Source organism: Mirounga leonina, unplaced genomic scaffold (genome assembly GCF_011800145.1).
Source record: "Mirounga leonina isolate KUSES-001 unplaced genomic scaffold, KU_Mleo_1.0 Mir_94, whole genome shotgun sequence".
Taxonomy (NCBI): domain Eukaryota; kingdom Metazoa; phylum Chordata; class Mammalia; order Carnivora; family Phocidae; genus Mirounga; species Mirounga leonina.
Window position 1 is genome coordinate 12,635,714 of NW_023270855.1, and position 72,089 is coordinate 12,707,802.

General features: G+C 43.4%; 2 protein-coding genes across 4 annotated transcripts in view; both read right to left on the reverse strand.

Annotated features, from left to right (window-relative positions):
* Positions 1-24,233: 24,233 nt before the first annotated feature.
* On the reverse strand, positions 24,234-54,135 carry EDEM1 (ER degradation enhancing alpha-mannosidase like protein 1). 3 transcript variants are annotated; one of them, XM_034998396.1, is made up of 13 exons: positions 53,846-54,134; positions 53,520-53,803; positions 46,053-46,125; positions 43,043-43,146; positions 41,387-41,558; positions 40,197-40,380; positions 38,007-38,181; positions 36,350-36,470; positions 35,714-35,884; positions 33,829-33,902; positions 32,890-32,986; positions 30,678-30,881; positions 24,234-27,884 (listed from the first exon to the last, which is right to left on the reverse strand). In XM_034998396.1, the coding sequence occupies exons 1-13, from the start codon at positions 54,038-54,040 to the stop codon at positions 27,795-27,797; spliced, it is 1,944 nt and encodes a 647-aa protein (XP_034854287.1). In that variant the 5' UTR covers positions 54,041-54,134; the 3' UTR covers positions 24,234-27,794. The 3 variants fall into 3 exon arrangements, with proteins under 3 accessions (XP_034854287.1, XP_034854286.1, XP_034854288.1); XM_034998395.1 differs by having other exon boundaries at positions 53,520-54,134; XM_034998397.1 differs by lacking the exons at positions 32,890-32,986; positions 33,829-33,902 and having other exon boundaries at positions 53,520-54,135.
* An 8,145-nt stretch (positions 54,136-62,280) lies between these two features.
* The window catches only part of ARL8B (ADP ribosylation factor like GTPase 8B), a 58,260-nt gene continuing 48,451 nt past the window's right edge, over positions 62,281-72,089 (reverse strand). The window contains exons 5-7 of the mRNA XM_034998622.1: positions 70,425-70,492; positions 69,746-69,816; positions 62,281-64,533 (exon numbers count right to left, since the gene is read on the reverse strand). Of these exons, the coding sequence (XP_034854513.1) occupies positions 64,484-64,533; positions 69,746-69,816; positions 70,425-70,492 (189 nt within the window). The 3' untranslated portion in view covers positions 62,281-64,483. The remainder of the gene's footprint in view (positions 64,534-69,745; positions 69,817-70,424; positions 70,493-72,089) is intronic.

The window sequence follows — 72,089 nt, forward strand, 5'->3', positions numbered from 1 at the left end:
GAGTTTGCATTTCTAACAAGTCCCCCGAGTTGCTGCCGCTGCTGTTTTAGGAACCACATTGTGAGAAGGAGCTTTCCCACCAAGACAGCATTTCCTAACTGTATTCCAGAGCTGGCTGGGCAGCTACTGGGTGGCAGGAGTCCTTAGGAGGGTATAGCAGGAAGCAGCCTAGATGAGCTGCATTTGCAAATTTTATTAAATCTGTCCCAAAGGTAAGCCCCGAAATGCAGGCTGTGGTGCCGTTTCCCCCCAGCAAACTCCCGAGGCAGTTTTCAAACTGTGATGCTCTGACCATAAGCCTGGACTCTGCCCACCCCCCCCACCCCCCCAGTCTGTTGAAAGGCAGACTCTGACTCAGGGCCAATCCCCCCGACCCTCCCCCAATCTGCCGGCTGCAAGCTGGAGGCCCAGGAAAGCTTGGTATAGTTTCAAGTCCAAGCCCAAAAGCCTCAGAACGAGGGGAGCCTGTGAGGGAACTCCCAGTCAGAGTCCAAAGGCCTGAGAGCCAGGAGTCCCGATGTCTGCAGGAGTAGATGGACGTCCCAGCTCAGCAGAGAGCAGATTTGCCCTTCCTCTGCCTTTCTGTTCTGTTCAGACCTTCAACAGGCTGGACATCTGTCCGCATGGGTAGGACAATCTTGTTTGCTCAGCCGCCTCCACAGGTGGAGGTGGCAGTGAGAGCAGGTGGCCAGCCATGCTTCCATGAGGGAGATGGCCACAGAGACCCAGCCTGGCCGGCCATCTTAGATTGAGCAGGGGATTTTCATTTAAATGTTAGAACCAGGGGCGCCCAGAGGGCGTTCAGTCATTAAGCGTCTGCCTTCGGCTCAGGTCAGGATCCCTGGGTCCAGGGATCGAGCCCCACATCGGGCTCCCTGCTCGGCGGGAAGCCTGCTTCTCCCTCTCCCACTCCCCCTGCTTGTGTTCCCTCTCTCACTGTGTCTCTCTCTATCCAAATAAATAAAATCTTTTTTTTTAAGATTTTATTTATTTATTTGACAGAGAGAGACACAGCCAGAGATTCCAGAGGTTTAATAACTCACCCAGCTAACAAGGAGCAGAGTCCAGATTTAAACCTACAAAGTCGACTTGATATACTGCCTTCTGTCTGCCAAATCAGACAACAGAAACCGAAGGCAGGACAGTAACTAGAAGGGAAGGCTCAATAAGACCCAGAAGTGTCTAACATCCAGAGTGCAAGGGGAGAAACCATGAAGAAGGAGAGCCTAAGGAAGCCGTCATCTGAGAAACTCCCCGTTGTGCAATGCCCTGTGTGTGCCGAGAGACACCCTCCCAAGTTGTATCTAGAACTGTGTACCTACCCAAAACCACAGCAAGCCAAAAGCAACCTCACCAGATGAAAATTAAACCACCCACCGAACACTGAGGAAGCCTGGTGCACTTCCCAAAGACTAGGTCTACATTTCCCCTTTTCTCACCTACCCCTTGTTCTGAAATATCACCATCTAACAGGGCAGCTTGTGTTATTTACCTAGTCTCACTCTTGGAAACCGAGAACCCCAAGACACATGGCATTGCGAGTCTTCACTGAATAATCCATATGAAAGAGTTTGCTCTCTCAGGAGGAAGAACCCATAGAGGCACCCAAGGCCATCATTGCCATGGTCACTATTACTCATGTTGCAATTAGCAGCACACAACAAGAGTTTGAAAAAACATTCCAAAAGACCATGAAATTACATTTTTGCACGCTGAGTTTAAACCATGCCAACAGTGGTTTTTGGTTTTGTTTTTCTGTACCTCTGGTGGTTTAAACTTTAAAATTTTTTTTAAAGGCACCATTAGAAAAAGTGAAGCAAGAGTGGCCTCTTGTGGAGGTGATGGCACCTACAACAATTTGTGGAGCTGAAAAGACACAGGATCTTCGGAAGCCCGCTGGAGGGAAATGGCCCGTGGTCAGAGGGAGTGGTTTCTGAAAGTGCATGCCTAAAACCTGAGACCACGCTGAGCAGCCTTTCCTCCAGGCCATGAAAAGTGGCATCCGTCCTGTCCACCGCCAGCCTCCCTACCCCACGCTCCTCAATCACCCAGGTGAGTCTATAGCAGGTGTTCAGGAAATATGCTGAGATCTGAGATCCAGTGTTTGACTGGTTTTACTGGCATTGTGTGGTGTGAACCACGTTTTCTTCAAATATCACTTGGGGGCAGGGGTGCACACAACTTAAAGACCTTTCCTCCTGGACTCCTATTCAAAAATGGTCTGCCAACCCACTGACAAGCCCTCATTTCTAGGTTGGTGTCCACATAAAAGGGTTGAGGGGGGTCCAAATTCCTTGGTAGATTTCTCCACTAGATGATGCACGTGATTTTATTTTTCCCTATTTTGCCCAACATTTTGCCACTTTTCACACTGTACCAGAACAAACTGAATTATGACTTCTTTTTCACAATTTGGGAGACCAGTTTCACCTACGATGTTAAAATTTGTGTATAATGAAATTTGACAGACACACTGAAGAGCATCTAAAACATGGGGACCATATAAAGAATAAAAATAAAGAAAGCAGCCAGACAGCTAACAAGGAAGCCAAGGTAAAAATGGACATTCCCAGCAGCCCTGCATGCCTCAACACCGTCATAGCCTCATCACACTCCAGGCATGGCCCCTCTGCTACCTTCTACGATAATCATTCCCTGTTTTTCTTTATAATTTTCCTCATGTGATTACACACCCAAGCAATAAATTCAGTTTGGGCTGCTGTTGAACTGTATATAAATGGACAACTGTGCATTGCCTCTCTGCTCTATAATATTCCACTGTACAAATCACTACTTTTGATGGACATTTGGGTAGCATCTCAGTTTTTTTCTTTGGTAAACCATGCTGTTATGAACCATCTCACTGTCACCAGGTTCTCACATGCAAGGAATCCTCTAGACTAGATGCCAGCAAACATTTTCTGTTTGTCAGACTGAATATTTGGGGCTTTTCTGAACCAGATGGTCTCTCACAACTATTCAACTCTGTCATTGTATAGGAAAAGCAAATGTGACCATATGGAAACAAATGAGCATGAATGTGCTCCAATAAAACTTTATTTAACAACACAAAACCAAACAAAAACAGGTGGCAGCTTGGATTTGGACCATGGTCTGATAGTTTGCTGACTCCTGTTGAAGATGACTTCCTTAGGCCTGAACTTGCCAGGGCCACCCCTTCGCACAGCTCCATGGCAGCCCCACGTGGTGTGGTACACAGCCCGGCACCACTGGAAGCCAGGCCACGGGGCGTGTTCCAATCAACTTTGCTGAGTAACACAAAGCACCTCCCCTGAGCGGACACAAAAGTTTGCATTCCCACAAGCAGTGTGCTGTGTCCCCATCACTCACATCCTTACCAGTACCTGGTATCCTTAATATCTGCCAAACCCCTGGGTATGCAAGAATTTTGCATTACATTGCATTTGTTGAAACATAGTTGAGTCTTGAGTTCATGTATTTATGACAGAATTACTGCTTTCCTACAAATTGAAGAGAAGACATTTCTCCTTGGGCACTTAAGTGGCAGAAAAACATGGTTTTGTATCATCCTCTTGCCCCTTCCCCCAAATCCATGCTTCTCCATTGTTGAGGCAACTGTTTGGGTCATTCAAATCATGCCTTTGGCTCTCTTTCTTGGATGGCGAAGGAGTAGGAGACCTTATTGCAACCGGTTCCCGGAATTGAGCTGGATATCTACCAGACCACTCTGAACACCCACGAAATCAACCTGAGATGTAAGAAGATAGATCTGGATCTCTACAAACAGAATATCGCAGTTGGTTGGTTTTGAGGTATGAAGCAGGGAGCCATGATTCCGCAGGCAGATATCAGAGGATAAACGGCAGCAGGAGGGAGCCTGGCAGTGGGGATCCTACACCTCCGGCACTGGGGACAAGGCACAGAGTCACAGACCGGTAGTGGTGGGGAAAGGACTTAGGGCAGCCCCCTGGATGGAAACCCGGAGAGACGGGGCCGTGCGTGCGAACTGGGGGCAGCTGGCGGTTTTAGAAGTACAAAGGGCAGAGACGTGCCCCGACCTGGAGGCAGGACTGGGAGTGCTGTGGAGGGGTGCAAAACCCAGGACGCTGCAATTTAATAGCAGCACACACAGAAAAGAGACAGTGTGGCCTGGAGAGCTCACTGAAGAACAGACTGTGATCTCTCTGCTCTGAGGCAGAGGGTTGGATATGGTCTCTTCTCCTCTGACTCTCAGAAGAGACATGGAAAGCTGCCAGGGAAAGCCGCCAAAGAACAAAATCCCCCCCAAAAAACAGTTCCCGCTGAGCCCATCCCCCACCACAGGAGGGCACGGCAACTCTGCCCAAACAGGGTTGCCTGAGTAATAGTGTGGCAGGCCCCTCCCCCAGAAGACAGGCTGGGAAAACAAGAGGCCAGCAACTCTAAGGTCTCTAGAAAACAGGTGCATCTTGCTTGGGTTGTGGTCAATAATTTGGACTCTATACATTCCCTCAACCACCACTAACAGAATGACTAGGAGGAGGAACCTCCAAAATAGGAAAGACTCAGAGATTATGACTTATGCCAGAGATTTACAAATGGATACAGATATAACCAAGTTGTCAGAGATGGAGTTCAGGGTAGCAATTGTGAAGACAATAGCTAGAATGGAGAAATCCATTAATGGCAACATAGAGTCTCTAAGGGCAGAAATGAAAGCTGAATTGGCAGAATTTAAAAATGTTATCAATGATATCCAATTTAATCTAGATAATCTAACAGCTAGGGTAAGCGAGGCAGAAAAACGAATTAGTGACCTGGAAGACTATTTAATAGATAAAAAGGGAAAAGAGGAGGCCAGGGAAAAACAACTCAGAATCCATGAAAATAGAATCAGAGAAATAAGTGACACCATGAAACGTTCCAATGTCAGAATTATTGGAATCCCTGAGGGGGTGGAGAGAGAGAGGACTAGAAGATGTATTTGAGCAAATCGTAACTGAGAACTTCCCTAATCTGGGGAATGAAACAAACATTCATGTTCTAGAGGCAGAGAGGACCCCTCTCAAGATCAAGGAAAACAGGCCAACGCCCTGGCATGTAATAGTAAAACTCACAAATTTTAGAACCAAGGAAACCATCTTAAGGGCAGTTAGGGGGAAGAGATTCCTTATGTACAGAGGGAGGATCATCAGAATAACATCAGACCTAGCCACAGAGACCTGGCAAGCCAGAAAGGCCTGGTAAGACATATTCAGGGTACTAAACAAGAAGAACATGCAGCCAAGAATACTTTATCTGGCAAGGCTGTCATTTAGAATGGATGGAGAGATGCAGAGCTTCCAAGACTGGCAGAAACTGAAAGAATATGTGACCACTAAGCCAGCCCTGTAAGAAATATTAAGGGGGGTTCTATAAAAGGAGAAAGACCCCAAGAGTGATATACAACATAAATTTACAGGGACAATCTATAAAAACAAGGTCTTCACAGGCAACATGATGATAATAAATTCATATCTTTCAATAATCATTCTCAATGTGAACAGCCTAAATGCTCCCATAACACGGCACAGGGTTGCAGATTAGATAAAAAGACAGGACCCATCCATATGCTGTCTACAAGAGACTCATTATGAACCTAAAGATACATCCAGACTGAAAGTGAAGGGATGATCCATCTTCCATGCCAACGGACCTCAAAAGAAAGCTGGGGTAGCAATTCTTATATCAGACAACTTAGATTTTAAACTAAAGACTGTACTTAGAGACACAGAAGGACACTGTATCATTCTTAAAGGGTCTATCCACCAAGAAGATCTAACAATTGTAAATATCTATGCCCCTAATATGGGAACAGCCATCTACATAAGCCAATTGTTAACCAAAATAAAGAGTCATATTGATAACAATACATTAATTGTAGGAGACCTCAATACTCCACTCTCAGCAATAGACAGATCATCTAAGCAGAAAATCAACAAAGACACAAGAGCTTTGAATGACACACTGGGCCAGATAGACCTCATAAATATATACAGAACATTTCACCCTAAAACAACAGAATACTCATTCTTCTCAAGCACGCATGGAACTTTCTCCAGAATAGACCACATACTGGGTCACAAATCAGGTCTCAACCGATACCAAAAGATTGAGATGATTCCCTGCATATTCTCAGACCATAATGCTTTAAAACTGGAACTCAATCACAAGAAAAAATTTGGCAGAAATTCAAACACTTGAAAGCTAAAGACCACTCCGCTCGAGAATTTTGGGTCAACCAGGAAATCAAAGAAGAACTTAAACAATTCATGGAAACCAATGCGAATGAAAAAACATCGGTCCAAAACCTATGGGATACTGCAAAGGCAGTCTTAAGGGGGAATTAGGGAAATACATAGCCATCCAAGCCTCACTCAAAAAAATAGAAAATTCCTGAATTCACCAACTAACTCTACACCTTAAAGAACTGGAGAAAAAGCAACAAACAATGCCTAAGCTATGCATTAGAAGAGAAATAATTAAGATTAGAGCAGAGATAAATGAATTAGAAACCAGAAACACAGTACATCTGATCAACGAAACTAGAAGCTGGTTCTTTGAAAGAATTAATAAGATTGATAAACCACTGGCCAGACTTATCCAAAAGAAAAGGGAAAGGACCCAAATTAATAAAATTATGAATGAAAGGGGAGAGATCACGACCAACACCAAGCAAATAGAAACAATTATTAGAAAGTATTATCAACAACTATATGCCAATAAACTGAGCAATCTGGATGAAATGGAGGCCTTCCTGGAAACCTATAAGCTGCCAAGACTGAAACAGGAAGAAATTGACAACCTGAATAGGCCAATAACCAGTAACGAGATTGAAGCAGTGATCAAAAACCTCCCAAAAAACAAGAGTCTAGGGCCTGATGGATTCCCTGGGGAATTCTACCAAACATTCAAAGAAGAAATAATACCTATTCTCCTGAAGCTATTTCAAAAAATAGAAGCTTCCAGACTCATTCTGTGAGGCCAGGATTACCTTAATCCCCAAACCAGGCAAAGACCCCATCGAAAAGGAGAATTTCAGACCAATATCCCTAATAAATATGGATTCCAAAATCCTCAATAAAATCCTAGCTAATAGGATCCAACAATACATTAAAAGGATCATCCACCTCGACCAAGTGGGATTTATCCCCAGGATGCAAGGTGGTTCAACATTCACAAATCAATCAGTGTGATAGAATACATTAATAAGAGGAGAGATAAGAACCATATGGTCCTCTCAGTTGATGCAGAAAAAGTATTTGACAAAATACAGCATCCTTTCCTGATTAAAACTCTTCAGAGTATAGGGATAGAGGGAATATTCCTCAAGTTCATAAAATCCATCTATGAAAAATCCACATCCAATATCATCCTCAATGGGGAAAAGCTGCGAGCCTTTCCCTTAAGATCAGGAAAATGTCAAGGATGCCCACTCTCAGTACTATTGTTCAACATAGTACTAGAACTCCTAGCAACAGCAATCAGACAACAAAAAGAAATAAAAGGTATTCAAATTGTCAAAGAAGTCAAACTCTCTCTCTTTGCAGATGACATGATACTTTATGTGGAAAACCCAAAAGACTCCACCCCCAAATTACTAGAACTCATACAGCAATTCAGTAATGTGGCAGGATACAAAATCAATGCACAGAAATCAGTTGCTTTCTTATACACTAACAACACAACCGTAGAAAGAGAAATTAGAGAAACGATTCCATTTACAATAGCACCAAAAACCATAAGATACCTCGGAATAAACCTAACCAAAGAGGTAAAGGATCTATACTCTAGGAACTACAGAACACTCATGAAAGAAATTGGAGAAGAGACAAAAAGATGGAAAAATATTCCATGCTCATGGATTGGAAGAATAAACATTGTTAAAATGTCTTTGCTACTCAGGCCAATCCATACCTTCAATACAATTCCGATCAAAATTCCAATGACATTTTTCAAAGTGCTGGAACAAACAATCCAAAAATTTGTACAGAATCAGAAAAGACCCCGGATTGCCAAGGAAATGTTGAAAAGAAAAACAAAGCTGGGGGCATCACGTTGCCTGATTTCAAGCTATATTACAAATCAGTGATCACCAAGAGAGCATTGTACTGGCACAAAAACAGACATATAGACCAATGGAAAAGAATAGAGAGCCCAGATATGGACCCTCAACTCTATGGTCAAATAATCTTTGACAAAGCAGGAAAAAATATGCAATGGAAAAAAGATAGTCTGTTCAATAAATGGTGCTGGGAAAATTGGACAGCCACATGCAGAAGAATGAAACTCGACCATTCTCTAACATCATACACAAAGATAAACTCAAAATGGATGAAAGAACTCAATGTGAGACAAGAATCCATCAAAATCCTAGAGGAGAACATAGGCAATAACCTCTTTGACATCAGCCACAGCAAATTCTTTCAAGATACATCTCCAAAAGCTAGTGAAACAAAAGCAAAAATGAACTTTTGGGACTTCATCAAGATAAAAAGCTTCTGCACAGCAAAGGAAACAGTCAACAAAACAAAGAGGCAACCCACAGAATGGGAGAAGAGACTTGCAAATGACATTACAGATAAAGGGCTGGTATCCAAGATCTATAAAGAACTTCTCAAACTCAACACCCAAAAAACACTCAAGTCAAAAATGGGCAGAAGACATGAACAGACACTTCTCTAAAGACATACAAATGGCTAACAGACACATGAAAAAATTTTCATCATCATTAGCCATCAGGGAAATCCAAATCAAAACCACATTGAGGGGTGCCTGGGTGGCTCAGTCATTAATCATCTGCCTTCTGCTCAGGTCATGATCCCAGGGTCCTGGGATTGATCCCCTCATTGGGCTCCCTGCTCCGCAGGAAGCCTCCTTCTCCCTCTCCCACTCCCACTCCCCCTGCTTGTGTTCCCTCTCTTGCTGTGTCTCTCTCTGTCAAATAAATAAAATCTTTAAAAAACAAAGAAAACAAAATAAACCACATTGAGATACCACCTTACATAAGTCAGAATGGCAAAAATTGACAGGGCAAGAAACAACAAATGTTGGAGAGGTTGTGAAGAAAGGGGAACCCTCTTACACTGTTGGTGAGAATGAAAGTTGGTACACCCACTTTGGAAAACAGTGTGGCAGTGCCTCAAAAAATAAAAAAATAGAGCTATCCTATGACCCAGCAATTGCACTATTGGGTATTTACCCCAAAGACACAGATGTAGTGAAAAGAAGGGCCATATGCACCCCAATGTTCATAGCAGCAATGTCTGCAATAGCCAAACTGTGGAAAGAGCCGAGATGCCCTTCAACAGATTAATGCATAAAGAAGATGTGGTCCAAATATACAATGGAATATTACTTAGCCATCAGAAAGGATGAATACCCAACTTTTACAACAACATGGATGGGACTGGAGGAGATTATGCTAAGTGAAATAAGTCAAGCAGAGAAAGTCAATTATCATATGGTTTCACTTATTTGTGGAACATAAGGAATAGCATGGAGGACATTAGGAGAAGGAAGGGAAAAACAAAAAGGGGGAAATCGGAGGGAGAGATGAACCATGAGAGACTATGGACTCTGAGAAACAAACCGAGGGATTTAGAGGGGAGGGAGGGGTGGGAGGATGGGTTAGCCCAGTGATGGGTATTAAGGAGGGCACATACTGCATGGAGCACTGGGTGTTATATGAAAACAATGAATCGTGGATCACCACATGAAAAACTAATGATGTATTGTATGGTGACTAACATAATAAAATAAAATTTTAAAAAGGGAAAAACAAAAAAACAAATCATGCCTTTGAACTTGAAAAGATCCACCTACTAATAAAAGACAGGCAACCAAGACCGGTGCTTGAGGCTGAGGCCATGTTTTATGGAAGACCACAGACCATATTAAAACCTGAAAAATAAAAACCTGACTAGTGAAGGCTACAGAGTGAGTGGCTATTTCCGTGTTTCTCGGGGGACACTTAGGGTTTTTTTTTAATTTTTTTTATTAACATATAATGTATTATTTGTTTCAGGGGTACAGGTCTGTGATTCAACAGTCTTGCACAATTCACAGCACTCACCATAGCACATACCCTCCCCAATGTCCAGCACCCAACCACCCCATCCCTCCCACCCCCCCTCCACTCCAGCAACCTCACTTTGTTTCCTGAGATTAAAAGTCTCTTATGGTTTGTCTCCCTCTCTGGTTTCATCTTGTTTTATTTTTCCCTCCCTTCCCTTATGATCCTCTGTCTTGTTTCTCAAAATCCTCATATTAGTGAGATCATATGATACTTATTTTTCTCTGATTGACTTGTTTCGCTTAGCATAATAGCCTCTAGTTCCATCCACATCATGCAAATGGCAAGATTTCATTTTTTTTGATGGCTGCATAATAGCCCATTGTACATATATGCCACAGCTTTTTTTTTCTTCAGTTTTTTTTTTTGAATTTTATTTTGTTATGTTAGTCACCATACATTACATCATTAGTTTTCGATGTACTGTTCCATGAGTCATTATTTGCGTATAACACCCAGTGCTCCATACAATATGTGCCCGCTTTAATACCTATCACTGGGCTAACCCATCCCCCTATCCCCCTCCCATCTAAAACCCTCAGGTTGTTTCTCAGAGTCCATAGTCTCTCATAGTCCATCCTCCCCTCCAATTCCGCCCCTCCTTTTTACCCGTCCTACTCTCTTATTTTTTTTTAACATATAATGTATTATTTGTTTCAGAGGTACAGGTCTGTGATTCATCAGACTTACACAATTCACAGTGCTTACCATAGCACATGCCCTCCCCAATGTCCATCATCCAGCGACCCCATCCCTCTTACCTCCCACCACTCCAGCAACCTTCAGTTTGTTTCCTGAGATTAAGAGTCTCTTGTGGTTTGTCTCCCTCTCTGGTTTCATCTTGTTTCAATTTTTCCCTCCCATTCCCTATGATCCTCTGTCTTGTTTCTTAAATTACTCATATCAGTGAGATCATATGATACTTGTCTTTCTCTGACTGACTTATTATTTCGCTTAGCATAATAGCCTCTAGTTCCAACCACGTCATTGCAAATGGCAAGGTTTCATTTTTTGATGGCTGCATAATATTCCATTGTGTATATATATACCACATCTTCTTTATCAATTCATCTGTTAATGGACAGCTAGGCTCTTTCCATAGTTTGGCTATTGTGGACATTGCTGCTATAAACATTGGGGCACATGTGCCATTTTGGATCTCTACATTTGTATCTTTGATGTAAATACCCAGTAGTGCAATTGCTGGGTTGTAGAGTAGCTCTATTTTCAACTTTTTGAGGAACCTCCATATTGTTTTCCACAGTGGTTGCACCAGCTTGCATTCCCACCAACAGTATAGGAGGGTTCCCATTTCTGCACATCCTCGCCAACATCTGTCATTTCCTGACTTGTTAATTTTAGCCATTCTGACTCGTATGAGGTGGTATCTCATTGAGGTTTAGATATGCATTTTCCTGATGCCGAGCAATGTTGAGCACTTTTTCACGTGTCTGTTAGCCATTTGGATGTCTTCTTTGCAGAAATGTCTGTTCATGTCTTCTGCCCATTTCTTGATTGGATTCTTTGTTCTCTGGGTGTTGAATTTGATAAGTTCTTTATAGATATTGGATACTAGCCCTTTATCTGATATGTCATTTCAAATATCTTTTCCCATTCTGTCAGTTTTGTTGACTGCTTCCTTTGCTGTGCAAAAGCTTTTTACCTTCATGAAGTCCCAATAGTTCATTTTTGCCCTTGCTTCCCTTGCCTTTGGCGATGTATCTAGGAAGAAGTTGCTGCGGCTGAGGTTGAAGAGGTTGCTGCCTGTGTTATCCTCAAGGATTTTGATGGACTCCTTCCTCACACTGAGGTCTTTCATCCATTTTGAATCCATTTTTGTGTGTGGTGTGAGAATGGTCCACTTTCATTCTTCTGCATGTGGCTGTCCAATTTTCCCAACACCATTTGTTAAAGAGACTGTCTTTTTTCCATTGGACATTCTTTCCTGCTTTGTTGAAGATTAGTTGACCATAGACTTGAGGGTCAATTTCTGCACTCTCTATTCTGTTCCACTGATCTATATGTCTGTTTTTCTGCCAGTACCATACTGTCTTGATGATGACAGCTTTGTAATAGAGCTTGAAGTCCAGAAGTGTGATGTCACCAGCTTTGCTTTTCTTTTTCAACATTCCTCTGGCTATTCGGGTTCTTTTCTGGTTCCATACAAATTTTAGGATTATTTGTTCCATTTCTTTGAAAAAAGTGGATGGTATTTTGATGGGGATTGCATTGAACGTGTAGATTGCTCTAGGTAGCATTGACATCTTCACCATATTTGTTCTTCCAATCCATGAGCATGGAACGTTTTCCCATTTCTTTGTGTCTTCCTCAATTTCTTTCATGAGTATTTTATAGTTTTCTGAGTACAGATCCTTTGCCTCTTTGGTTAGATTTAGTCCTAGGTATCTTATGGTTTTGGGTGCAATTGTAAATGGGATCGACTCCTTAATTTCTCTTTCTTCTGTCTTCTTTTTGGTGTATAGGAATGCCACTGACTTCTGTGCATTGATTTTATATCCTGCCACTTTACTGAATTCCTGTATGAGTTCTAGCAGTTTTGGGGTGGAGTCTTTTGGGTTTTCCACATAAAGTATCATATCATCCACAAAAAGTGAGTTTGACTTTTTCTTTGCCGATTCAGATGCCTCTTATTTCTTTTTGTTGTCTGATTGCTGAGGCTAGGACTTCTAGGACTATGTTGAATAGCAGTGGTGATAGTGGACATCCCTGCCATGTTCCTGACATGAGGGGAAAAGCTCTCAGTTTTTTCCCATTGAGTATGATATTCGCTGTGGGTTTTTCATAGAGGGCTTTTATGATATTGAGGTATGTACCCTCTATCCCTATACTGTGAAGAGTTTTGATCAAGAAAGGATGCTGTACTTTGTCAAATGCTTTTTCTGCATCTATTGAGAGGATCATATGGATCTTGTTCTTTCTTTTATTAATGTATCACATTGATTGATTTGCAGATGTTGAACCAAACTTGCAGCCCAGGAATAAATCCCACTTGGTCATGGTGAATAATCCGTTTAATGTACTGTTGGATCCTATTGGCTAGTATTTTGGTGAGAATTTATCATCCATGTTCATCAGGGATATCGGTCTATAGTTCTCCTCTTTGATGGGGTCTTTGTCTGGTTTGGGGATCAAGGTAATGCTGGCCTCATAAAATGAGTTTGGAAATTTTCCTGCCATTTCTATTTTTTTTTTGGAACAGTTTTAGAAGAATAGGTATTAATTCTTCTTTAAATGTTCGGTAGAATTCCCCTGGGAAGCCATCTGGCCCTGGGCTTTTGTTTGTTGGGAGATTTTTGATGACTGCTTCAATTTCCTTAGTGGTTATGGGTCTGTTCAGGTTTTCTATTTCTTCCTGGTTCTGTTTTAGTAGTTTATACTTCTCTAGGAATGCATTCATTTCTTCCATACTGTCTAATTTGCTGGCAGATAGTTGCTCATAATATGTTCTTATAATTGTTTGTATTTCATTGGTGTAGGTTGTGATCTCTCCTCTTTCATTCATGATTTTATTTATTTGGGTCCTTTCTCTTTTGTTTTTGATAAGTGTGGCCGGGGTTTATCAATCTTATTCTTTCAAAGAAGCAGCTCCTAGTTTCGTTGATCTGTTCTACTGTTCTCTTGGTTTCTATTTCATTGATTTCTGCTCTGATCTTTGTCTTCTCCTGCTGGGTTTAGGTTTTATTTGTTGTTCTTTCTCCAGCTCCTTTAGTTGTAGGGTTAGGTTGTGTATTTGAGACCTTGCTCGTTTCTTGAGAAAGGCTTGTATTGCTATATACTTTCCTCTTAAGACCACCTTTGCTGCATCCCAAAGATTTTGAACAATTGTATTTTCATTTTCATTTGTTTCCATGAATTTTTTTATGTCTTCTTTAATTTCCTGGTTGACCCATTCATTCTTTAGTAGGATTCCCTTTAGCCTGCATGTATTTGAGTTCTTTCCAACTTTCCTCTTGTGATTGAGTTCTAGTTTCAAAGCACTGTGGCCTGAAAATATGCAGGGAATGATCCCAACCTTCTGGTACTAAGACCTGATTTGTGATCCAGGATGTGATCTGTTCTGGAGAATGTTCCATGGGCACTAGAGAAGAATGTGTATTCTGTTGCTTTGGGATGGAATGTTCTGAATACATCTGTGAAGTCCGTCTGGTCCAGTATGTCATTTAAAGCCTTTATTTCCTTGTTGATTTTTTGCTTAGATGATCTGTCCATTTCAGTAAGGGGCATGTTAAAGTCCCCTACTATTATTGTATTATTGTTGGTGTATTTCTTTGATTTTGTTATTAATTGGCTTATATAATTGGCTGCTCCCATGTTAGGGGCATAGATATTTAAAACTGTTAGATCTTCTTGTTGGATAGACCCTTTAAGTATGATGCAGTGTCCTTCCTCATCTCTTATTATAGTCTTTGGTTTAAAATCTAATTTGTCTGATATAAGGATTGCCACCCCAGCTTTCTTTTGATGTCCATTAGCATAGTAAATGGTTTTCCACCCCCTCACTTTAAACCTGGAGGTGTCTTTGGGTCTAAAATGAGTCTCTTGCAGACAGCCTATCAATGGGTCTTGATTTTTTTATCCAATCTGATAGCCTGTGTCTTTTGATTGGGGCAATTAGCCCATTTACATTCAGGGTAACTATTGAAAATATGAATTTAACACCATTGTATTGCCTGTAAGGTGACTGTTACTGTATATTGTCTGTGTTCCTTTCTGGTATATGTTACTTTTAGGCTCTTTCTTTGCTTAGAGGACCCTTTTCATTATTTCTTGTAGGGCTTGTTTTGTGTTTGCAAATTCCTTTAGTTTTTGTTTGTCCTGGAAGCTTTTTATCTCTCCTTCTATTTTCAATGACAGCCTAGCTGGATAGAGTATTCTTGGCTGCATATTTTTCTCATTTAGTGCTCTGAATATATCCTGCCAGTCCTTCCTGGCCTGCCAGGTCTCTGTGGATCTGCTGCCAATCTAATGTTCCTACCGTTGTAGGTTACAGACCTCTTGTCCCAAGCTGCTTTCAGGATTTTCTCTTTGTCTCTGAGACGTATGAGTTTTACTATTAGATGTCAGGGTGTTGACCTATTTTTATTGATTTTCAGGGGGTTCTCTGTGCCTCCTGGATTTTGATGCTTCTTTCCTTCCCCAAATTAGGGGAGTTTTCTGCTATAATTTGCCCCAGTACACCTTCTGCCCCTCTCTCTCTTTCTTCTTCTTCTGGGATCCCAATTATTCTAATGTTGTTTCACTTTATGGTATCACTTATCTTTCAAATTCTCCCCTCATGATCCAGTAGTTGTTTATCTATCTTTTTCTCAGCTCCTTTATTCTCCATCATTTGGTCTTCTATATCACTAATTCTCTCTTCTGCCTCATTTATCCTAGCAGTTAGAGCCTCCATTTTTTATTGCACCTCATTAATAGCCTTTTTGATTTCGACTTGGTTAGATTTTAGTTCTTTTATTTCTCCAGAAAGGTATTCTCTAGTATCTTCTATACTTTTTTCAAGCCCAGCTACTATCTTTATAATCGTCATTCTGAACTCTAGTTCTGACATCTTACTAATGTCTGTATTGATTAGGTCCCTGGCAGTCGGTACTGCCTCTTGTTCTTTTTTTTGAGGTGAGTTTTTCCATTTTGTCATTTTATCCAGAGGAGAATAGATGAATGAGAGAACAAAATGCTAAAGAAATGCTAAAAGGGTAACAATGACCCCAGAAAAATATACATTAAACAAATCAGAAGAGACCTGAAACCAGGGGGGGGGGAAAGAAAGGGAAAAAAAAAAAAAAAAAAAAAAGGAAAAGAATATGATCAGGCTGGTGAATATAACAGAACCACACACTAGATTTTGGGTGTATTTTGGTCTGGTAGAAGAAATTGCCTCTCAAAATTTTAAAGAAAGAAAAACTTACATATGTACAAAAATAAGGGTAAATACAATGAAGGGATGGAATATGACTGTAAAGATGAAAATTAAAAAAGATTTTAAAAAAGGAATCGATAAGAAGTTGGTTGAAAAAAGAATGAAAAAAAATTTTTTTAAAAAGAGAATGTTATCAGGCAGGAGACTAGGACAACATCATACACTAGATTTGGGGTATATTTTGGTCTGTTAGAAGAAACTGTATCCTGGGCGCCTGGGTGGCTCAGTTGTTAAGCATCTGCCTTTGGCTCAGGTCATGATCCCAGGGTTCTGGGATTGAGTCCCACATCAGGCTCCCTGCTCAGTGGGAAACCTGCTTCTCCCTCTCCCACTACCCATGCTTGTGCTCCTGCTTTCACTATCTCTGTCTGTGTTAAGTAAATAAATAAAATCTTTAAAAAAAGAAGAAACTATATCCCAAAATTTTAAAGAAAAACTTATATATACAAAAAAATAAGGTTAAATAAAATGAAATAGAATATGACTGTAAAAATGAAAAATTAAAAAACATTTTAACAAAGGAATTGGTAAGGGGTGCCTGGGTGGCTCAGTTGTTAAGCATCTGCCTTTGGCTCAGGTCATGATCCCTGGGTCCTGGGATCGAGCCCTGCATTAGGCTCCCTGCTCGGCGGGAAGCCTGCTTCTCCCTCTCCCACTCCCCCTGCTTGTGTTCCCTCTCTCGCTGTGTCTCTCTCTGTCAAATAAATAAAAATCTTTAAAAAAATTTTAAAAATTTAAAAATTTAAAAAAAGGAATTGGTAAGATGCTGGTTGAGAAAGGAAAGAAGAAAAATTCAACTAAAAAAAATAGAAAAAGAAAAAATAAAGAAACTCTTAAAAATTAACTTTCAAAGACTAAAGAATCATGGGGGGAAAAGCTATGGATTCTATGTGCATTGTTCCCCTAGTGCTGGAGTTCTGCCGTTCTCAATGATCGGTAAACTTGGTCTTGGCTGGCTGTTCTCGCTGATCTTCTGGGGGAGGGGCCTGTTGCTGTGGTTCCCAAATGTCTTTGCCGGAGGCAGAATTGCCCCCCCTTGCCGGTCCGGGCTAAGTAATCTGCTCAGGTGTGCTCTCAGGAGCTTTTGTTCCCTGCAAGCTTTCTGTGCGACTTTGGAGGCCGAGAGTGAAAATGGTGGCCTCCCAGTCTCTGCCCTGGAGGAGCCGAGAACTCGGGGCCCCGCTCCTCAGTGAGCCCCCAGAGAAAAGCAGTCAGTCACTCCCATCTCCCCGGTCTCCAGCCACACTCCGTGCTCACCCGGCCTGTGACCGCGCATTTCTATCTCTGGCACCCGACTTGGTGTGGAGTCTCCAAACCCAGCAGATGCCTGCGGTGCACTCCCGCGCCGCTCCTCCCCGGGGGAAGAAGGGGAGTCTCCCCGTATCTGCTGCTTGTTGGGTCCCTGCTGGAGGAGCAGTGGCCCGACTATGCCACGGATCACAGTTTATGGCAACCCCAAGCTGAGAGCCCGCTCCTCGGCTCTGTCTCTGCAGCTGGCTTCCCCCCTCCGATACCTGGGAGCTCTGCCACACTCAGGCACCCCCGGTCTTTCTGTGGCCCTGAGGGTCCTGAGACCACACTGTCCCAGCGACGGTCCCACCCTTGCTTAGCCACTGGCGCGACGTCCCTCAGCGGAGCCGACTTCCAAAAGTTACGATTTTGTGCTCCGTCGTTCTATCACTTGCCAGAAGCAGCTGATGGAGGCCCCTTCCCCCGCCATCTATCCTCCCGAATATCGCCTCGGATTCACTTCTCCGCACGTCCTACCTTCCAGAAAGTGGTCGCTTTTCTGTTCAGAGAGCTACTTTTGTTCTTTTCTTCGATCTCCTGTTGAGTTAGTAGGTGTTCAGAATGGTTTGATCCCTATCCAGCTGAATTCCTGGGACCAGACAAAATCCAGGTCTCCTCCTCCTCCACCATCTTGCTCCGCCCCCATCCGGACCCTTAGTTCTTGTAAAGCAGAGCTGGGTGGAGGAGGTGGGAGGTTCAGGGTCCCCAGTCCTTCCCATACTTAACCAGAGCTACAAGTTTGCAGTGTTGTTGTTGTTGTTTTTATCTGTTTTATAAATTCAGCCACTACATATTTTATTTGAAAAATTTAATAAGCTCTTTAAAGAAGCTACAAACCACTGTTCAATATTAATTAACTTACAGAGAGCCAACACAAAAACTGCCCCACATGGAGCCTATATGATCCTGATATGATTTAGGTGCTGTAGGCAGATGTTCAAATCCTGGGCTCTGATTCTGACTCTCCCACTTAGTGGCTGGTGATGCTGAGCTGATGCTACACTTCTCTGAATCTGTTTCCTCATGTGTAAAATGGGAGTAATGACTAAAACTCCCACCTCAGCTTAGTCCAAGTGTTAATAGAGGTAATGCCTGGGAAAGGCTTGCTATGGTACAGGCATGAAATTTAAGAAATGAACTCTAGCTATGGTGATCTTAGTTTTTAAAAAAGCTAATCAGGAATATAGTGGAATGTCCCTTCTGCAACTCTCCACAAACTCTTCAGGCTCAGAACCATTTGTCTTCTAGTGAAGAAGCAGGTTTGGTGTGGCTAGACAATGAGAGGCCAAGAACCCAGCTACTTTCTTCTTTGCTGTCACTGCCAGGAAGCTGAGGTTCCATAACCAGAGGGTTGAGGGTATATGTCAGGGAAGGGGCATACAAATGGGAGGCACAGAATATATAGATTCATAGGAGTATAGAGAATAATCAAAGCATATATAACCAAAAAAATGTAGGAAAAGAGTCAGGTAATTTTAACTAAACCATTATAATTTTTATGGAATGTGTGTTATTGTGGTATTTGTCAGCTTTTTAATATTTGTGATTTGTTGTGATTTTTTTCTCATCCTCCATATTTACTTTTGCATTTCTAATTTTGCATTCATAATTTTATTTTTCATAAAAACATCCCTCCAAAACCCAGATCACCCCCTACAAAACATGGAAAAGTTAAGAGTGTCCTTTGTACTGGAAGATGCTCCAAGGGGAAAGCTTTAAGCAAGATTTTCAAACTGTGGTCCCCAGATTGGCAGCAATCAGGCTCACGGATTTTTGATGGCCAAGTAGTATCCCATTGTATATATATATACCACATCTTCTTTATCCATTCATCTGTCAATGAACATCTGTGCTTTTTCCACAGTTTGGCTATTCTGGACATTGCTGCTATGAACATTGGGGTGCACGTACCCCTTCGGATCACTACATTTGTATCTTTGGGGTAAATACCCAGTAGTGCAATTGCTAGGTCATAGGGTAGCTCTATTTTCAACTTTTTGAGGAACCTCCATACTGTTTTCCAGAGTGGGTACAGCAGCTTGCGTTCCTACCAGCAGTGTAAGAGGCTTCCCCTTTCTCTGCATCCCTGCCAACATCTTGCCATTTGTAACGACATGGATGGAACTAGAGGGTATTATGCTAAGTGAAATAAGTCAATCAGAGAAAGACAATTATCATATGATCTCACTCATACGTGGAATTTAAGAAACAATACAGAGGATCATAGGGGAAGGGAAGGAAAAATAAAACAAGACAAAATCAGAGAGGGAGTCGAACCATAAGAGACTCTTAATCATAGGAAACAAACTGAGAGTTGCTGGAGGGGAGGGGGGTGGGGGGATGGGCTAACTGGGTGATAGACATTAAGGAGGGCATGTGATGTAATGAGCACTGGCTATTATATAAGACTGATGAATCACTGAATTCTACCTCTGAAACTAATAATACACTATATGTTAATTGAATTTAAGTTTTTAAAAAATGCTCTAAAAAAATAACCAGGCTCATCCAGGAACTGGTTAGCAATGCAATTCTCAAGCCCTGCCCCAGACCTGCTAAGTCAGAAGCTCTAGAGGGGAGCCCAGTGATTTGTGTTTCTACAAACACTCCAAGTGACTCCAAGGAACTTTAAAGTCTGAGAACCACTATCGTCAAAGGAATCAATTTCCAAATCCTCACCATACACAACATAAAAGTATGCATGTGTACTTTCATGGAAAATGGCTCAGCTTGAGGCTTGACCATGATCCCTCTCCATGATGGGAGGGCCTACCTCTCACAGACCCAGAATCTCACTGCTCTGTGTGTGCAGCCCTGGCATGTAGAAACCTCTGGAGCACCAAAGGATCCACGGGAAATATTTCTCAGGAAACAAACAGTCTCTTCCCTTCCCGGCTTGTTGGCAACAGTGCCTGGATCAGAGGCTCAAGTGCCTCCTTCTGTTCCTGTGGCAAACACAGCAAAACTTCGCGCTGCCTCGCTCCATGCTAGGATGCAGAAGAGAGAGGGCTCTCATGTTAATGAACACATTTATTAGGACTGAAAAATGAAATCAGACTTTTCCCATCAGCAAATAAGCCTGCTAGGGCTGAAAAGCTTGAAAACAAGGACTGGCTTAGCCAATTAGGTTACATGGTGGTTATTTCCTCCAAGTTGTGTTAAGATTACAGCTCCAGGGTCATGATGTAAATATATTTAAGGGAGGTGACAAGATGAAGGCATTTATTTTTTAAATGTATTATCAGAGGTATGTCAAAGTTAATATTAATTTTATAGCACTTTCTGAGTATTTCAGTTTCTATCAGGTGCCTCTAAATTTAAAAATAATAGGTACAGGGGTGCCTGGGTGGCTCAGTCATTAAGTGTCTGCCTTCGGCTCAGGTCATGATCCCAGGGTCCTGGGATCGAGCCCCACATCGCGCTCCCTGCTCGACGGGAAGCCTGCTTCTCCCTCTCCCGCTCCCCCTGCTTGTGTTCCTGCTCTCGCTGTGTCTCTCTCTGTCAAATAAATAAATAAAATCTTTAAAAAAAAAAATAATAGGTACAATGAATAATCATTTGATAAATGACTCTAACAACTGAATAACAAATCCTTTTTGCAAAGGGGCTTTCTATTGGTTGGAGGGAGGGCAGGCTTACTGCCTCTTTCACAGCCCCACACTGGCACAGAAAATATTCTGATTTGTGGAATGAGGTGCAGCTTCCAGAGGTCTTGATTCTCACAAGCTGGGAGGGCCATGGTGCCTCAGGCTGGGGTCCTAGGAATCCAGAAGCAGGTTTGCTGCCCTGTCCCAACCCCCGACCTCTCCACCTGTGGAAGGGGCCACTGGGGTCTCAGACCAAGGATTGAGCAACATCCCTCTAGAAATGGCCCAGGGTATTCCCCACAGCAAAGACCCCCTTCTCTCCATCCTGGGACTAGAGCCAAACTATTCATTCTGGTACTTAAGAGAACTTGAGGTCACGGGTTCAGAGTGGTTCAACTGTGACCTAAGGCAGGGGGGCTTACCTTCCAGTGGCCTCAGCCTTAGAAATGGAATAATAGAACTGACCTCCCAGGATTTTGGTGAGGCTTGAATATGGTAGGCTTTAAGCCGTGTGTGCATGCATGCGCACACACACACACACACACACATGCTGGAGGCCTGTTTGTGTGATGTGCCAGTGAGGAGCAGACTGTGCCAGGCACTTGCCTATACCTCCCTGGGGATTGTGGGGCACAGACATCACTCCTAACCACCCTGCACCTCATCCTGGCATCCTAAGAGGGACGGGACAGCAGTGTATTCTGTTGGTGGGAAGGCAAGCTGGTGCAGCCACTCTGGAAAACAGTATGGAGGTTCCTCAAAAAGTTGAAAATAGAGCTACCATATGACCCAGCAATTGCATTACTGGTATTTAGCCCAAAGATACAAATGTAGTGATCCGAAGAGGCAAGTGAACCCCAATGTTTATAGCACCAATGTCCACAATAGCCAAACTGTGGAAAGAGCCCACATGTCCACTGACAGATGAATGGATAAAGAAGATGTGGTATATATCCATGTGGTATAATATTCCACTGTGTAATGGAATATATTACTCAGCCACCAAAAAAATGAAATCTTGCCATTTGCAACGATGTGGGTGGAACTAGAGGGTATTATGCTAAGTGAAATAAGTCAATCAGAGAAAGACAATTATCATGATTTCACTCATATGTGGAATTTAAGAAACAAAACAGAGGAGCATAGGGGAAGGGAGGGAAAAATAAAACAAGATGAAATCAGAGAGGGAGACAAACCGTAAGGGACTCTTAACCATAGGAAACAAACTGAGGGTTGCTGGAGGGGAGAGGGGTAACTGGGTGATGGGCACTAAGGAGGGCACTTGATGTTATGAGCACTGGGTGTGATATAAAACTGATGAATCTGACCTCTACCTCTGAAACTATTAATTATTAACTATATTAATTTAAAAAAATTTAAAAAACAAATTAAACAACAAAAAGAGGTAAGATACTATTTTAAAAAAAGAAGAAGAAAAAAGAACAGCAGTGTATTTCCCTGATTAAACTTTGATGTGAAGATATTCGCCAGCCGGCACCTAACGGGCTCTGAGAAAATGTAGCTCATTCTGCTCTCACAAGAACCCTGCGAGTAAAGGTGCTAGTATCTGGCTTTACAAAAGGGGGAAAAAATGGGGCGCCTGGGTGGCTCAGTCGGTTAAGCGTCTGCCTTCGGCTCAGGTCATGATCCCAGGGTCCTGGGATCGAGCCCCGCATCGGGCTCCCTGCTCGGCAAGAAGCCTGCGTCTTCCTCTCCCACTCCCCCTGCTGTGTTCCTGTTCTCGCTCTCTCTCTCTCTGTCAAATAAATAAATAAAATCTTTAAAAATAAAAAAACAAAAAAACAAAAGGGGGGAAAATGTGAGACCCTGATCCAAGCTGCTGATCCAGAAGGGCAAGCCCTGGCTCCGGCCCAGGCCTCTTCATGCCAGTCCAAGTTCTTATCCCTCCTCAGGGTCCCTGTGTAAAAATCCTACAGCTTATCCTAGGAATCAAATCCAACTTGACCCTAATTATAGGAAATGTACCCACAGGGCTATGCACCAGGTGCCATTTTAAGCACGCTACACAGCTTAATCCACTCCATCCACCCTATGCATATGGACTGTTGCTGTCATTCCATAGAATAGATGGGGAAAGTGAGGTCCCATGAGATTGTGTACCTTGTATAAACTGGCACAAGGCTCATCGGTGGAGTTAGGGCTGTACCTCATACAGTGTGGGTCCAGAGTCCCCCTCTCAGCCCAGGCGCTCCCCTGCAATGTCTGGACAGGATGCTCCAGGACACTCGCCGTGGCTGACCAAGGGCGCTGGTGCTCCCACTCTCAAGGCTCTCCAGCTGACCCCATGGCACAAGGGCCCTGTGCCTACTTAAAAAAAAGCACACTGCCCCTCTGTAAGGGTTGGTGGTGGTTGTATCTATGAAGTCTCATGCGTTTGTAACCCTCTTGACAAGGCCAGGCTCACCGACTGAGCCACCCTGGTGCCCCAGGCCAGTGTGCTTTATGACCAGCAAGGTACTTCCGATCCCAGGGCTCCCTGCCTCTCCTTGTTGCAATTCAGTTTTTTAAAAGCCCTGTCAGAATTGCCTAGAACACAAAGGTGGGACACCAAGGTGTCACAGGAGCAGAATCAGCCATCTCCTTCCAGACCCCATCATGACTCAGGTAGCAGTAGGGATGGAGGCCGTCCCGCTGAAACCCTCCTGGCACATGCCTCCCCCAGACCAGTGCAACCCACACTGACCCCATGCGCTGTTAGCCCTACCTTAGTCTGCAAGAGGTCAGGAGAAATGAATCGCCTTGCTTAAGATAACGGAGAATGGGTCCCAGAACCTAGAGAGACTCAGATAAATGGCAACAACAACTGTGAATGAGTCAGTGCCCGGGGGAAAGGAGGCTGTTGCAGGGAGGAGGGCAGGGACAGGACAAAAACCGTTCCATGTGGCTCTCAGCCACTTGCCGAGGACAGTTCAATGGAACATGTGACGGACAAAAATGGAGCAGTCTTACTCAGGGCTCAGCTGTAGAAAAAAACAAAAACAAAAACCCACAAGTTTTTATTTGTCTAGTTTTACAGTTTCCTTTAAAGAGTTTTCCCCCTTGTTTGTCCTGAATGTAATGTATATGTGTGAGTATATAAAGGAGAAACAAAATGACAATTCAAAAAAAAAAAGAATCTTTTAATAAAAATTACTCATAAAAATCCTAATAAATTTCAAAGAACAAGATATTTCTTAGTACATTTATAAAAGAACATTTGGTCCTTTTACAAAAAGCTCCCTCTTAATTTAAATACATTTCTTATTTACAGATTAAACATAAAATATCATCTATAGTTGCAAAGCATATTGCACATTACAGAGAGAGAAGCATGTGTATTATCTCAATAGGTTTTCCCAGAGTTTCCAACTCCAGATTTTTTTTTTGTAAAAACAGATTTACCTTTCTTGTGCATAATAAATAAAAATGCAGCTTGTGTTTTGCTATTTAAAACTAAAACAAAATACCTTTTAAAAATATTATTTCTCTGCCTCTCAGAAAGAGGGAAAGGGGGTAATGAATCAGGAAGGTCCACAGGTAGATTTTCCCGGATTCACATCCAAACTCCAGCAGGAACAGAACCCTGAGCCCTGCAAACCTGGGGACACACAGCCCAGCCAGCCCACCTTCCCTCTTTCACAAGGGTCCCTGCCCTGCAGGGAAGAGGCACTAGAGAAGGAGCTGGATGCCTGGGAATGAAAAAGGAAAGACCAAGATTTCCTTCAAAAGTCCCTGCTCAGGTACTCTGGTGAGAGCAATCATTCAGCCCTACCTTTTCACCAGCATTAAATTTGAAAGCCTCAAAAGAGGAAGACCTCTGGGGCCCTCCAGAGAGAAGAAAAAGATGCCTGATGTTCAGTCCACAAGATCTGAAGCCAAGGATTACAGTTTGCAATCACCCAGTAAACTGAGCTAAGGAAATAGCTAAGAGGGTATTTTTCTTGGGGGCGGGGGGTGGAGGGGAGAGAAGGAGGGGGAGCCATGTTCAGGCCCTCAGATTGCACACAGAGCCTCCTCTAAAATCCACCTGCACAGACACCACATAATCACTTTAGTGACCTGTGCATGCCCCCCGATCCGGGACAAGCTGGGAACCTGCGATTAGGAATTCGGGTAGAAGAGCTGGAACAAACTGCAGGCAAGATGTGAACACTGGAAGCTGGTTCTTCACAAAGGCCAGCACAGCTGGACGCCAGCCAACACTTCCCCTGTCACCTACTATTCCGGAAATGGAGCTCCTCGGTCACATCACCGAAGGCAGCAAAGCCTGCCCTGTACCGACTGAGAACTCTGTGGTAGGAGATTTACACTGCCTGGCCTAACTACAGGGCAGCTTTCTACAAGAGTTTTGCAAAACCACATTCCTCATGTCGACCAAAGCAGACTCCAGACACTAGCTATACAGGGGAACTAGAGGATGGCGCAGACTCACAGCTGTTCCAAAGGATGAGCTCTGTTCAGAATCAGGGCAGTCCTGGGGCAAAGCACTGAGCAAGGGAATCTCTTCAACACTCCCCTCCCTGACCCCTTCCTACCGGACATCCTGCAACACAGAATAGAAGAAAACAGCAAAAGCCCTGCAAGAGAGAACACAGTTGTTGACATTCTGATTTCCAAAAAGAAAACAAGCAAGCTTTGAACTTGGCTCTAAAGAACATTCGTTTCATGACTGGCACTAGACGGTATTACTAGCCCCACAGATCACGGACTAGGCAGCATCGACTTTAGACCGGGGAGTCTGGAAGCTCAACCACCAGGATTGGTCTGCAGTAACGCCCTCACCTTCAGTCTCACCAACTGGTACAAGTCAGTGCCCACAAGTCAAGGGGGTTTGGACTTCATACAAAACACATCTCACGCCAGCCTGCGGCCCCTGGTGTGCGTCAGTGGCCCTGGGGCACAGGTCCCTATTCCTGAGCATGAGGGGGATGGAATGCCAGAGCAGGGGACAGGTTAAGGACCCAGACGAGAGGGTGGTGTTGGAATGCTACACATCGATATTGTCCCAGAAGCTGGAGAGGGAACCCAGCAGGGCCACAAGACAGAACGGATGCCCGGAGGACCCATTTTCTTCCCTGACGTGCCTCATCCCCCAGATGGGACATTTATAGTCCCGCCTCGGCTTGCCTGGAGAAAAGGTATGGGGACTCTGCGCCTGGGTGCACATGCGTATGTCAAATGGAACATTTTGATTTTACCGAGTCGATGAAAACACCTAAAATATATTATATAGTGTTCTCAAAGGAAATGTTCTATTCAGGACATGAGACAAGGTCGATAAAGAGAATGCTTCTGAAATGAAGAGAAAAGGTAAAACAGAAGCATTTGATTTTGTTTACTTACAACAATTTGCATAGTAAATATTTAAAAGACAGAGGTGACACATTTATTACTGAAAATCCCTTTTTCAAAAATCTCCAAGAACTGAATTCTGTATCTATTTTTTAAAAAACAGTAACACTGAAATTTTCAAGAAGGAATAAAACTTCTCCCTTTGATTGGTATGCGATGGCTCAGACCACACTTCTGGTTTTAAAAAGATGAACAGGAAATCATTTGAAGTGTGCAAGCAGAGACAGGTGGGCAACAAGACAGGTAAGGTTGGAGGTTCTTAAGAGACTTCTACCCTTTGTACCAGGATTCATTTCAACCTCAGACGTTATACGGAAGTCAGGCTGAGGGTTCAAATCCACCTCTGCTCTGGAGGAATATTCAGCCTAAGTTCAAAGAGAGACGCTTCTGTTCTGGCTAAGAATATAACAACAAAGAAAGAAGGCAATGTAGCACAACTTCCTCCTAATGCAGGTTTGCTTAAAATACCATGCTGAAAGGCAAGGACTGGCCAAGAATTTTCCAGAATCTTACTAATACTCATCCCTTCCCCTTTTTCACTGTGGTCCCACCCTGTGACAATTCAAAACAAGGCTGCTAAAACCAGAGCAGCAGCTGTGACAACCAGCAGCCCCAACCAAAATCCTCTAAGGCACTAAGCTAAAGCCTCTAGTACAGAGAAATGGCTCAGGGATGCCAGAGAGTCATCTGCTCATTTCTTTCTCCCTGACTTAGCTAATTGGCACTAGACACAGAAAACAAAAACAAAACAAAATTCTAACCCAAACACGGTCAGAATTGAGAATCCTTGGTTAGTAAATATGAGATAGATGGAAGCTCAGACATTCTTAGGTATTTTTCTCTCCCTAAAAGGCACCTGGTTCTGGAACTATGGGAGTTCCTCAGGTAAGTTCAAATTAAATGTAATATACCATCCAAAAGATCTGTGTGACAATTTAAGAAACTGCCTTTTGAAATTCAGATAAAAATTATTCATAAGCAATTAACTTGTAACACTGTGAAGATTATGTGGGATGCAAATGAAAAACTGAATGATTATCCCCCCTGTGATCCAAAATCGTGGGTGGGAGAGCCAATTATCTAATGAGAGAAAGGATAACAAAATGCAATAAATAGGGATGAACCTCAGGCCCTTTGCACGGAAATTTCATTCACAGTCCTCTAACAGAGAGGTAGCAATACTGCAGTCACGGCAAGTGCCGGAGACAGGAACACACTTGTCGGATTCCAAAGTGGGAAGCTATGAAGCTCCATCCAAAGATGCCCTATCCACACTGTGCTTATAAAATCAGCATGTCCTAAGAAGCCAACTTCTATGTACCTTCTTACTTCAAATTATATCCTTAAGAAAAATAGGGCATTTTATTGAACAGAAGAGAAACACTAATGTATGCAAGAATCTGCTAGATGTGTGTGAGGAGCTGGACAGGAATTCCCACACCATCACGGATGGCCAGACTTCCATACTCTTCCGCTTCAGACTGGTCTCTGCACAGCATGGGTTCAGCTGTTTCCATCCGGTTTCAGATGAGGCCACACGGAGGAGAGTAGATCAAATCAAGCCAACCATCTGGTCAATCTGCCGCATGTAGATGCTCTTTAAGGGCAGGGAGTATCTCCTCTCGTCAGGAACACGATTACACTAGAAAGAAAAATACAAAGAGGAAAAATACAAACTTTGAATTAAAAATCCAAGTATTAATTGCTCAGGGAATAAATGGGGGTTTCTTCATCTGAGCACTGTTGACAGGTGGGGCCCTCCTGTGCACTGCAGGATGCTTAGCAGCATCCCTGGTCTCTCCCACTAGATGCCCCCTCAACCCCTACTCCCCCAGTCGTGACAACCAAGATTGTTTCCACACATTGTTCAATGTTCTTTGAGGAGCAAACCACTCCCCCAGCTGAGGACCATTGACTTTTTTTTTTACCACTGACATCATTTAATACCTTCACTTCACAGGTGAAGAAATGGAGACCCAGGCAGGCTAAAAGACATCCACTCAAGGGCAGAGTGATCAGGACAAGAAGCTCATCCTTCAGGTTCTTAACTTAATCCACCCAGAATTTCAGAAAACACCTTAGCTATTTGAAAATACAGCTGGCCTTTGAACAATGCAGGGGTTGGGGCACTGACCCCCAGTGCAGCTGAAAACCCACATATAATTCTGACTCCCTAAAAACTACTGATGGCCTGCTGCTGACCAGAAGTCTTACCAAGAACATCAACAGCCGGTTAACTCGTATTTTGTATGCTCTATTTTTTTTTTTAAGGTTTTATTTATTTATTTGACAGAGAGAGAGCGAGAGAGGGAACACAAGCAGGGGGAGTGGGAGAGAGAGAAAAGCAGGTTTCCCACTGAGCAGGAAGCCCAATGCGGGACTTGATCCCAGGACCCTGGGATCATGACCTGGGCCGAAGGTAGATGCTTAACCGACTGAGCCACCCAGGCGCCCCTGTATGCTGTATGTATTATATACTGTATTCTTACAATAGAGTCAGCTAGAGAAAAGAAAATGTTATTAAGAAAATCATAAGGAAGGGCGCCTGGGTGGCTCAGTTGGTTAAGCGACTGCCTTCGGCTCAGGTCATGATCCTGGAGTCCCGCATCGGGCTCCCTGCTCGGCAGGGAGTCTGCTTCTCCCTCTGACCCTCCTCCCTCTCATGCTCTCTGTCTCTCATTCTCTCTGTCTCAAGTAAATAAATAAAATCTTTAATAAAAAAAAAAAAAGAAAGAAAATCATAAGGAAGAGAAAAATACATTTACAGGACTGCAATGTATTTATCAAAAAACATCCACATGCATCTCAGACCCGCATTGTTCAAGCGTCAACTGTACTGTGGTTTTTCTGAGTTTATGGTTCTTTCCATCCACACCTAAAACCTAAATGCTTGACGGAGCTTTCTTTTTTTTTTTTTTTAAAAAGAAAAGCCCCTTTCCCCCCTCAAGGGCTGCCCGGCCCTTCCTGGGAAGCTCCTCCTCATCCCCTCACGCATCTTCTGAAAAGTGACCTTGGCAATGAAGCCCTCTTTATCTCCGCTGGCAGATTAACTCCTCGCTCCTCTGTGTTTCAGCAGCACTGCACGCAGCGCCTTACTGACAAATACCCGGCGAGGAGCCGGGTTCCCCACGAGACCCCTCTGATGGACCCACATCGCTAGAGCCCTAAGAGGAATGTCTCCTTCCAGTCCACCTCCCGGCTTCAACACGGGACCGGAAGCTCTCTGCGCCTCCCTTTCCCCACGTATAACATGAGGAGACCAAAGGCACCTACCCTCGCAGGGCCGCTGTGAGACGTTACTGCACATGACCAGTTGGAAAAGGGGCCTGGGCTGTGGGAGGTGTTATACACAAATGTTGACTGTAATTACTATTTCTCTGCCCCTAACTCTCCTCCTTCCCTTTTCATCTCAATTAGGTTGTGTTCACCTAGTCTACACTGCATGGCCTTATGGAGATTTGGGGGACTGATCTCTGCTCCAGTCTGTCAACGTAGTTCACAGACTGACGGTAAAGACCTTCAATGGGACTGACAGTCAAGTACAGAAGCACAGCCGGGGACCACGGGGCGTCCCCTAGCCACGGCAGTTTGGAAGTGGGTGGCAGGCATCTCGACAACAGAGGCTTTTTCTGAGCAGAGAGATGGCATTCAATGCATGGTGGGATAACCCGGTTTGATATTTCAACTGATGCGGGGTCTCTTTCCCCATCCTCACTTCCAAACCGTCCTATTTGACTCAAATCAATACAACTACCTAGGACTCCTACCAGAAACCCCAGGACTTGTTTCTAAATCTTTCCCAGTGTTTATCAGGACAGTCGAGGTGTGCTCAGTGAACTCTGCCTTAAATGAAACTTCGTTCTTCTGCACTTTCAAGAGCATTTCATTAAAAATCACAATGACTGATGACTGCTCTTTTCTCTCTCCTGCTGCTGGGTGATTTGGCTGGATCCCTTCCATTTGTTCCTCCAGATCCACTCTCTGCCCTTCCCCATTCTGCTCTGGCCCCAGAGGCCAACTCGACAGATTATACCAAAAGGTCCCCGTGGCCTCTGACCCCTGGTGAGCATCGCCAGTGAGAAGCTCCAGCAGAGGAGAAGGTAGAAGGATGGTCGAGTGTTTACTCTGCTGGTTCCCTTCCGCAAGCTCACTGGAGCTGGCTTGGAACAAGGCTTCTGCCAGGAGCCCCCCGCTCCAGCACGCCTCTCCCCACCCAGGTTCCTGTGACCACGAGCCCCTGCAGCTAGGACGGACAGTGGCGCTGCTCCCGTGGGTCCCCACACCCTGACGATATCCACGTCGATGGTCTTTTGTGAAACCTTCTCCAATGACCCAGTCTGGATGCCACCACTTTTCTGTCAGGGACTCTGGATGACAAGTTTGTATTATTTTCTCCTCGTCCACATGCCAACCACCCCTGAAGAAAGCAACTTACATTGGAGCTGGAGTTGATGACTTTTAACTCGGGTGATTTAGGCCTGTGCATAGACTTCCCCTCTTGGTCCTGCCCTCCCTCTTCAGAAAAGAATTCCTTCCAGGGTGATTCCCGAAGATGTTTATCCACAGATACAATGTGTCCCTCAGTGGTAAACATGTATTTGGTTCCAGATTTGTGGACTGGATTCTCCTCATCAAATAGCTAGTAGGAAAGGAAAAAAAAAGAAAATAAAAAAGATACAACTGGTAACTGTAGCACATTTGGAACAAACTCGGTCGAGTATGTCCCAGACTATTCAGGAAGTAGAATTTGCTGGGTCCGCAGGCTTTTCAGTGACAAATGGGTGAAAAGATGGTTCCCAACTCTGGCTGCAAAGCAGAATCACCAGTTTTGTTTAAATCCAAATGCCTGAATTTCCCCCATCCCATCCCACCCCGCTTGGACCTAAAGAGTCAGAAATCCCAGGGCTGAGCCCAAACTTGCATAGTCTATAAAAGCTCTTCCCTGAGAGTTGTGGCACTAGAATTCTAGAACTATCCCCTCCTCGCACATACCTAGGTCCTACACTGGACAATGCTGGAAGGAAAGAAGCAAACGCTTTCTCCTTCACCATATCCCAGGGCCTGGCACAGAGCATACTGTGCCATCATCCCATTGACTCCTGTCAGAACACAGGCAGGGCTCTGAGGACAGAGGGCAGTCCTTTCCTTCAACAGGAGGAATGTGGCAGGAGCACCCAGAAAGAACACCTAACTGAATACAGGACAGGTCGGTTAGGGGAGGAGCCAGGGGTCTAGTAAATGTTAAATGAGCAAACATTCAGAACAGAAATCTCAGTGATGGAAGAAACCTTACAGCCACCTGAAGTACTGTACAGATGAGGAAAAACGTGACTCAGCACAACTTGTCTGTGTTTCCACAGCTAACAGGAGGTCTAGGTTTTCTCGCCCCAGACACTATGGTCTCTCCTCTAGAACAGCCTAGGACATCTCCTTCACTCGCTCTAGAATTCACCCTGCGAACACCCCAGGTGCCACGGGCTGCTGAACGGGGATGCACGCCAGGCTCCTATCAGCCTGCAGCGGCCAGCCTGGCCCGGAGGCACACACCGAGACGGAGGCCTAGGCCCCCACGGGGACCTGAGGGCAGGCCGGCCAGCTTCCCGTGGGCTGGACTAGGTGGGCGGCTGGTGGGCTCGCCTCCTCTGCAGTGTCCTGTGAAGAGTCACACCAGATTGGACTGGTAATTCCAAACCCTGGCTCTGTAGAGAATCACAAGTCACTTGTCAGAATTACAGATTCCTGAACCCACTTTCTGTCGATTCTGATTCAAGAGGGCTGTAATTTTAACAAGGGCCCTAGGGTGATTCTGATCCAGCTGGACCCCGGGCCTGGGAACCAGGAACCTCAATAACGCAGCCTATCACTACTCCCCTCTTCCCTTTGAACCTCAGCTTCCACACTGCTTTCCCACCAGGAAGCCCTGCCCCTGTGTGCCTGGGAAGCATCCTGTTGTACAAAGCCATACCGAGTACAGCCGTAGAGAAGGTAGGAGAGTAGCTGCGTGCACAAGCCACGGACACGATGTGTGCACGCTGCAGAGCAGAGCAGTGGCAAGAGCATTGCAGAAGGAGTCAGGACCAGGACTGAAGCCTCAGCTCTGCCCTGCAGTCACCCTGAAAACCCAGGTTAAGTCACCTGACATCTCCATGTAGACAGCAGCTCCCACAAGGGGAAGAATGAATGCTGACAAACAATCCCTTAAAGGTTTCCTCCAGGTTCCGTGACTCTCTCTCTCTCCACACACCTGGGAATGTGTGCGTGGACAGAGAGCCAAACGGGCTGGGGTCTCGGCCAAACTCACATGCATCAGAAGACATAAGAGCTGCAGACACTGCTCTCTTCCTCAGAGACGCCTTCCCCGACCACCACAACTCATGTGCACAGGTCCTCCAAGAACCGTGACCAGCATTTCAGACCGGTTGTAACTGTTAAGTTCCTTTGTTTGTTTACTTGACGATGCCTCCCCTACGAGGTTAGAAACCTCGGCGGACAATAGCAATACACTCTTGTTTTGATAGCACTGTGTCCCTGGGCCAGCACATGTCCAGCACAGAGTCGTGCTGGACATGTGCTAGACAGAAGACCGAATGAATGCATGCTCCGAGCACTAATCAACATTTCTTGGGTTAGCCTTCTAACACACATACCAGAAACAAGTATTTACAGGTCTCACTGAGAAAGAAGCTCTCCATCCTGTCCTCTTTGGATTTATCTATGACGTGATGCAACGTCGCATATCCACACCTACAAAACAAGTTTCAGGTTAGTCCTGCCTCCACGCCTTCCTACCTGCTTATTAATTTAAGAAGCGGAAATAGTCTATTAACAGAATAATTAGCCAAATTATCAAATGGCATATGAAAAACAAATTAGTTTAGGTTTAAGAGCTATCCTTTTTCAGCCTAGATTATTTGCAAATTTATGAAAAAGTGGTTTGGCTGCTAAATCATCAGGTTAGTTATAGGGGGAAAGAAGAGGGAGCTGGTGGAAGGTATTTGCCAAGCACTTAACATGACACCAAGAAAATGACTGGCAACAAATTTAGGACAGAAATTTTTTGTCCAAATATCTGTAGAAGTGACTTATCATTGGATAGCCTAAAATACTATTTTGTAAGAAAATATTTAAGATACACTGCTAGGTGAAAAAAGCAGGTCACAAAATTGAAATATAATTTTTTAACATATATGTATATACACACATTATATATACAAATATATGAAAATGATCATAAGTATATAAACTTAAATGTTGACTGTGGTTATCTACACATGGAGATTACAATGATAATATTCTATCTCCATATCTTCTGTACTCCCTAAACTTTTTAGTACATGTATTATTTGTACAACTAGGAAAAATAAGTTACTTAAAAAAAAATACACAGGAAACAAAGGTGAAAAAAAATAAATAGCAATCCCCACTATAAGGGACTGGTCCTGCTACACAAAAAGTAAGCAATTTCCCCACAGAACTAACATTAATGACCTGTTCTATAAATTAAAGTGCAAAACAGAATATTTCCCCAGAACTAAAAATAAATCAAAAGTGGCCAACAGAAAAAGGAAGGAACTTAGGAAACTAACTTGACTTTTGTGTACTTTTCCAGACTCTGCAGAATATCCATTCCTACATGGAGGTAGAAGGGATTCTTGGTTGCCTAGAGAGAACATGAGAGAACGTGATCCAGCAAGGGCCTGGAAAACATGCCATCAACGAACATCACGGTGACTGCAGGAATCCCCCGAGGAGGAGAGTCACTGGCCAAGGGCAGGCCAGTGCCCAGCTCACGTTACCCTGGAGGGGCACAAATGTTAAAGAACTACGGTGTTCTGTTGGTTCACGTCAAAGTACCTGTACCGTCTGTTTAACCGTAACCAGGGCTGAGACAATCCACTCCAGGGCAGAACGATAACCTGCTCTGGCTCTCCTGATCCCCGTCATGATCAGAAGCGAAATAACAGTACCGTGTGTGAGAACAAATCTAGTTTCTCTCTCGCCTTCGAACTCTCTAGAAACTTAAGATGCAGGCCCAAGGACGCAGGACATTGCCCCCATTCCACTTACAGAGCCTTTCGAGGAAAAGCTAAGAGGAACAGGAAGACTTTCAAACAGGAGGCCCCCACACTTTCCTCTTGAACTGCCCTATGAACTCAGTCCTTAGGGTTGCTTACTCTGCTGTCACGTGCTCTTACACAGTTTCACTAGGAAACCAATTCTCTGCAAAGATGAGACCAGTACTCCACAAACAATTTAAAAGCTGGGGATCATCTTGAAGTCACGCCTAGTGCCCGCCTGCAGGGGCAAATGCAAACTCCTATGTCTGAGGGCAGCGATCTGTGTGGGAAGAGAGCACAGGGAGTGGCCTCCGAAGGCAGGGCCAGGAAGCTCTAAGAAAATAGTCAACGGGAAGAAGCAGCTGAAAATAGGAAAGAAGAAGTGACAGAAATGAAGAGGTATGAACCCAAAGACAACAGATCTAAGCTTAAGAGGAGACTCAGCAGCACCCAGGCGTGGCCTCCTTGGAGCGCCTGGAGCCGGGCTGTCCATCCAGCTCAGAGAAGCAAACTCGGAGGCTATCTGTGCCCTCTTCTGAGAGGTTATCTAAAACTCACAAGGTCTTTCTTTGCACGTGAGGACTAGGACCAGTTTCATAGGATTTATCCCTTTTTCATCTAGAAGCAAATGGCACGATTCAGCGTTAACTTTTTCTTTAATAAATCCTAACCACAGTACTAATCCTACTACGAGAACTCATAAAAGTAAGTATCTTCTTGTGCAGGCTTGCCCCCTGCAGGCATTTGTCACAAGTCCACTGAGGTGCACTGAAGGCCGGCTTTGCAGAAAGCTGCTGTATTTGTGAATGGATGCAGACTCTCCATGTGTATAGATGGAGGGCATGCCCAGAGGTAAAAATATCTGCCTTAGACTGCGGGGGAGACTTCACAGTTAAAGTGACAATCCCTCTGGCATTAAATTTCATGGGAAAATGAACACTGTACTTTTTTTTTTTTTAAGCGTTAAACAGAAATAGACATTCAGATAAATCCCAGATGATTTCCTTTACCCAGAAAAAGAATTCCTTTGGTCTAAATGATGATTACACAGACCAGGGTTCCACAGTGCATGAGAACAGAACTGTAACTCAAAAAGAGTTCTTTGGCCAAACACATCTGGAAAATACGGAGTAGTAAGTCCTCTTTCATGTTTAAGGATGTGAGAGAGAAAAGCCCTATGGTGCAGGCACGATGGGCTTTGCAGAAGGTTAGGTTCAACACCTCCATGTGTGACCGCAGATGCCTTCTCTGTTCTGTGGAACCAGGAATCACACTCAACACCAACAAGCCTATGGTTAGGCAGCATCCATCTCCGAGTCACTAGCAAACACCACAGTTCTACCCCAATCAGCTAATGTCTGCTAAAAACCAACCACTACAGGTCCTGCTAGCATTGAAACACAAAGTCTAGCACCTGGTAGAGGAGATACGTAGATTCCACTAACTCCGGTCTCAGCGGGTAGAAGAGCACGTCGGGGGCCTGGAGCTGCCAGTTATACCTCTCAGGGAGGGCCCCGTAGCGTTTCCAGATGGCGTAGTAAAAGGCATGGAGGCAGATGGCATCTTCCACATCTCCGATCAGAACCTAAGGAGAAGACGCTTTTCTCAGAGTGGTAAGACGTGACACAAAGGCCCTGGGCTCTCCCTCTGCCCCCCAGTTCTTATCTGACCTGGTTGGAGATAAAACCAACCCGGAAGTAGCAAGCCAGAAAAAAGGATGCCCTCCCTAACAGACTGTCCATGCCAAACTCATGTGAACTGCATAGGACAAGAGGTTAACTATACTTAGGAGCGAAGAATAAACAAGAGACAGATGATCCAAAAATCACATATGGTCACTTTTCAACCATGCTTTTACGCTTATTTAGTATGGCTCTGTTCCAGATCCTGAGGACTAATGTCACAAACAGAATAATCAAGACATACTGTGCTACTAACCTCCCAAATCCGGAGGAGCCAGAGAATGCTCTGGTATCACAAAAAGAAAAGAGAAAACACAGAAACCCTTGGCAATGATTGCGTTTTCTTGGCAAACATGGCTGCTGAATACCTGCAGTCCAGGGAAGAAGGCCTGCAGAGAGTCAATCCAAGTGTTCATTAGCTGCCCGCTGAACATGTTCACATTCACGTACAGTGGAGGGTCTCCTTCTCCTTCGTTACAGGCTTCCCGACTAACGGGTGAGCAGAGCAGGCAAAGGTGAGAAGAAAGATCGCTGACAGCCCTCCAGCCCTACTCCTCCCGCAGCCCCTGGTCCTTTAACTTCAATGGCATCAACATTAACATTTTCTCCTAACTCATTCTTTCCAACCTTTGGAGATAAACTGCCTCTACCTGTGGATACCAGACTCTAGCATAAGGACACATCTGCCATAGAATAAAAGTTCTGAACTTAGCCGTCGTAACTGATCAGGGCTTTCACTGTGTTTTTCAGAAGGCACTTGGACATTCCAAATGGCTTATAAATACTGCCACGTAATGCGGTATGTAGCAGGGTCTTTGTTGGATTTGACCTGAGTGGAAAAGCCTGGTTTCTTCTACACAAAAAAAGAATCTCTTTTAAGGTCCTACACCAGGGGCCTGAAGGAATACATCAGAGCAGGATGCTTAGGGATTATTGCTCAATTTAGATTGGGACTTTAAAAAGCAAAAATGACTGAACCCTGGACAAATGGCCTCTTTACTAAAACACAGCACTCACATAAAGGGTTCCTACAACAGCTACCATAGAAATGGGTCCAAGAACATCCCAACATGCAGAAACTCAGTAGTTATCACCTGCATTGGACATTTAATATACAAAAGCATACAAAGAAAGACCTAAGGAAGTGGGTGACATCGAGGTAGAAGCCACTGTAGCTCTGAATGGCACTTCTCCCTGCCCCCCTGATTGTAGTAGCAAATAATGCTGTTTTAAACTATAGCGCGGGGAAATGTGGTAACTGTCCTTTCTCTCATGAGGTATAAAGACCAATCCGAACAATTCTTTGGAAAGTAAAAGAACCGAAATAACTCAGTAATGGTCCCGTATTACAGCTCTATATGCGATGAAAGCCACAGTGAAACACAGGCACGTGTCACTCCTTGTGGCAACCAGTGTCCACCATGGCCCCCGAAGATCCGACTCCTGGCAGTCACAAAGGCTGTGATTTGTACGGCCCCCTCCCACACCAGACCGCGGCTGGTCTGTGGGACCTACAGAGCCGGGCAGAAATGTTGGTTCATCATTCCAAACTTAGGTCATGAAAGCACACTTTTGGCCTCTCTTTCTATCTCTCTCAGATCACTCACTCTGGGGGAAGCCGGCTGCCATGACCTGCCTACAAAGGGGTCCACATGGCGAGGAACTGAAACCCGCCAACCACCACAGGAGTGAGCTTAGAAGGGGGTCCTCCAGCCCTGACCGAGCCTTGACATGGCTATAGTCCCTGCCAATAGCCTGGTGACAACCTTGCGAGACCCTGGGTCCACTCAGTGGCTCTTGGCTTACTGACCCTCAGAAACTGTGGAAGATAATGTTTGTTGTTTTAAGCCACTAAGTGCTAGGGTAATTTGCTATGCCGCAGTAGAAGGCTAAAACAGATCTTCACCCCCAAATGTCTGCCCAACAACTAGGAAGTGGGAAGATGAATGCAGAGACCACAAGACGCTGTGGATTCATGTTGAGAACACACCCTACTTGTTTTACAGGGCAAGAGAGGAGACACACCCTCTTCTTAAGTAGTTCTGAATACTCCGGTACGCAGCATTAAACATCTCGAGGTCTTCCTTTTCTCCAAAGAGAATATAAGATTTCAAGAGGTATTCATAGAAGGAGTCCAGGCCAGCGCCCAAGCCACTCTGCTTTCCAACCCAGCGGCCTGTCTGAATGTTCACCACATTGCCTGCAAAAACAAAGTCTATCAGGCCCCAGGTATCTGGGGACGGCTCCTCCTCCAGGGTGCCCTCCAACTCTGGCCCCACCGATCTCCCGCACCCTGGGCCTTGGCAGAAAAGGAATGAATGCTTGGCCCTCGCGTTTTTATCAGTCCCATCAGCAGCACAGAGAGGCAGGAAATCTTTCTCAATATACGGTGCTTAAACACTGGGACAAAACTGGGGAAAACACGTGAGGCAAGGGAAAAGTAAATTTGTCATTTTGCCTTTCCAGATTAACAGTGCATTTCAAATGCCAAAGGAGTGTTCAAACCTTTGACTCAGTAATGCCATTCATGGAAATTTATCCTTGATGAAAAAAAATGTTTTTAAGAAAAAGTATTGTGTTGTTCATCAAGAATTATGAACTGTATGATTTATATTATCTGTAAAATGGGGGGAGAAAAGAAAAAACAGAAATAATGCAAGTGTCCAACACTGGAAGAGTTAATGGACTCTATGTGATTTTAAAGACGGTAGCTATGAAAACAAGATAACAACCTGAAAAACCTGAACTGCCAAATGCAAGGCAGAGTATAAATGCTTATTTATATTATAAGTTGAAGGTATATAAAAAAATAAATAAATAAGTTGAAGGTATATAAACATTGCACATGCCAGACTGAAAGGGCCTATGGGAAATTTAAAAGGTGACAATTTGTGGTGACCCTGGCAAACCATTTGGTGGTGGGGTGGCAATTTGGGCAACTTGTTTATTTCTACCAGTGTTGCAAAACACAACAAATATGTAAATAAATTTAATAATTTAAGGAATAATCAAAAATCACTTGTGCGGCGCCTGGCTGGCTCAGTCAGTGGAGCACGAAACTCCTGATCTTGGGGTTGCAAGTTTGAGCCCCATGCTGGACACAGAGATTACTTATTAAAAAAAAAAAAAATCACCTTTAAAAAGCAGTGATACTCTACGGCTCTAGGACAACTAATCAAGGCACTTCTCAATGACAAAAAAAATTTTTCTGGGGCACCTAGGTGGCTCAGTCGGTTAAGCATCTGCCTTTGGCTCAGGTCAGGATCCCAGCCCCACGTCTGGCTCCCTGCTCAGCAGGGAGTCTGCCCCACCCCCCTTGCTCATGCTCTTGCTCTCCCGAAGGAATAAATTAAAAAAATTTTTTTTTAATTTTTCTCAGTGTAAGACAGTTTAAAATAGTATCTTGAATTAGCAAAAAACTAGTAATTATTAAAGATGAATGATGAGTACACAGGGATTCATTATTCATTATACTTTCTCCCTACTTCTATAGGTTTGAAATGTTCCATAATAATTTTTTTTTTTAAAGATTTTATTTATTTATTTGAGAGAGAGAGAATGAAAGAGAGCATGAGAGGGAAGAGGGTCAGAGGGAGAAGCAGACTCCCTGCTGAGCAGGGAGCCCAATGCGGGACTCGATCCCAGGACTCCAGGATCATGACCTGAGCCGAAGGCAGTCGCTTAACCAACTGAGCCACCCAGGCGCCCCTCCATAATAATTTTTTTAATAACATCTTGACCAAACATTCTCAAGAGGAAAAAAAAAAAAAATCCCACCTAATATAGGTTTAATCTGGCCTTTCAACCTACTACCACATGCCTAGAGTTTTTTAAAGGAAAAAGCCACTCCACCAGTAACTCCAAATGCCTTATATTGAAACAATATAATCTGCCTCAAAGGCGGTTCTTTTTATAGCATTTCCATTAACAATTATTTTCAAGTGGAATATGCCAAGGGATTCAAATCAGAAGGGAACCCTCAAACAGCAAAAGCATTATTCTTTCCCATCAAACGTTACAGCCTCACTCTAGGCAGAAAGTCCCGCAGAGAAATTAGACATGGCAGACACGAAGGGCCATTCTCTCCGAGTTGTCCATTGTCAGGTTCAGGGGTACAGACAGAAGGAGTGGCGAGCAGGGAGAGCCCCAGAGAAAAGCAAAGGAAAGGGGGCCAGATGTACCCAGTCCCAGTGGCCTGAGAAGGTGCGACCACACCTAATAATCCCGTATCATTGCTCCGCAGGTTCCAAAGGGCTTTCACAGCACGTCTGGCCACCCACTCAAATGTAGAATCCCCCAGGAGTCGGCTCAGAATCCCAAATTCCACCAGGAGGGAACCAGCGCCTGCTGTGCATGTCTCATTATTGCTGTCAGGAGGAACGCCTGTCTTTAGATTCACCTGGGGACAGGAAGAGACAAAGGATTTGTGGCCAGACTTGTGAGGAACCCTCGGGGCTAGAAGGCCAGGTCACAGCCACTAGACTCAACTACTGAACCAAACTTAACTGCAGTGTGACTCAGCTCACCGCCTCCCATGTCACACCTGAGATAGATATGGGAGTTAAGCTTAAACGACATAAAGAAGACAATAAGAACACCACACCTTGTTTTAATAAGAGCAAGTCTTAGGGGAATGGTTACAATGCTCTGCTCTAATCCACCTCTTTCCAGCACTAGGCTTTGGCATTAGAAACAAAGGCCAGCTGTGGAATGCCTTATCAGTTTTAAGTGAGCTGCTAGGAACTCACCCCTGCTCAGCGAACATAAACAAATCACAGACAAGGGAGACACAGGAAGAATGTGACAGCCTGTTTCATCACTGAGGCTCTGTGGGCTGGCAATTCTCTGCTGGTTACCTAAAAGGCTGACTCAATTCCCAAGGGAGTTCTGAGCTCAGCAAATCGGGTGCCAGCCACAAAGACAGAATCGCATTCCAGATCTTGCAGTTAAATCAGCAGCTCACTGGCTGGGCTGGGCTGGGTAGGCTTTTATTTGAAAGATCCACGTGAAGCACTCCCAAGAACAGTCGCCAGGATCCTACAGTACACACATGAGGGTCTTTGGGGGAATGTACTCGAGTCAGAAATAAAGACAAATTCCCCATGCTATTTGGTAGCAGGGGATACAAATCTCACATGCAGAAGAACTTCAGGATACTGAGGACAGGAACCTAGTAAGTTCCTTAAGGGGAAGAATCAAATGTGTCAACCGTATGCCTGGCACACAGTAGGTGCTTGGTAAATGCTGAATGAATTAAAAAAACATCCTGCATCACATTTTGGGACAAATTCTCTCAAGGACACAGCTTTCCTCTTTCACATCACCTCCCCACTTGCCCCAAATAAATGAATCAAAAAAGAGTTTTAATTCAGGAAGATGCTGACATGTCCAACTAGTCTACCTACCCGAGGATAGGGGATCCCTGTCTTGGTGTTTTCAAAGGCCGGCAGGAGCCGCACAGCCAGGTCGTGGGCCATGTGCAACAATTCGTTATCATAATCCTTAATTGTCATGTCACCAAAGGGCTGCTTGGAGTCAGTTATTATTCTGTGGGCAGAGAGGAGACTTCCTAGGACCCTAAAAGACAGGATGACAAGAAGAACACACAAAAACAATACAATCATGTTGCTTGTCAATGCATACAATCCGGTTCAGACTGAAAGAAGCAGCCTCAAATCCCTTGAACTCAGAGCTGCCTGGAATCAGAGGGACTGAGCTTAATGGCTTCTCGAAGTTCCTTCCAGCCCTGATAAATGACTGATTCTTTTTTTTTTTTCTTAATTTTTTTTTCTTAAGATTTTATTTATTTGCGAGAGAGACAATGAGAGACAGAGAGCATGAGAGGGAGGAGGGTCAGAGGGAGAAGCAGACTCCCTGCTGAGCAGGGAGCCCGATGTGGGACTCGATCCCGGGACTCCAGGATCATGACCTGAGCCGAAGGCAGTCGCTTAACCAACTGAGCCACCCAGGCGCCCCTAAATGACTGATTCTTTATTAACCACATCACTGAAGAGTGGGGAAGAGAACCATTCACCTGAGGCCGCCAAGAATAATCTCACTTAAAGTAGTTAACTAATGGCCGGCAGTCTCAATCATCTCATCGGAAGGGAGGGTACTAGCCAGTCTCAGAATAAACATTACCTTTCAGTATTAATAAATGACTCTTGCTTTCTCTCACATGGGGAAAACACTTAACCATATCAGAAACAGGAAAGGGCAAGACAACAAACACTAAGTAGCTTTCCTAGTCTGGGCTGCCAAACAGCTGAGAAATTCTCCACGTTCTGGTGAGGAAGCAAGGTGAGGATGAGGAGAAGGTGAGGAGGAGGAAAAGACCTGCTCAGAGGCAGAAGGCCACGAGCTCAGATCTACGAACCTACCGAGCCAGGAATCATGCACCACTCCAATGACCTCAAGCTGATTGCGATGTTTGTCGGCACAAATGTTTTCATAGCTTTAATTTTAAATAAATAAATGATACATCTGGAATGGTATGCAGTAACACAGTTTTCAAAAAGTTTAAATAGTAAAATAGTCACAACATATCAACTAGAGAGGCAAGATACAAAACTGTGTATGGAACATACACCCAATACCTTGGTGGGGGGAGGCGGGGAGAGGGGCATCAGGCACTGGTGGAGGGTGGGGAGAGAAGAGAGAGTCGCACATGAGGGGGAAATAGACCCAAATGGTAAGCAGTCGGTGGTAGGTAAGATGGGAAACTTTCATTTCCTTCAGAAATGTGTAGGGGTTTTCCTAGGACACAGTGAAGGAAGGCAATGAGACCAGACACCAAGTGACAGTGAAAATCTGCATTAAAAGGACACCCATCTCCAACCTTCATTAAAGCTCAAGTGAGTCTTTTCAGCAATGTAATTACTCTGAAATGTCAATTGTTCCACTGTTGATAAAGCCCAAAAGGGAGAGGAAAAATGGACACAGCGCCCATTAGGTCCCCCACAGACTCTCTATCTGGATCTTGCAGCTGGGAGAGCCTCACAGGAATTTTGCTGCTCACACACACAAAAGAAGCCTTCAATCCATTTCATGTACTATTTTACCTTATTGTGGCCTCAAAGACTTGGACGGTGGAATCTTTGTCAAATGAAACTGTGTCGATCACTAACTTGACTGCTTTCTGGAACTCAGATGAATTTCCCATTATCTTTAAAAAGAGGAACACAAACCATTACAACAGCTTGAAATGACACTGAGGGACCACTTAATCTAAATGTCTGTACGAGGTTTTGCCACCCATGGGAGGAGCGGAAACACAAAAGGTAGAAAAGCACAGTTATCTCTTAGAATATATTCCAGGACAGATGGCAAGCCCATCTCCCGCAACTCAAGAATCCTATCTCCAAATAGTCAAACTGTGAAATAATTCCTCATGAATCATTAGTACCCCTCACCTTCCCACTAAACTCTCCCTCAAACTTCAGTCTGATCTCATTTAGCATGCAAGGCACTAGAGTTCCTAAAATTCTTGAAATGAGTAAAAATAAATCCAAAAACCAAAGAAACAAAAATATAACTTCCCCTATGCTCCTCAAATAAATCGACAGCTTGGGTGCTTGGCTCCCAGGAGACCAAAACATCTGGAAAATGGACTTGCTGCTGGTTATCCAGATGTCTAAACACTTTGAGAAATAGTAGCATTTTCTTTTAGAGCACAGCATAAAACCAGTGGCATTCAAATCAAACAAGACATACAAATAATCAGCTCCGTGTCCTTTTTTAAAGAGTGATCCAAAATTATAATTCCTATTTTGGGTGCATGAATATGATCTCATACTAAGCTGCTCTCTCTTATAAGAAGTGCAAATTGGGAATAAAATTTTACAGATTAACCGAACCAAAATGCTTTCATTCTGTTCAAAAATTTAGGACAATCCTGGGACTTTAAGGACATCATAATGATACACACACAAAGGAAAAACAAATAATTTCATCCAGACACTATTTCTTTCAAGTGTGCCTTATTTCCTAGTATTTATTGGTCTAGCGCATCTTTTTATTCCCCTCTTCGTTGTTACTATTCCTAAGTACAGACGTTTCTTTCCTGGCCTTTAGTTCTTTGTTTTTAAAAGGTTACGCAATAATGCTACAAGTTGCAGCCAATGGTCAGGGGACTGCTATCTTCTCAGTTTCCACAGCACATCTGTTAGAGCCTGTTTAAAATGTTAGCAAGAGAACAAGAAAACCTCAACTGAAATAACACCTGAAAAATAAGCCCGAAGTGCTAGCACACCGAAGACCGGATATTCTACAATGAAAACCACAGAAGTGGCTTTGTTTCCTTACAGATGCTCACCAGCAACAATATCTGTTAGCAGCTGCAGAGGCTGATATAATCTCAGATCAAGTGGAGGATGGTGAAGGAAGCTAGCAACTTTCAATTACATATTCTAATTTACCATTTTAGTCACACAGCTACAGCCAGAGTAAGCAGGCTGTAAATCATTCACTCAGGCTTAAGAAAACCTGGACTGAACAAAAGAGTTAAATAGTTTCTTTACTGCAGGACTTCTCAGAGTCAGGGTACGTTGTAGCTCTCCAATAATGGGACGGGCATGCAGAATTTCTCAAGGTTCACTTGGAAACAGAATTCTTCTTTTGGGGACTATACCCTTGGAAACGGTGCTGGGAAATGCCGAATTTGGAGAAATTCATTTTTTGAACACATATTTGCACTCCTACTATGTGTGAGACACCATTAGGTGGAGAGTGCAATGAGTAATAGAAATGAGGTCTCTGTACTTACTGAGCATGGGGGAGGGATAAAAAGATACAATGAAGGCCAAAAAAGAGAGGTCAGGTGCGAGAGAGGTGCTCCTTCATAATGTATATGAGTCTGGGGAGACTCTTTAATCAACACCTATAAGGCTGAGTCAGCCTCCGGTATCTTCAACAAGATAACTCTAATTAGGCTGAGCAGACTTGTCCAGGTACATTGTGATCGTCCATGATGGATGACTGAAGTGGAGCAGCAAGAACCCCAGAAGGAGAAATTGGGCCACTAAAATGCTGTGCAGCCACAGGCTGGCAGAATGAAAGCCCGGGGCCCCCGCAGACCCTGGGCCCAGGAGGGCACAGAGAGATGAGAGAGAGGGCACACAGAGTCCTAGTGAGTCTTCGGCCAGTGGGCTCCTGGGCAGCTGCAATACTAACTTAGCTAGCATTACCCACTTCCAACCCCTGACAGTTTTAAACTCTTCTCAGCGAAGTTAAAACAGACCAGAGGACATTATTAAATGCAGGATCTGGGCTCGACTACAGGAAGAATTCTCTAATGGTAAAGGCATGCTGGATAATGAAGCGGAGCAAAGAGGTTGTGCAATCACCTTCAAGAAGGAGGATCTAACATGTTACGCTGAAATACAGTGCCTTGGAAGCCAAGTGCCGAGAGGCAGACTGTGCGCATGGCGCGCACGGCGTGATGGTAAGTACCACACCACAGTGGCGTCCTGCTTGCAGTGTGCTTCTTCATACCCGTTCAGAGGTCTCCAGCTCCCAGACTCCACGAGGGAAACCATGGGGCGCTGGGGGAAAAAGGCAGCACCCAAGTTGGCAGCCCCAGTGGGGACAAAACATGGAGTGGCACACAGAAAGGAGTGAAAAGAAGCTCTTCTCTTCTAGAAAAGAGCTTGCGCGATGGCCCGGAACCAGGGCTCAGGACACACTTTGGGGAGCACGTAGCCAGATGCTATTTCAGGAGCTTGTCTTTTACTTCTCAGATCTTAACTACAGTAACTGTCAACTTGAATGGAATGCTCCACTGATTCCTTTATCGAATAAAATAGTGGGAAACTGAGAGAAAAATAGGTTTCCCCCAAAACAATCATACTTTCTTCTCCATTTTATTTAGGGGAATCACATTTCCACTCCTTTAACCTTGAATGCTTTCCTCGCCCTCAGCATTAAGGTCATTAAAATAAACAATGGCTATGAAAGCTATGAATACATTTTGAGTATCAGTTTTCCTGGAACTCCCATCCCTGGTGGAAACTAGGGATAATCAACCCCAAAATATCTTAATTAATGAAAAAAATAATAAGGCTAAACACTTACTGCAAGTGTATCCAACGCATCAACAAGAGTCAATGAGTAATTCCCGAGCACATCATTGATGTTCAGATTTGAACTGAAAAAGAAACAAAATTAAAATTAAAGAAAGGTACTTTATTTTAAAAGAGAAAAGGACAATAAAACTAAACACCCATCAGAAACTAAAACTGTTGGCAACTCTTATTGATTCAGGGATGATTATAGGTGGGTCAGTACGGCAGTGGTCTTTCTATCTCCTAAGTGACCATTTCTAAAGTGTCTACAAGTGGACTCAAGTCACCCAACATCAGAGACACACTGATGACGCTATTGTGGGAAGAACATGCAACAGGAAGTCTGGAGATGGTGAACCAGAGTTGTGCGCCCTCCCTGAGGTACAGTTTTATCACCACAAATCACCTCTCTGGTCAGCTTCAAAGAGCTCTGATTTCAAAATCATTAGGAATGGAAAAGAAGAAAGACCCTGTCATGTGACCTGCCCATGACCCTTTATTTTATTTTTTTTTTTAAGATTTTATTTATTTGTTTGAGAGAGAGAGATAAAGAGTGCATGCACAAGCAGGCGGGAGGGCCAGAGGGAGCTGGAGAAGCAGACTCGCCGCTAAGCAGGACTCCATCCCAGGACCCTGAGACCATGACCTGAGCCCACGGCAGATGCTTAACTGACTGCACCACCCAGGCGCGCCACCCCACCCCCAACACCATGACCCTTTAATACAGAAATCAGCCGCTCCAGCAGGTTATACACAACAAAAAGCAAATACCTTCTGTGACGGCCTGATTACCACTCACTTGTGCTTTGGTTGGGGGAATAAATTAACCTCTTGATCTCATTTTCTCATTCACATCTCAATCAAAGAATGCCCATCCCCTCCACCAACTCTGAGGAGCTGAGCCAGGGCAGGACTGCTCTGCACTGGAGCTGCACCCTTGTTTCTGCCCACTGTCCCCACAGTCAACACCGATTTCCCTTCCTGAAGCAACCTTAAGACACCGACTTCAGGCCTGCAATGAGGAGAAAGCTCCCCAGTCACTGGGACAGCTCCTTACAACACTAAAACCGATGCCGAGGACAAGGAATAGGTCCGGGAAGGGCAGGGATGAAGCAACTGTGCAGCTTGCCAAACTGCGGGGACTTCAGTTATTCCCCGGTCTCATTCCCACAAGCCCAGAAAGGAAAGGGCAAAAGCCTGAAAAGACGGAAGTAAGGAGAGAAATAGGACACCTGTTTACTTTTATTAAAGACCAAAGTGAGAAGCCCTAACTTTATCTTCAACAGCAGATTCGCTGAAATGATGGCACCTTTCAGCACATCCGCAGACCACTGTAGCCAGTCCTTGAGTCACCCGAATGGGGCCTCGTCTTGCTTCCCCTGTTCTGGATGGCCCGCTCTGCTCTCTGAAAGCGTACCCTCCAATGTGCCTCGGTCGGGTGAACAGCCTTACATGACGCAGGTACACACAGCTTCAACACATCACAGCTGATCCTGCGCGAGCCTTCCTGTTGCTTTGTTGTGTGCTGTGTTACCCCCACTAAATCTAGGACAAAGAATTTAGAGCTAACTTTGAGATACATTGCCTCAAACAAGCTATATAGAAGGGGTTATCTAGGAACCAGGGTTATCTCGCCCCTCACAAGCCATGAGGCCAGCACACTGCATGGCTGAAAACTGCACCTGCTTCTTCTATTTGTAGATTCTTTCTAAATAAAGTTATATAATTGCAGAAGGTCCTCTAAAGATGAGAGCCATGGGTTAAAATAAGCACTTCAAGGGCAGTGCCAGCCAGAAAGAATACAGGAAATGCCAGAAGTTGGAGGAGAAGGTCAGAGTAGACAGGGAGATCCTCGTACTCAGTTCTGCCAACTCCAGAATATTCTGTTGGGTTTAAATATTTAACTGCATTGCTCTGTGGCTCAGAAACAAAGAGTGGGTTCCCACATCCCACCTCATTAGAAAATGGTTCCCTTGCCACTTAGCATTCAAGCTGGATGATGGATAAAACACCCCAACTGCCCTCTCCTGAGCTGTACCCTCACCCTCTCCACCTGCACAGGCCTGTGGAAGGTAGTACGAATTCTGACCACTACACTCCTTCACCTGTTTTATAGTACTTTCCTGTTAGGCTATAACTAAAAAGGACCCAATTTTACACTACCTCTCAATACAGTGCCCAAGCAGTCACTCAGAATGAACAGTTATAAGAAATGCCACAGTAGGGGCACCTGCGTGGCTCAGTCAGTTAAGCAGCTGCCTTCAGCTCAGGTTATTATCCCAGGGTCCTGGGATCGAGTCCCACATCGGGCTCCCTGCTCAGCGGGAAGCCTGCTTCTCCCTCTGCCTGCTGTTCCCCGTGCTTGTGTTCCCACTCTCGCTGTGTCTCTGTCAAATAAATAAATAAATAAATAAAATCTTAAAAAAAGAAAAGAAAAAAAAAGAAAAGAAAAAAGAAATGCCACAGTAAAAAAATAAAAATTTGGAATAACTGGATGGGTTCCTTCTCTCTACTCAGACAAATCCCCTGAAAAATCTAAAATGTGCATTAAAACACTTTTATTTTCTACCAAGTAACTGCTATACACTCTTTCAAAATGTGCCATAATAGAAAGAAAAGAAAGAGGGGTATGAAGGGAAATGTAGATTCCATAAAACCCTCTTGGCCTAACAGCACCATATTACTGTGATTCCATTTATGCCAGCCCACGATGTAGGTATAAGACTGTGGCCTTGTTCTTTGCAGATTGATCAATGGCCAGCCTGACTTACCTGCTAAGTGCCTCAAGCCAAAAGAACTCAATCTCCCAGTACAGGGCTAGGCCCACAAGTACACATCTTTCCACATCACCAGCTGGCTCAACCACGATGACCCAGAATTAAACTCTCCACTTAATTTACCACGTGTGCCTGTCCATGACATTCGCTCCAGTGTGAATTTATAAGGTTCTTATCACCCCAAAACACAGCTGAAAAAACTACAACCTTTGGCAGGCAATTTTTGATTATGTAACTAACAAAATCAAACATATGGTTTTAAAAAAAAAAAATCTCCCACATATACTTAACCTGTACCAGCTGTTAGAAATCTACCCGGTGCTGGGTAGGCACAGAGGTAATACAAGAAACAGTCTCTGTGTCAAGGGACGGATAATCCGGGGAGACACGACAAAGGGAAAGGAAGGTGAACACACAACAGTACTCAATTCTGAAGTGATGTGGAACAGCAGACCAAAGAAAGGAACTGAAAGGAGAACCAAGTAAAGCAAGGAAAATCGTCTTCAAATAGAAAAAGACTTAGGGGGGGCGCCTGGGTGGCTCAGTGGTTAAGCGTCTGCCTTCAGCTCAGGTCAGGATCCCAGGGTCCTGGGATCGAGCCCCGCATTGGGCTCCATGCTCAGCGGGAAGCCTGCTTCTCCCTCTCCCACTCCCCCTGCTTGTGTTCCCTCTCTCACTGTCTCTCTGTCAAATAAATAAAATCTTAAAAAAAAAAAAAAAAAAGAAACAGACTTAGGTCTGACTCTGAAGTGGGACAGGAGGTTAGAAAGAAAGAAGAATGCACAGGAGGCCGTCTTAGGCTAGGGGTGCCTAGGACTGGGTCGGTTTGGTGGCCAATATCGGTTGGGGTTGTTCATAGATTTGCTTTTTTACTTGAACAGCAAAATGGCTGGGGAGGAAGCAAAGAAGGATCATGTGCCCAAGGCCTGAACTACTGTTATCATTCACAAGATTACAAAAAATATAATCTCCAAATTTATTTGAAGAAACTTTTGAATTCAGGGTGCCTGGGTGGCTCAGTTGGTTAAGCGACTGCCTTCGGCTCAGATCATGATCCCGGAGTCCAGGATCGAGTCCCACGTCAGGCTCCCTGCTCAGCAGGGAGTCTGCTTCTCCCTCTGACCCTACCCCCTCCTGAGCGCTCTGTCTCAAATAAATAAATAAAATCTTTAAAAAAAAAAAAAAAGGGAAAGAAAAGAAAGTTTTGAATTCGGATCCTCCAATCCAAATTGAGGATATTATTATTAATATTAATATTAATCTGTAGCTAGGCCAAAAGATTTGCTACTATCAAGGATTCAGGTTTCATTTACTTCATGTTAACTCCTCACCCTACCTACAGTCAAATAAGACAGGCAAGACAAGCCTCAAGTAAATGTGACTAAAAAGAAAAGATACACAGGTTGAGTGCCCATATTTTGTTTCTGTACTTCCTACATAATATTCTAATGGTTTTGTCCTCTATATTTTAAATGCATCATTAGAATACACTTGACAAATATCATTAGAATACATTTGATTTTTTAAAATCTGAAAAATTTGGGGGGTCCTGGGTGGCTCCGTCAGTTAAGCATCTGCCTTCAGCTCAGGTCAGGATCTCAGGGTTGTGGGATGGACCCCATGTCAGGCTGCTCAGCTCCCTCTCCCTCTGTGTTCTCTAACTCTCACTCTTGCTCTCTCTCAAGTAAATAAATAAAATCTTTACCCCCAAAAAAAGATACTAAAAAAATAAAATCTGAGAAGTTTTTATTGCAGGTTATCTATTTTGGGGATGTAAACATATCCTATTGTTTCACAGCCAGAATGACAAAGCTCTGGTTCTAAACTATTCCTTGAAAATACTAGTCTGAAAGGAGTTAAGTTAAAGAAAGGAGAGTAAAAAAAAATTAACCTTTCCACTCTTTGGAAGCAGCCAGTGTGAGGGTCTACTCAAGGCCATCATAACCCCAGAGTTCTTTCACCTCCTCAAAGACACCAAAGGTTTATCAACCGAAAGGTTTATTAACCTCTGGGCACAACACTTCCCAAATGCCATCCCCCCAATATTTCAAACTCCATCTTTCCAACATCAGTACATCTGTCTCAAAGCAACCTGACCTCAGTTTACCCACACCGCCACTGTACAATCAAACCAAGACACTCATCAGCAGACCTCGTCCTGAAACAAAAGCCTATGGCACCAGGAACTACCACAGGCACCAGCAAGTTAACCAAGTGCCACATCACCTTGCTGGAGAGGGGCTCCAACTCACCAAAGGGTTCCTAAGGTTCATTAAGAAAAGCATCAAAATGTCATCAACTCACTCTCCTGATTATCATATTCCCAATTGAAAGCGTTATCACAAGTCCTCATTAAACTGTTTTCCTTAGATCCACACCATAAAAGGAAATCTGAGGAAAAAGTCTGTGACAGAGAATAGGGCACTTAACTCAAAGTATTCTCTCCCTCGGGGCGCCTGGGTGGCTCAGTTGGTTAAGCGACTGCCTTCGGCTCAGGTCATGATCCTGGAGTCCCGGGATCGAGTCCCGCATCGGGCTCCCTGCTCGGCAGGGGGTCTGCTTCTCCCTCTGCCCTCTGCCCTCTTCCCTCTCGTGCTCTCTGTCTCTCATTCTCTCTCTCTCAAATAAATAAATAAAAAATCTTAAAAAAAAAAAAAGTATTCTCTCCCTCTTTATAATACCATGAGCATTAGTGAGAAAATACAAGTAAGATCCAAAATATGTACACACACTTTGGATTCAACAATGTAAAATATGTGTAGGCATATGGGCGGGAGCTGGCAGGAAAAATAAATTAAAAATAACTGTCTGGGGGCGCCTGGGTGGCTCAGTCGTTAAGTGTCTGCCTTCGGCTCAGGTCATGATTCCAGGGTCCTGGGATCGAGCCCTGCATCGGGCTCCCTGCTCGGCGGGAAGCCTGCTTCTCCCTCTCCCACTCCCCCTGCTGTGTTCCTGTTCTCGCTCTCTCTCTCTCTGTCAAATAAATAAAAAAAATCTTAAAAAAAAAAAAAAAAACGGGGGGGTTTAGGTTTTTTTTTTTTTTTTCAAATTTTAATCTTTTTTCCTCCAATAACAAACAACAAAAAATGAGATCCAAAGAAAATACATAGGTATAAAGTCTATACAGTTAAGGACTAACAATTAACTCATTAATTTCCTAATATCTGGAAAGGCCACAGTAATTTGTAATCAAAACTTAATAAAAATTTTTCTCAAAAAAAAAAAGTGAGATAGAAAATATTTATATGCATAAAGCCTGACATAATGAAGCAAGAAAAATAACTCATCAGTTTCCTATAATTTTTTTTTAAGATTTATTTATTCATTTGAGAGAGCCAGAATGAGAGAGAGAGAGAGAGCACATGAGAGGGGGGGAGGGTCAGAGGGAGAAGCAGACTCCCTGCCGAGCAGGGAGCCCGATGCGGGACTCGATCCCGGGACTCCAGGATCATGACCTGAGCCGAAGGCAGTCGCTTAACCAACTGAGCCACCCAGGCGCCCCCAGTTTCCTATAATTTTAAAAAGGCCCAGTCCTTTGAAACTAGCTTGGACTGTGCCCCTCGCTTCACTAAAACTCATGCTCCTCAAATTGTCATTTAAGAAAAGACTTTGTAGATAACCAAACCATTTTTTTAAATTCTTCAAGCCCCTTTGATATAGGGGCTTCCTTTTCATAAGTTAAGGACTGGACTCTTCCTTTTACCAGATGAAGGACGATACATCCCCCAAAAGTCCAAAAGCACCCATAGAATGTGGGGCCAAGGCAATGGGCACCCCATCTCCTCCACTCCCATCCCCCAGAGGAAGGTAGTCACCTACCCGGTCCAACAGGGTCCGTGGCAAAACACACCCATTCCCTCCAGCTAGAAGGTCTTTAGCTGGGTGTGCTGTCCTCTTGGACTCTGATGTCAACAGCAGTGACCCTGGAAGCTTGGCCTCCACAGACAAGGCTGGTGGAAGGGGAGGACGGGCTGACCTTACTGGACAGTCCTGCCACCAGAGTGGAGGAATTTATGGGACAGATAAAGGTGACAGTCAATTCAGCGGCCAAGGAATCAAACCCTGAGTATCAAGACCCCAAATCAGAGCCAGATATAGTCTGTGTGTGTGTCTCTCCCTCTCCTGTAAGTTTCCTCAGCCTAAAAAGCAGCCCCTGTAAATGAAGGAGAAATGTAGCCCCGCTCTGCCTCATGATCACGGGCGGGCTTTGGAGAAGTCCTTACCCGGAATCAACTCCTGAATTTTTATATGGGGCTGTGGGGCGCGGGGATGAGGGCTTCTTTTGAAGCTGTGTTTACAAGGGATTTCATTTTGATTATATATATATATATATATATATATTCATCTGGAGGAGGGGTTGTTGGAGATGAGTCTAAAGCCCCGGAAGCTACCCTCTGGTACTGCTACCGTCCCTTCCTGTCTCTGAGCCTCAGTTTCCCCATCTGTAAAAGAGACTGCGCTGGACAGCTGTCGTGTAACTCAGAGATATCGGAAGAATCAAGAAAGAGAACAGCCACAGGCCCATCTACACACCCCGCAAGCCCAGGGGGACCCCAGGGGGTAGGGCCAAGGCACTGCGCGGGAGGGTGTGGCCCCAGGCCCCTAAACGCCGTGGCATCCCTTGGGGGACCCGGAGGTCAGAAGGCTGCATCCTGACCGGGAGGACGGAAGGAAGCGCGTGGGGCGCGCCGGCTACTCACGGGTCCCCGCGGTCAGGCCCTCGGCCGCGGCAGTGGATGGGGTTGAGCTCGTCCTGGGGAAAGGCGTGCGCCATGTAGTTGTCGTAGCCGAAGACGAACATGCCCCGCGCTAGGTCGCGCATCTGGGCGCGCAGCTGCGGCGGGAAGGCGCCGCTGTAGCGCTTCTCGTACTCGTCCGGGCCGCGGCCCCGGCCGCCCAGCACGTAGCCCCAGTGGGCCGGGCCGCACACGCCCGGCTCCGGCCGCCGCGGAGCTCGCCGCCGTCCAGCTGCCGCCGCCCCGGGGCCCGGAGGCTGCAGCCACGACGGCCCCGACGGCCCCCCGGGCGTCCCGGGCCGGCCCGCGGGCCCCGACGCAGGAGATTCGGGGCCGTCGGGGGCCCTCAGGCGCTGGAAGCCGAAGCTGAGCGGAAAACGCTGGTAGAAGCCCATGCTGGGCCCCAGCCCGAAGACGAGCCACAGCACTCCATGGAGGCCAAGCCGGAGGAGCACCAGCCCCAGGACGAGCGCTCGCCATTGCATGGTCGCGCGGGCGCCGCGGGCATTATTTTAAAGCGCGGGGGACTTCCCCCGCGGACCACCGCACCCCACCCCCGCCCCGTAGCCCCGCGCACTTCCCCTTTAAGGAACTCCCCCGTGACGCACCAGGAACCGGCCCATTGTCCCCCACCTCCCGTCCCTCGGGCCGGCCGGCCCGGCCCCGCGTTCGCCCGCCCAGTCGCCCGGGATTGGCCCGGCCCGGCCCGGCCTCGTGGGGCGCGGCCGGGGACTCCCTCCCGCGCCATAGGCCGTCCGGACTTCCGCAGCGCCGCGAGGCCCGCCCCATCCCCCGCCCCGCCCTCGGGGCCCCGCCCCATCCTCTCGACCCGCCCCCTGGGCGGTCGGAGCCCAGATGGGCTGGCGTGGCGAGTAGGGGCGGCTCGGGCTACTTGCGGAGGAAACTTCCAGCCAATGGGAGCGCAGCACGGGAGCACCAGTTGGACGCCGGACAGAGTCGTGGCCCCCAACCCGCCCGGCTTTGGGTAGAGCCTGTCTCCAGCCTAGCTGGGACCGCCACTCCAGATCTAGGTTAGGGATGGTGCCAGTTAAAAGACGTAAGGAGGAGGGAAACGGGCATTTCCTTACAAAAAGAGCTACTTTTGCATTGCAGGGGCAGGATTTTTAACAAGATCGTTGTTTACGGTGGGGGGTGGGATACTACCTCGTAGCTCCAGACGGCACAAAAAAAGGTATCCTGAATTCTACTCTTTATCAGAACACCATAATTTTAAGAATCGCTTACTGCGATTGTAAAACATATTCCCGTATCTTGTACTAGACCTAGCAAATGCCAGTGGAGGGTCCTGGGAATGTATGTATAACAAGTGCTCCTGGGCGATTCTTAGCATCTGGCAATTTCAGAAATGCTGAATTAGGTTATATTGGCTTTGTCTCGGAAATAAGAGCTTTAAAAAAAAAAAAGAGGGGAAGAGTTAAGGTGGCTGCTACCACCGAATTATTTTTGCCAAATCTATTTAACCAGGTCCCCTCCCGCCTCTGCTACTTCCACCATATCTTCTGTGCACCACAGTAGTGACCTAACCTTTGGGGTTGTAGGACAGATTCCTGGTCAAAGCACTTTATCCATTCTGTATCTACTTTCTATAGGAAGGTTGCAAATACCAGCTCTAAAGGGCTATGGCTCTCATGTAACAATTCAACAGTTTAGAGGTTTTGTTTTCTTTTGTTTGCTACATTTGTAGATGTCTGTTAAGGTGTTCCTCAAAGTTAGACCATGTGCTTGTTACACTAAGGTTTCTGAAAAGCGTGGCAAGCAAAGCCTGATGGATGGCCCAAATCAGAGATTGGCTGACTGACCAAAGGAGTGATTAAGAGGATGATAAATTTGTCATGTGGCACAATCATCACATTTTCAGAGTCAGGGGACTTTTTTTTTTTAAGAGTTTATTTGACAGAGAGAAACAGTGAGAGAGGGAACACAAGCAGGGGGAGTGGGAGAGGGAGAAACAGGCTTCCCGCTAAGCAGGGAGCCCGATGCGGGGCTAGATCCCAGGACCTTCAGGACCCTTTTTGCAACACAGAGGAGGTGTATGTAATGGGGACGCAGGAGCCCAAAGAAACATTTTATTACAACTCAAGGTAACTGGCACCTGGTAAGACCCCCCTTTTTTTGGCTGAGTCTTATTCCTCCCCCCAAAATCCTGAGAGAGAGGCCTGCCCAAGCATCAGAGTATAAAGAGAGCTTGAACCAAGGTCTTTTGCCTATTTCGTTTACTCCTCTGTGAAAGGCAGCTGGGAACCCTGCTAGAAATCCAATCTTAGGGCTTGATCCTGGACTTTCAGGTCTGCCTTCCAAGGACTTGAAAACTGAATGTGAACATTAAGGTATGTGTTGTTCCCTTCGTAATCTATTTTATTGCAAATTTTAAAAGTTTTAAATTTGATCTTGCACCATGGTCAAGTGCAGTCCACATTAATGACAGCTCCTGTCCTCACATTTGGAGACAAGCTCTAATAAAAACAAAAACAAATTTCTTCTCATAACCAGAGAAAACCAACTTCTGAGAGCTGCTTTTCCTGGTAAAACTGACAGTAGCTGACAGTCGTGTAAGTCCTACGGTTTTTAAAATGTGTTCTTGTGGGGCACCTGGGTGGCTCAGTTGGTTAAACCTCTGCCTTCAGCTCGGGTCATGATCTCAGGGTCCGGGATTGAGCCCCACATCGGGGTCCCTGCTTGTTGGGAAGCCTGCTTCTCCCTCTCCTGCTCCCCCCGCTCGTGTTCCCTCTCTCGCGCTCTGCCAAATAAATTAAAAAATAAAATAAAATGTGTTCTTGTTTAATCTTCACAGAAAGCACTGTTAGGCCTATTCCACAAGCCCTAAGGGAAGAAATCAGGTTGGAAGGTTCAAGTTCTCTGAGCTACTTACTGTAGGCAGAAAAAGGGCTACCACCCAGGTCTCCTGAACTTTAGCGGAATTTACCAAAACTAGCTGGCCCTCAAAGCAACTGGTTTTTCTACTCTTCCCAAGCCACCCCACAGGCAACATTGTTGACATTAGCGCCCTGCAAGCACAGCCAAAGATTTGGGGGCCAGGTTCAGAAAGTGTTTTGTCTTGAATTAAATTGAACCAAAAGAACACGGAATATCTTGTGCTAGCCTTTTGGATTAGCCTAGGACTCCCCTCAAGGTAAATGCAGCTGTTAAGATTGGGACAACACCCCTATCCATTCAGAAAACCTCAACCTTAAAAATCAACTTTATGAAACTGTTTTCTGATAGGCTTTTCTGCACAGTCTCACAAGAGCATCAGGGGACTGATAAAAAAAGAATGAAATGTACTATGGTAAAAACGGCTTCACTCTGGGGGACGCCAAAGAGATGACAGCTAAGAACCCAGACTCAGAAGCTGATTGCCAGATGTTCAAATCATAGCTCTGGCCTCTGAGTGACCTTGGGAAGTTACTTAACTTTTCTGGACCTGGTTTTCCCATCTGTAAAATGAGGGTAATAAGAACAGTACTTAGAACATATGGCAGTTGTGAGAACTAAATTATTGAATGTATTACCTACAACAGTGTTCCATAGTAAGTCCTTTTACTACTCATGAACTATGTGAACTGACTAGCATTTAGTAAAAGTACCTGGTTCATATGACCTGAGGTCTGTTGGATGAATTAAACAAGTAAGCCGCCTATTTTCAAAGCACTATTTTAGGAGAAAAATGTGTCTAAGGAAACCAAGTATGAGACTGGACAAGGACTAAAACTCACCACAGTCCAAGATCAGCTGAAAGAGCTTTGAATCCTCACGTCTAATTCCAGTTCTACCTAACCTGTTCTAGCTTCTATACCTCATGGTCCTAAATCTGTGATTTGAAATTATATCCCACAAGGTGATCCAAATTCAATCTCCCTCTTAGATAGCTGAAAGAAGTGACCTAGGAGGTGTATTTTGGTGTTTAAAGATATCCGCTACACGGGTGCCTGGGTGGCTCAGTTGGTTGGGCAGCTGCCTTCGGCTCAGGTCATGATCCTGGAGTCCCGGGATCGAGTCCCGCATCGGGCTCCCTGCTCGGCAAGGAGTCTGCTTCTCCCTCTGACCCTCCCCCCCCTCATGCTCTCTCTCATTCTCTCAATAAATAAATCTTAAAAAAAAAAAAAATTTAAAGATATCCGCCATTGTAAATAAATAGGTGGACATTCCAGTTTTCAGAATCAATCTTGTGAGTCTGAGTGAATCAGTGCACTAAATTCCTAAAACTGCAAAGCCAGAAAATAGCTCTGGCCCTATAATGACCGCAAAGGGTATAAGGATACTTCCAGAGATTCCTATGTTATATATCAGGATTAAAATAGTCTCTTAAAAGGAGGATCTTTCTGCTTTAAGGAATTAAAAGGGATTTATTATCCAAAGCAACAATGTAAAACAAGTGACAAAATGATGACATTTAAAACTGAGTACTGCTTCTTTTTGAAGCAATATATACTTACTTTGTAAAAGGTGGGGGGGGAGACTTAAGGGGGACAAGGAGGAAATTACCTACAATCACATTAATTTGGGGCACCTGGGTGGCTCAGTGGTTAAGCGTCTGCCTTCGGCTCAGGTCATGATCCCAGGGTCCTGGGATTGAGCCTCACATCGGGCTCCCTGCTCCGTGGGAAGCCTGCTTCTCCCTCTCCCACTCCCCCTGCTTGTGTTCCCTCTCTCACTGTGTCGCTGTCAAATAAATCTTTAAAAAAAAAAAATCACATTAATTTGGTGGAAATCCAACTCCAGAATTAAGATAATACTGTCTCTTCAGCAGGGTAAGAAAAGCTAAATTTCATGTTTAAAATTGTATGTAATTATCATTCCCACTTATTTGATGGGCAGATATCCAGAAGTTTGTCAACACACTCTGCTGACAAGACATGGGGGACAGGAACTGGTAGAAATAAAAACTGGCATATCCTCTGTGAAGGGAAGTTTGGCAACTCCTAGCCGAAGTACAAACCCATTTACCCTTTGACACAGATATGCTTCTGTGAATTGCTGCATACATACATGATTCATTGCAGTACTGGTCACAAAAGCAAAAGGTTATAAACAACCCAAATATCTATCAAAAGGAGACCAGTTAGGTAAACTATGGAATCTGGACCAGTGAAAACCACATACATAATGAAATGGGAACCATGCTGCTATGAAGGAGAATGAGGAACTCTCTATATATTGATATGGAAAGATTGCTAAGACAGAGTAATTGGATAAAGTCATGTTCAAATCAGTATACTACTTTCTGTGTAAGAAAGTGATTAAAAAATATATATTTCTATTGGCTTTTTGTATTTTGTATAAGGAAAACACTAGGAAAAAAAATAAGAAAGTGATGTAAGGATTACCTGTAAGACCAGAGTGGTGGTGGAAGGAAGGGTGGTTACTCAGTCATGAGTCAGACCGACTGGCATGTTTCTTTGGGTATTTTCAATTTTTGAATCATGTGACTTACCTATTAAAAATCATTCAAAAAATAAATGGAATCTAGAAAAAAAAAAAAGTGGTAAGTTTCCTTTCCCCACCTGGTCTACTAAACCACTAAATCAAATGCGGTGATTATCCATCAAGAATTGATATTCACCATTCATATGCCATGCCCACCCTTTAGGTTATTGATGTTTCCAGAGAAAGTAGGTATCATAAAAATTCTTAACCTTCTTTGAAGGGTGAGGAGAGCTTGTGCTTTCATAAATCAATTAGCGATATGATAAATATTAACAATTTTTTTCCTTAGAAAATGATACAAATAGAAAAAGGAGTTATTTAATTCAAATATTGGGTAACTGGTAGATAGAAATGGTGGACTTTTAATATGTAGAAACAAGATAGCACATTGTGTGATACAGACTGTACAAGAGAGTAGGCCAAAGCTGTATATAAAAGCTGGTTGGAGGAGATACCATAATTGGCAATCTATTGATGTTCTATATTCCATGTTCAAAAGGGATTACATTGATTTTGTTGGGGTTTTTTTTCCCCTCTCATTACTTTGAAAAGAAGTATTTTCTAACTGCTCCAGTTTTCTCCAAGCTCCAAATAAATTCTAGCAGAACCCAGTAACACGGCAGTTTATATAAAGTGTTAAACATTAGCTCTAAAATAGTTTGCCTCCAAATTGGTAGTAGGTATGTCTTTTTCCACACTGTATACCAGAATAAACATTTTTCTGCAGTCTGGGAGAGATACTCTAAATTTTTTAAATGGCTTTCAAATTATAGGCCTGTATGTTTTATAGCATTTCCCTCAAACAAAATGTAAGTTATTGTATTATTCTGTAAAATGTCTGTGACCTCCAGCTTTTAACTGTGTTAAAGTGATAAAATGTAAATGTGCTTTTGGATTATTTCCAAGATGAAAAACATGCAAAGTTAACATAGTCACCAGGCCAAGTGGGCCTTGTCTCTGCTGCTAGAACAGTAGTCTGTTAGGAGAAATTATATTAGAAATCCTCTACTCTTCATTTTACAGATAGGGAAACTACAGAGCCAGAGGGAATTCAGCAACTCACCAATCATCAGTTAACAACAAAGAAAGGAACCCATTTTCTCAAATGTCAATCCAGCACTCAACAGAGCCAAACTACATTAGCATTTTAAACGGACAAATTATCTTCCTACATGGAGTGCCTGGGTGGCTCCGTTGTTAAGCGTCTGCCTTCGGCTCGGGTCGTGACCCCTGGGTTTTGGGATCGAGCCCCGCATCGGGCTCCCTGCTTGGCGGGAAGCCTGCTACTCCCTCTCCCACTCCCCCTGCTTGTGTTCCCTCTCTCATTGTGTCTCTGTCAAATAAATAAAATCTTTAAAAATATATACATATATATTTTCCTACCACATCCCTTTTATAAATGCAAGACCTGCAAACCCCAATAAAATGAAGTTAAAGGATCTTTTCCCCTCTGATTCCTGCTAGGAAATCTGCATTAACTAAGTTACCAGCTGCCTTGCAGTTTTTTTGTTTTTTTAAAAAGATTTTATTTATTTATTTGACAGAGAGAGACACAACCAGGGGGAGGGGAGAGGGAGAAGCAGGCTTCCCTCAGAGCAGGGAGCCCGATGTGGGGCTCGATCTCTAGACCCTGAGATCATGACCTAAGCCGAAGGCAGACGCTTTAACAACTGAGCCACCCAGGCGCCCTGCCTTGCAGTTTTAAAATAGGAATTACCTTACTGAAGAGAGGGCTTGTTAATGAAATGGAATAATGAATGACTACTGCTATTGCTTAAAGAAACTTCCCACTGCAATCTATCTAGCGTGTCAATGACTTGCTTCTGTTTCCCTAAGAACAGTCAAGCAGCAGCAATTACAAAAGCACCCATTTTTATTAATAGCTGCGTTTTAAACAGTAATTGCATGGAGGCTATTTACTAATCAACAGGAAACACCTGCAGCGGGCCACACGTTGTAGAACTGCAAGCTTAAGGGAAGTTGGCAAGGCTAGTGTTTGCTTTACTGTTTTCCTTTTCAAGCATCTTCACAAGCATATACGTTATTGAGGGCACAACAGTTAAAGTTTGTAAGGGAATAAAATATTTCAAACACTCAACATGATGGTTTCCCCGCGATGGCATTTTTTAAAGTATCTGGCCAAGTGGATGTTACATTATAATGCTGGCTACAGTAAATTCAGACTTCCACTCCAGTTCTCAATCTACCAGACAATGAGGCTGAAATTACCAAATCAACAGGATTTCAGTGTAACTGGATCCTGTATGGATAGAATTACACAAGGCAATTAGATCTTCAGTTAAAACAATGAGGACTAAAGTAGCCACAGTCCAACACATCCAATTTACTTGACAGAATCAAAGGAACCAATTTCAGAAGTCTCAATTTTTGAAAGCAAAGCAGTTATAAGCTTAAAATCAAGGATACAGTAAACTAACCTTATATCCTCCCCACCCCTTCCCCAGACATCACATTCCTCCTTCAAAAATCACTTTGGTAGGAGGGTGATAAGAAGACCAAGTTAACTGCTTGACTAAATGTCTCCACCAATTCCATACAAGAAATGAAACTGGATATCCTAGGGACTTCTCTGTCCTAGAAATGCTAAATAACACATCCAATCGGCCAACAAGGTTTGGCTGTACAGAATAACCATACTGATACAGAGGAAAAGCCAAGTTGAACTTTTCTTGAGTAAAACTACATAAAGATCATTTCTGCAATAGCTTTGATGAGATAAATGTTCACTTTTATAATGCAAAATTTAACACACTAGCAAAGAAGGCCAAATGGCTTTACTTTAAAAATATGCTTCTTGGGGCACCTGGGTGGCTCAGTCTGTTAAGCATCTGCCTTCGGCTCAGGTCATGATCCCAGGGTCCTGGGATCAAGCCCCACACATTGGGCTCCCTGCTCCGCAGGAAGCCTGCTTCTCTCTCTCCCTCTCCCCCTGCTTGTGTTCCCTCTCTTGCTGTGTCTCTGTCAAATAAAATCTTTAAAAAAATAAATAAAAATTAAAAATGTGCTTCTTAGGGAAAACCTAAGTATCAAACCATATTTGATACTTAAAATCTTTTCATTCTGGAACTGAAGTAGGCCTGCCTTGCAATTTCAGTTTAATAGTACATTTGTTATAATTTTTAAAACAGATTATAAAATGCCTAACCAACTAGCTCTTGCCACTTACAAAAGTCCTAAATTTGGTATATCAGCACAGTTTACAAGTCATACCATCTCCTCCACCCTATCCCCCCCAAAAAATCGCAGCATCAATCCTGTGGATATTTTAAAAGTTTATTTCTATTTTAACTAGCCCGCAGACCCAATTCTTTGAGAAGTGAGCTGATTTCTTTCTAGCACATTGTCTATGGACCTTGCTCATGGTAACTTTCCTCCCATCCCCTTCCAAAAAAGTCAGCACCTTCCATCATGATGCACATTTTAAGTTAAAATTGTCAATACAACCCTCAAAATGCAAGTTTATTGAATAAAGCTGAGAAGAGCAGTAAACAGACAAAAAAATGCATCACCTAAATAAAAAAATTCACGTATTTACAAAGTTCAGTAACTGTTTTCACATGCAGAAGTTAATGCACAGGAAAATGTTGGTAGTAGAGTTTGGATGTCTTGAAATGCTGAAAGCAATGACCAGACACACAAACACATTAAGTTTTAGCTATAGGTCAATTAACGAACCAACGCAGTCCCCACACAGTCACACACTTTAGTTCCAATTCCTTTTAGGCACAAGCAAATTGCCACACTCTTTGTAATGGTTCACAGTAACCATTAATGGTGTTGAGCTACAGTAGCAAGTTTAAATATCCCTTCATTTACAGAACCATCCATCCCACCAGGGAAGTATGCAACATGCTTCAAAGAATAAGAACAGAATTTTAAAAGCTGAGATTCTACTCATAAAAATGTGAATGGAGGAAAACAAGTAGTATCTGTGCAACACAGTGCAGTATTTTGTACAGAATATTGTTAAGGCCATGGCAGTCTATAAATTAAAACTGGTATTCATTAAAACAACTGTTGACTGCACTTTTGAGTGCTCAACATGTATGGAAACGCACTGTCTACATGAGTGCTGCTTAACAAAAGAAACAAAATCACACACAGTGTGAGGCAACACATAAGCAGGTGTAGCATAAAGTTTTATCTACTACAGTGGTTTATGTGAATAACAATTTACAAGTGAACCAGTATTAATGTGTCCCTTTATGTATATGGACATCACTAAACTACAAAACATGTTTGTTTTAAGTTTTTATACATCTCCATATCGTAGAAGCAAACAATACACAGCATCAGTTCCTCAGTTCTCTGTGTGATTGATTATTAAACAACCTGTAGACGTTGCGCATGATTACACTAGACAGAGCAGGCAGGTCTAGAGTTGTCACAATAATCAAGATGTCTAATGGCACCAGACAAAAGAGTGCCAAACCTTACATCAGTAAGAGAGAAAAATAAGAATTTGTATTTGTTTCTAAGTATCTATTGTGCTGAACGTCTATGACTGGATATAAAAAGTCAAGAGTTAGAGTGTCATGCAGCAGCACTGATTTAATGACTAGAGATAGAAAGAACAAACAGGTGTTTGAACAAAGTCTGACATTCTTAACACATTTTATTATATTGGCTGGAATGCTCTAAATTCATGAAAGCCTTTGAGAAAATCTTCAATTCCCAACCCTTTAAAAAAGTGTGTTGAACCCCACCCTCTCCAAAAAAGAGAAAAAGAAAAAATAGAGAAGTAATGATCTGGACAGATACACAACAGCATGCCTTAGTTCCTCCCATATCCTCAACTGCTATCTGGTGATGAAGAATTCTTAGAAAGCAGTATTTTTAGAATTCACATACAATCTCACCAGTATAAAGAACCAATAACAACACTGATCTGGTGCCTCTGCTCACTCTTTGCAGACCATTTTTTAAATTCCTAAGGTGTAATTATACATTTCACATGCATTTGTGAGATATGTAAACATTATGTTTATATCCCACATGAGTCAGGCTAAAGGTTTTCTAAATACTGTGTGTGGCACTAGAAACTTCATGCTGTATCAAGTCAGTATCAGTATTAAGCTAATGGACTCTATAAGGAAATAGCTAGACATTTACTGAAAACCAATATAAAAATCTGGCCCAGAAAGACTAGAACAGAAATACGCAATTTTCTTGATTTAAGATGGTCAAGTGTGTGTTTAAAAAAAAAAAAGCTCTACACACTGTTTAAGACAAGTATGTGTAAGAAGCTTTTTTTGTGAGTGCTGACTTTATCATGACAACTCTAGCTGATTCTTTATGAAGGATTAGGGATACACATCTTCAGCAGTGCACAAGAGAAATAAACTCTGAAAAAGGCAATTTCTCGGGTTTAGGAAGGACCGTATTCTGGGAAGTACTTCAGAGGAACGGACAATAATTCTAGGATTATAGCCAGGAAGGACTGGAAGACTTCAGGAGATGCTTCAGCTTCTTCTAGATTTTGAATGTTGAATAAGCCACTGAAGTGTGATATCTAAAGATGGAGGGAAAAAAATTGAAGGCATTAAGATATCAAAGTTAAGACACTAAACATGAGAGACAGCATTTAAAATGCAGCTAATTCAAAATACATGCTGTGCCTGCCCTCTTCTGCTTTTTGCATCTATATTATTCTCCATTACCTAAACTTCAAGAGGACATTCTAAGGAATTATGAAAGACTCAGCAGTCTCTGATTTAAAAGTTAATTATGCTCAGGACAGCCTGTGCCATCTTTTATTTAAAAAAAAAAAAAAAAATTTACTGGCTGCCTGTTAAGGTAAGTACTGTATGTGAAGTGCCAGGAATGCAAAGATATGGGAGAACCCCTCTCTCCCCTCAAGGAGCTTTTAGTATCAAACTTGGAAAACATAGAAGAACTCATTTTGGACTAGGAGGAGGGCTGCCCCATAGAATTCCAGGCAAAGGAGTATGGGGATTAACATAAGAATAAAAAAAAAATAATTTCAACTAGTCAATAAAAGTCACTGAGATGTTTGGTTAACAAAAAAAAAAAAAAAAAGAATTCTAGGCAAAGGAAACAACAAAAGCAAAAGAATAAACAAAGGCATGAACAGTGTGGAGATCTGGATGGATTATATGTGGTAAGTTGTGGATGAAGCACAGGAATGGGGGAAGGTGCTGCCACTCATCGCTAAGGCTACAGCAGGGGTTCTCAACTTCACCTTTCTGACCTTTTGAACTGGGTAAATCTTTGCTGGGACAGGACGAAGGCCTTTCCTGTGCATGGCAGACTATTTTGCGGCATCCATGACCTCTACCCTAGATGCCATTATCACTTCCCCTACACACCCACAGTTGTGACAACCAATAATGTCTCCAGGGATTGCCAAATGTCCCCTGGGGAGCAAAAATGTCCTCAAGTGAGAACCACGGGCTAGAAGGAGCCAGATAACCTTGTATACCACTCTAAGATGCTCCTAAGTTTGGGTTTTATTCTCAAGTCAACTGGAAATTACTGGAGAATTTTAAGCAAGGAAATTATATTAGCTTATTTTAGGATGATCAATGGCAACAGAAGAGGACAACTTGGGAGTTGTCAGTACAGACAGTGACTATCACAGCAGGAATAGGAAATGTGAAGGCACGAAGCAAACAAGTGCTGTGGGGATGGAAGAAGGAAAATGTGGAGTTGACCAAGATACGAACAGAGAAAGAATCTTCTGGCCTCAGTGAGTTGTGTTTGTCATGGAGCTGTTGACACAGTGGTTAAAGTAAGAACAGACTTGAGGAAAAAAAAAAAAGATAAAGAATTTAGTTATAGAGCACATCAGATTTGAGGTGCAGAAGGTAACAGGCATGGAGATGTCCAGCAGATAGCTTTAGCTATACTGACCTCAGAAAGGGATGGGAACTGGTAAGATGTCACCATAGAGGTGGCAGCTGAAGCTATCACAGCTGAGATTAGCCAAAAAAAAAAAGCACTTAGACTGACAAGAGATGGCAGCTAAGTCAAAACAGTGAATTACTGTCCTTGAGTTCTTTAAAAATGTGTCATCCATATGAAGAGTGTGTGAGCATCTATTAGAAGCAGCACTTAATTCTCCAAACCTGAAGATAAGTGCAAATTCAATTTCCAAGCTAATATGCGTTACAGAAACTGTAAGCCACACATGTAAAGAATAGCCTAGAGCTGAGATGGAACCTGTTCAGAGTTGTGGAAAAAATGATTTAACCTGATTGTTGAACCAGATCATGTGCACTTTAAAAGGAGGACAGCAGTATGTAGTAAGAGCAAAGCCACATTCATTAGAATTGAATGGGGAGAAAGGTAAATCTGAGTGTGAAATGCCCAGGTTTAAATATTTAAGAAATTCACTTAAAAAAAAACAAAGCTTGTGGACAGTGGACAGATGTTATATCCCAAAGACAAATGAATCCTTAAGACTAGATAAAAAAGCAGAAAAGAAATAAGATACTCAGATGGAGTCATCTTCCATGACAAAAAGGGCCACAAGTATGAGTCATCTTTGCAAAGATCATGTTCACAGAAGTAATCTGTTCTATGTGTGATTTGAGGACACATTACTAAAATATTTCATATACCACACTGGGAAGGTGGAAGGAGAATATACAACCCATGTGCACTGAGATACTTTTGGAACAATTTAGTAAATTCATAAATTTGGTTCTAAAATATGTTGTAAAAGGTGAAATTAGGGAGGATGTTCTGATTTGACTACCCAAGAAATCTAATCTACTTGGCCCTTAGTTGTATTTCTTGCTCCAAATAAACAGACATTCTCATTTACAAACTACTTGTTTTGAATCTAGTAAGAGTGGATCCATTTCCTTGGGCTTGATACTACTAAGTGAAGCAGGAGTTCTACAATCACAAACTGACTATGGAACTCTATGACAGACTACGAGGTCAGCCTCAAATAACAAAAGAAGTTCTCACCAACTCTCCCGCATTTACTTCTTAAATGAGCTCACAAGATTTTTTTCCAGGAAAGTATCCAGCTGGTTTGTCAAGGTAGTAAAACAAAGGATTTTTTTTTCTCCTTTCAGTAACTTTTTCCCCCTATTTTATGGAATACTAGAGAGAATATAAGGGAGTAAAATGGATTTACAGAATAGCACAATGCCCTATAATTATGGTTAATGTATGCAGAACAGGGTTTTTCAACCTCACCACTACTGATACTTTAGGCTGGACAATTCTTAGCTGTGGGGACTGTACCATGTTTAGAACATCCCTGGTCTTTACCCACTAAATGCCAGCAGCATGCTCTTTGTTATGACAACATTTGGCAGTGTCTCCAAATATTGCCAAATGTATCCTGGGGGAAGATCCTTCAATGAGAACCAGTGGTGTATAAGTAAATGCTCTCTTGGGAACACAAGAATTCCTCCTAACATGGGGGTGGGGGGGGATTTTTTTTTTTTTTTTTTGATGAACTCTAAGTAACCCTAAGTGCTTGAAGAGTCTGTTCTCAAATTAACTAAATGCTCACAATATAGCAAGTCACTTAGTCTACCCCTTTAATAGAGGACAGTTTGTGTCCACCAGCAAAGTATTAGGCTCAGATTGCTTTTGAGTGCTCTTTAAAGGAAGCCCAGGAGTGCCTAACTGGTTCAGTGGGCAGAGCACGTGACTCCTGATCTCAGGGTTGTTAAGTTCAAGCCCCACATTGGGTGTAGTGTTACTTAAAAATAAAATAATAAAAATGAAAAATAAATAAAGGAAGCCCAGAATTAGCCAGAAAACTATTAACACTTTGAGCTCATCAGAGCATGTTTGAGGAGGGGTGAGGGAAGAGTTGACAGACTAGAACTGACTTGGGAAAAAAGTTAACTACGATGAGAACCAATACATATTGAATGAAAGCTAAAGGAAAAAAGATAACAGAATACCTTTTAAACACACTGTGTTGACACTATGTATTACATTCTACTCCAATACAAGTTTTTGGTCTGTTTGTTTCTTTCTTTTTAATTGGAGGTGTGACTATGGGAGAATGGTCAGAGATACCATGTTTTTGGCTTTGAAGATGGAGGAAGGAGCCATGTGCCAAGAATGCAGGTAGTATCTAAAAGCTGGAAAAGATAAGGAAATGGAGTCTCTCCTAGAGTCTCCAAAAAGAGTACAACCTGTCATTTTAGTCCTTGGTTTCTAGCTCAGTGAGAACTATGACAGGCTTCTAACTGACAGCAGCAATAGAAAACTAATACACCCACATGACATCCACCATATGTCAAATGCTACAATGCATTTTCACATTCCCTCTCACAAGAGAATTTCTAAATTGCTGCCATTATCACCATTTTATAGATGAGTAAAAAGTGGAGATTAGGGAGGTTACATGCTTTGTGCAAGGCCAGTCAGAAAATAAATTAGGACCAAGTGTTCTGGCCTGAGGCTGCCTGACTCCAAAGCCCATGCTGTTTGCAGCCCATTATGCAGCAATGATAGGCAGCCTCATTTTTCTGTAGTGGCCCACAGAGTGATTTTTTTTCACCACTGACCACCAAACTGGAAGAGGTGAAGGTGCCATGAAAATCTCTAGGCTCCTACCCAGCTGCTTCAAGGTACATGCATTAAACTCTACTCTCACACTTTGGTTGAACCTGTCATGCCGGACAAGAACTGTGTGACTTAGCCTGAGTAGCTTTTTGTCATGAAGGTATACTTTACCAGTGAGTATGTTTTATTGCACTGTGAAAGGTCTTTTCACTCAAACAGCTAACAGGTTGAATAGCCTTTCATCTTGTCAAACGTTTCTATTCATCTTTCCTTTTTACCTTTTGATCCTTTTCACCCATTCCAATCCACTTTTATTAAATAACCTCTCACAAATTAGTTAAAGTTCAGCCAGATATACTTAAATTCTTTAAGGACACTGTGTTGGACTAACAGTGTCCCCCTAAAAATTCACACCTACCTAAAACCTCATAATTTATTCAAAAATTGTCTTTACAGATATGAGGTCATACTGAATGAAGGTAGGCCCTAATCCAATGATATGTATCTTTATAAGAGAAAATACACACAGAGACACACACACAGGAGAAGGCTATGTGAAGCCAGAGGCAAAAACCGGAGTAAGCATCGATATGTCAAAGAATGCCAAAGGCAGCCGGCAACCACAAGCTAAGAAAAGGCAAGGAAGGATATTCCCCAACAGCTTTCATGGCCCTGCTGACACCTTGTTTTTGGACGCCTAGCCTCCTGAACTTGAGAAATAAATTTCTGCTGTTTTAAACCACCCAGTTTGTGGTACTTTGCTATGGCAGTTCTAGGAAATTAATACAGACACTGAATAGATAAAGAATACTTTTGGCTTGTATTTCCAATGAGAGTACTAACATTACAGTAATATACTGGTTCAATAAATGAACAATTGTTTCAGTGCCTATAGACCAATTTTTGTAAAGTCTTATTTCAAAAACATTTTGTTATAAAGCACAGCTGGATACTAGCTCTGCCAAAATTAATACAATAAATTGATATCACATCATGTTTTAACTTCATGTCTATTTCATTTACTTCTTTAAAGAGCATAGAGCACATTCAGGATGTTGTATTTGCTGTCAAAAGATATAATGTCTATTCTTTTTCCTGAGGCAAAAAAAAACAGTCCTCTATAAAGGAAGTCACTTAAACAGAAATGGAGATAATAAAGAATAAGATGCATTAAGACATCCCTTCCAGTGATACCCATTTCTTCCACAGTCATTTCTTACCTATATTATCCTTTTCTTTGCAAGAAATTGAATAGCAGCAAATTTCTCTATCTTGAATAGCAGACAGGTTCCTATAAGAAGCAGAATTAAGCCAATTAAGTCTGTGCTTAAAATAACTATCATACCTATCACTCTGTTCAATTTTCTTATCTTTTTATACTGAAGAAATTATTTTACTACTACTAAAATTTTAGAAATTCACTTCTCTGGTAGGCCAAATTTACCATGTTTACCTAAAAACATGGCTATAATCATTACTAAATAACAGGAGGGCCAGGCTGGCTCAGTCGGAAGAGCATATGACTCTTGATCTCAGGGTTTTAAGTTCAAGCCCCACGCTGGGTGTAGAGATTAGTTAAAATCTTTAAAAAAATAATAATATAATGATGCTAAACAAAGCAGTGGGCAAAACAGTATAATTTAGGGGTGCCTGGGTGGCTCAGTCATTAAGTGTCTGCCTTCGGCTCAGGTCATGATCCCAGGGTCCTGGGACTGAGCTCCACATCGGGCTCCCTGCTCTGCGGGAAGCCTGCTTCTCTGTCTCCCTCTGCCCCTACTTGTGTTCCCTCTCTCGCTGTCTCTCTGTCAAATAAATAAATAAAATATTAAAAAAAAAAACAAAACAGTATAATTTAGAACTAAATTCTTTTAAACACCATCATTCATTCTTAAGACATACATTTTTTCAATTAGCTGTTTCTCATCCAAGGCATTAGGAAGATCTCTCTTGTTTCCAAGTACAAGCACCTTTAAAAAAGAAAAGATATTAACAATAAACTTTTATGTAAGAAAAGGTCACAGAAGCATATGATAGTCATATCTGTAGACATTAAAATTGGAATGCTACCACATGCCATAATATTGAGGCGTATTTGTATAACTGGTGGCCTATCTCATTTATTTAGTAATTCAAATTAGCATTCATTTCAACTTCTACCGCATAGATGCCCCTAATTCAATATGTGGCTGCCAATTTCTACTACAATGTTCTTAAGTCTATGGTATGTATTCTGCAATTTCTAAATAAATCTCTACCATAGGTGAATATGATCTTAATACAACCAAGGGGGGGAGGGGAACAATTTTTTAACCACTTTTTATGTTAGCCATTAATCATATGAACACATAAATTTGCTTTTAAAATTCCTGATCCATCCTACAGAATATCATGTATAAATATTCTAAGACAATGGTTAAGTCTGGAAATCAGGATAAATATAGCAGTCATAAGCTTTACGAATGAACGGTATCATCTGGTTGCTAGATGTGCTTTGAAAAGGAAGAAGAGACAGGCTTTTCAACCACCACTCTATCTTTTCTCAGATAATATCGTTCTTTCTGCCTTAGAGAAAGCAAAGAATATGAGTACATATAACAAAATTTGAGAATATCCATACTCTCAGTGTTCTCTAAGAACATGTAATCTTTGACCTATCTCAACAAAGTACACGCCATGTCTACCTTGCCATACCTATTTTCTTTCACTTAATACACCCCCCCCCCCCCCCTACTCCATACACTTTGACCACTTATACTCATAGGACCTAGATTCTTACCTTGCACAAAGGACAAAGAGACAAGGACAGAGGCACAGAAGAGTCAGGGACACCGGGAGCTCATAGGACAATGTTAAACCAAAGCCTATCTCCCGTTCCCCAACTTTCACCCCTCTCCATATTCTTATTTAAGTCATACTAGGTTCCGAAGCTGGACCTGCCTGATTTTCTAAAAATAATATCATGGCCATTTGTGATCAGCTGTCAGTTTGGGGGTTGCCTGGCATTTTAGTCCTCTTACTACATTTAAGAACTCTCCTCCTACCTTATGAACCTGCCTCCCAATAAGCTACTTGCTTCTATGGATAATTTTTTCCCCAGCTTTCCTTTCTGCTAGAGCATGGACACTTAATCTAGGATGAACCAAACCTTTCAATGCAGAGGCAATGATGCAAGAAAGCGGGAGAGAGAACCCATTCTGACAGGGAAAGGGAATCAGCTAGATGACTTTCCAATCAGAACAATTGTGTCTAGTGTTCAGAAACTGCATGTGGTCACCAGACTTACTCTGTGGTGTGAGTCTGGATGTGATCCTGGCAGCTGCTTAGCTTCCTTGTTCCAGCCTATTTCCTGAGCCTACTTATGTGCAGCCTTCTTCGGAGACTCTGTGAGCTACCCAATATCCTTTCATTGAATTCCTTTCTACTTATGTCAGCTTTCTATTGCTTGCAACTAAGAAGACTTATGGTGACCTTAAGGTAAGACTGATTTTTACCTATGGCAGGTATACAGAACTAAGTTTTAACACAGGAGACAAAGAATAGGCTTTGAAGACATGGATTCGAAAC

What these genes read in the sequence shown, in the direction of transcription:
- EDEM1 (XM_034998395.1), bottom strand. Translation starts at nt 54,040, where the DNA reads ATGCAATGGCGAGCGCTCGTCCTGGGGCTGGTGCTCCTCCGGCTTGGC. An exon ending in GTCTTTGAGGCCACAATAAG is followed by an intron (nt 41,559 to 43,042) that starts GTAAAATAGTAC and finishes CCTGTCTTTTAG; the next exon opens with GGTCCTAGGAAGTCTCCTCT. An exon ending in CAGGGATCCCCTATCCTCGG is followed by an intron (nt 40,381 to 41,386) that starts GTAGGTAGACTA and finishes TCCTGTCCCCAG; the next exon opens with GTGAATCTAAAGACAGGCGT.